Source organism: Phodopus roborovskii, unplaced genomic scaffold (genome assembly GCF_943737965.1).
Source record: "Phodopus roborovskii unplaced genomic scaffold, PHOROB, whole genome shotgun sequence".
Taxonomy (NCBI): Eukaryota; Metazoa; Chordata; class Mammalia; order Rodentia; family Cricetidae; genus Phodopus; species Phodopus roborovskii.
The window spans coordinates 24,870,098-24,941,932 of record NW_026126416.1 but is presented as its reverse complement, the minus strand read 5'-3'; the positions used below and the strand labels follow the sequence as shown (position 1 = coordinate 24,941,932).

The 71,835-nt window shown below is 42.5% G+C and overlaps 2 protein-coding genes across 3 annotated transcripts in view; both read left to right on the top strand.

The window, feature by feature from the left end:
- Mertk (MER proto-oncogene, tyrosine kinase) overlaps positions 1-9,692 on the top strand; it is a 100,471-nt gene extending 90,779 nt beyond the window's left edge. For both annotated transcript variants that reach the window (XM_051183424.1, XM_051183425.1), the window contains exons 17-19: positions 695-854; positions 2,150-2,286; positions 7,825-9,692. In XM_051183424.1, the coding sequence (XP_051039381.1) occupies positions 695-854; positions 2,150-2,286; positions 7,825-8,338 (811 nt within the window). In that variant the 3' untranslated portion in view covers positions 8,339-9,692. The remainder of the gene's footprint in view (positions 1-694; positions 855-2,149; positions 2,287-7,824) is intronic.
- Positions 9,693-24,139: 14,447 nt separating this feature from the next.
- On the top strand, positions 24,140-63,388 carry Tmem87b (transmembrane protein 87B). The gene is made up of 19 exons (XM_051183422.1): positions 24,140-24,347; positions 28,348-28,408; positions 29,931-30,025; positions 32,540-32,671; positions 35,995-36,045; positions 37,530-37,620; positions 38,072-38,133; positions 38,331-38,514; positions 41,318-41,417; positions 43,173-43,266; positions 46,592-46,665; positions 48,527-48,633; positions 48,713-48,771; positions 50,900-51,003; positions 54,599-54,672; positions 56,217-56,287; positions 59,514-59,566; positions 60,832-60,862; positions 61,546-63,388. Exons 1-19 carry the CDS (start codon positions 24,183-24,185, stop codon positions 61,603-61,605), a joined length of 1,668 nt encoding a protein of 555 aa, XP_051039379.1. The 5' UTR covers positions 24,140-24,182; the 3' UTR covers positions 61,606-63,388.
- The last annotated feature ends 8,447 nt before the right edge of the window (positions 63,389-71,835 follow it).

The window sequence follows — 71,835 nt, the reverse complement described above, 5'->3', positions numbered from 1 at the left end:
CCCACATCTCCCAGGCTTCACCTCCTCTTGTGCCTGCCCTGTACAAGGCCTTGCTTAGTCCATGAGGCCAGTCCATGGCATGATGCTATCCATAAAAGGGCCAGGAGGAGGAGCTGCTGTTCCTTCCTCTGCCCACCACATCTCTATCCCCCAGTGCCTTCAGCCGCTGTGCCTGGGTACCTTTGCTGGACCAAGCCACACACAGGCCAAAGTGATGGAATACAGTAATGCCTGGTCCCTATTGTTTTTTGTGTCTTTGATCTTAAAGCAGCTCCTTACCCCATGCTAATGAGCTCCATGTCTTCTCCTTCCTTCCTTCATCCCTTCCTCCCTCCCTCCCTCCCTTCTTCTTTCTTCTTCCTCCTTCTTCCTTTTCCTTCCTTCCTTCTCCCTCCTTGCTTCTTCTCTTCCTTTCCTCCTCCTCATGAATACCAGGCTGTCCTTGAACTTGCCAAGCAGCTGAGGATGACCTGGAACTTTTGCTCTTCCTGCCTCCAGCTCCGAGATGCTGGGATTAGAAGCATGCACCACTATTCCCATGCATGCTGTGCTAGGACTCAAACCACACATTCTGCCAACTGTGCCACGTCTAAAGCTGCCCGTGTCTTTAGTTATTTTTCGTGCATCTGATGCAGACCAGGGAGCAAATGCTCTGCTCCCCAGGTTGCTGAGGACCTGAATCCACTCTTCACAGGTTGCGGGATGACATGACTGTCTGTGTGGCAGACTTTGGGCTCTCTAAGAAGATTTACAGTGGTGATTATTACCGCCAAGGCCGCATTGCCAAAATGCCTGTAAAGTGGATTGCCATAGAGAGCCTGGCAGACCGAGTCTACACAAGCAAAAGTGACGTGGTATGTACACAGCTTTGATTTGACAGAGATGGGAACACACTGAAAGAAATGACTGAAACTGATGATGCAGGGAATTGCACTCTGATAAACTGAGGGTCAGGGACATGCATGGACCATGCTTTTATTTAACTCATTTATTCGTTCATTTGCTTTTTTGTGGTCCTGGGGTTGACCCTGGGGTCCCACACATGCTGTGAAAATACTAATATAATTTCTCAACCTCCATGTTCTTTGCTTTTAAGATCTAATTTTATTTTAAGTATGTGTTTAAGTATGTGTATCTCTATGTGGATATGTGCACATGTATGCAGGTGTTCTCAGAGGCCAGAGGCATCAGATCCCCGGAGCCTAAGCCAGACACGGGTGATTATGAGTCAAAATGGATGCTGGGAACCAAACTTGGTTCTCTGCAGAAGCAGAGAGTGCTCTTAGCCACTGAGTCACCTCTCCTGGCCCCTTTACTTTTATTAATTTTTATGTGTATGGGTGTTTGACCTACATGTATGTCTGTGCACCATGTATGTGCCTCAGTGCCCATGGAGGTCAGAAGACTGTTAGATCCCCTGCAACTGGAGTTACACATGACTGTGAGCCACCATGTGGATGCTGGGAATTGAACCCAGGTCCTCTGGAGAAGCAAGCAGCCAGTGGTCATGTCTGAGCCGTCTCTCCAGTCCTCTATACTTACTTTGGAAACAGGGTCTATCTATGTAGCCTAGAAAGTCCTCCTGCTTCAGCCTCCTCGGTAGCTAGGTTAACAAATGTACACCATTATACCTGGTGTTTATATCTTGTAGAAACTATAATTCAGGCAAATAGTTGATTGTGGCGAAGTGCCCACATTCATAAAACTATACTTCACATATGACCTTCAGAGATACCCGTTTCTTATTGCCTGTAACTAAGATATGCACATTAAGTTGAATGAGTTCGTTTGGTAGCCTTTGGAACCCATATGCTATATAGAAGATGCTGTGTAATTATATCCTTGATCCAAGTTTGGGGAAAGAAAATACTCCGTAGCAAGAGTATAACAGTGAAGCAAGCAGTGTTGATTTGGGATGAGGCCCCATCTGCCTTTAGCCAAGTTTCTCAGAATGGCTTTGATACAAATGGGGAACTGTGGGGCTTTAGCCCATGTGTTGCTGTGTCAGAAGAACAGTGAGCCTCAGACATAATTACCAGCCTTGTGCTTCATCATCAGGGTTTTAAGGCAATGACCTTTCCCCATGAAAAAGTCCATTCAGCCTTTGTGGAAAGACTTTTGTCCTCACATCTTGTGGCTTTGTTCTCAGTGGGCTTTTGGCGTGACCATGTGGGAAATAGCAACACGGGGAATGACCCCCTACCCTGGAGTCCAGAATCATGAGATGTACGATTACCTTCTCCACGGCCACAGGCTGAAGCAGCCGGAGGACTGCCTGGATGAACTGTAAGTGAGCATCCCTGAGTCCCTGGGCTTTCTTCATGGGGCGGCTACCTGACTGTGCAATGACTCAGGAAACACGGACATGGCTAGTGCAAATAGGGCTTGCTTTTAGCCAGGAGAGCCTGTGCAGAGAGCACCACCCATGGAGGCCTCAGGCCAGCAGTCATTCCTGATGCAGGTGGTGGATGCCCAGCTCCTGTAAGCCCACTGTGGCTCACCTCCATCAATGGGCATGCTCAACACAAGGTACCAGTGTGCTTCCAAACAACAACGTAAGGTCCAAGAGACGCTGCCAATAAGTAGGATTGTTTTACGGTATATGAGGTACTGGGATCCTTCATGGCTTCCTCACTTTGAACCCTGTAATCCTTTTCCTCTATAGCATTTCAAACTGTGATCACAGTTAAGAACCTGGACCAGTGCCTTTGAGAGCAAACTGGGTCTTAGAATTTTGTGGGAAGCATTCTGATGATGCACTTGCTTATCCCTATGTCTAGAGTGCTGCTGTTGGCACAAAGTGGGCCTAGAAATTGTGTGTTTAAAATGTTCCCTGGAGACCTGTTCTTGGCCAGGTGTGAACTCTCCCAACTCCTACCACAAAGCACATCCGATCAAGACAGCCCCCTCTCAGTGTTCAGTGCCAGAATGTTACAAAACTTTGGCTGAGTTTATCTCTATCATGGAGCAGCATGTGGGATGCTGGTGCCGGGGAATATATGCAAGACCCTCAGACCCGTCCCAGGCTCTGCCTCTGCTGCCTCATCCAGCACACGGGGCCAGTCATCTTGTACACACTGTCCTAGATCCAGCTATGGCTTAGCCTCTAAACCAAACACAAGGGCAATTGTTCTGTTCCCAGCCACAGCCTGCTTTGTGGTTGAGGATGTCTGTAAGTCTCTTGAAAACATCATAAAGTCCTGATTCAGTTAGTTCTAGGGCTGCACGGTGGTTTTTTTAAAGGGCTGTGTTAATGAAATCTTGGCTTCTAGACATGAGGAAGTTTTTCTGTATAGCTGTACCGCCCAGCAAGTTTTGTTGTGGTTTCTCTCTTAGCTATCCCCCTGCAGAAGCTGACATTAGCAATGGTCAGTCTGGGTCTGAGCAAGGTCTAAACTCTGTCACACTGTGGTTCCATGTGCGTCACTGAACTAAAACAAGAGCCTGCTGAGCTGTTGTTCTCTGAGAGGTGGCGGAGTCAGCTCCTGCCCTGTGTCTAGGGACCCAGATGGTGGTAGAGAGCTTGCAGTCCCCATGTTCCTGATGGCTGCATGCCCTGGGCTTGCGGAGGTGATGTGGTCAGCTGGTGAGTATGTGTATGCCGGCAAGCAACAGCATCTCCCAAAGAGGGCTCTGTGTTTCCTTTTCTGGGACATTCTTGTTTTAAAAAAAGGAAAACACAAAATGAATATTCTGAGTTTCTTAGAGTCAAGTATGGCTCAGATGAATGCATCCTGTGTGTAGCTGCTCTACGGCTGCTTTGAGCTAACTGAAATGTAGCAATGTCAACTGGGGAGTGGAGCTCAGTGGTAAGGGAGCTTGCCCAGCATGCACAAAGTCTTGTGTTCAGTCTCCAGTACTGTAAAACAGATAAGAGTAAGGGAAGCACACAGGGGAGGGAGCAGGAACAGAAGGAGGGATGGACAGACAGATCTCTGTCACAGAGCTCCTTGGTCTCTACGCTCATCCTGCCCCTCAGGGGGTCACCTCTCCTCTCTGTATCACTCCTATCATGGAATGACCAGACTGTCAGTCTGGCTTCCTGATGTCCAGGATGCCACTTTCTGTTATGCTTCAATCAACTTCTGTGGGACATTTCCCCAGCTAAGCTCTTTATGGCTTCCCTGGCACCCTGAGAAGCTTCCTCAGCAGCTGTCTACAGTGGTTCATGACATGAGAATCCTTCCCTCTTCCTCTGGTAGGGCGGTCTTATTCCCCACAGGGTCCTGTTGGCCAGCAGTTCTTCATAATTGAGAATGCCTCTCCTCACTGGGCATGATAGCACACACTTTTAATCCCAGCAGAGGCAGGCTAATCTCTGTGAGTTTGAAGTCAGCCTGGTCTCAACAATAAGTTTCAAGATAGCTAGGACTACAAGATCCTGTCTTAAAAAAAGGAAGGAAGGGAAGGAGGAACAAGAGGGGAGGGTAAAGGGAGGGAGGGAAGAAGGAAGGAAAACAGGGATGGAGAGATAAATCAGCAATTAAGCACACTGGTTATTCTTCCAAGGGACCTGGGTTCAATTCCTAGCACCTACATGGCAGTTAACAACAGTCTATAACTCCAGTCTCAGGGAATCTGACTACCTTTTCTGGCTTTTTTTTTTTTTTTTTTTTTTTTTTTTGGTTTGGTTTATTTTTTTTGTTTGTTTTTCAAGACAGGGGTTCTCTGTGTGACAGCCCCCTGGCTGTCCTAGGACTTGTTTTGTAGACCAGACTGGCCTCGAACTCACAGAAATCTACCTGCCTATACCTCCCGAGTACTGGGATTAAAAGTGTGTGCCACCACTGCCTAGCCGTTGTCTGGCTTTTGTGGGCAATGCACACATAAAGTACACAGACATTCCACTCAGGCAAAGCTCCCATATATTATACATGTAAAGTAAGAATAAATGAAACTTTAAAAAACAAAGAAGCATTCCCATCTTCCTCCTCTCTCATTCTGACAGTGACATCACAAAAGACCAAGATTTCATCCCATCATGTTGACATCGTAACATAAACATCGTAACAGTGTAGAACTGTCATCTCCCTTCCCCAAGGGTTCTCCTTCATTGCTTAGACAGCAGCCAAAGAGATTTTAAAATATTATAATCAGAAGCTGGGGTACCTCCATGGTAGAGAACTTGCTTAGTATTCACAAGCCCTGGTTTCATCGTAAGTACCACAGCCAGATAATTATAATTATAATCTGGTCATGGATCCTTCTGGATATCATCTTCCTGTGGTTTCCTAGCCCCTTATCATGTCTTTCGAAGTCATATTTAAGATGGTGAGGTATGCCTGTACAGGGAGGTCAAAAGTTTGAGACCAGCCCTGGTTATGTAGCAAGGCCCTAATCTCATATATCCCAAAGTGTGTGTGTGTGTGTGTGTGTGTGTGTGTGTGTGTGTGTGTGTGTGTGTGTAAGACAGAGAGAGCATCATAAAGTTATATTTTTATTCTCATAAAGTGTTAGACTTGAAAAGAAAATAGTACTGCTACTATGCTCTATAAAGATAGGTCACTTAGTACTTTCTTCCAAGGACATGGAGTAAATGAAAGAGAATTAAACAGCACGGGCACAGTAATGAAAAGGATGTTATGTCCCTAAGGACTGAATTTCTCAAAGCTCCGCAGAGCGAACAAGTAAGGCTCTGTGCAAAATTGGAGTTGTGCAAATTGACCAACACTGTGAGAACCTCAAAGCAGGGGCAAAGATTGTTTGCCTGGTCTAAGTGACTAGCTACTGAGAGGGAGTTAGAGAAGCTAAAGGGGACTCCTGAGGCAAGGAGGGAACAGGATGGATGTCAGGGTGGAGTTCTGGACTGAGGAACCACCCCTTTGTATGCGTGGGAGTTTCACATTCCAGAAGCAAGTTAATAGCCCTGGTAAAGGCCGGAATAGACATGACCATGTGTGCACACATGAGAGCTTCGTGCTGTGTGTGAGAACTGACATTTACTAGGATTCACCCAGAGATCTATAGATGATGTGTAAATGTGAAAATGGGAATTGCACATTTACATTACTGAGAGGTCAGAAATCAGCGTGAATTGGACCATTTAGATTCAGCTTTCTTTCTTTCTTCCTTCCTTTCTTTCTTTCTTTCTATCTTTCTTCCTCCCTTTCTTTCTTTCTTTTCTGTTTTTTTTTTTTTTTTTTTTGAGACAGGGTTTCTCTGTGTAGCTTTGAAGCCTGTCCTGGAACTCACTTTGTAGACCAGGCTGGTCTTGAACTCACAAAGATCTGCCTGCCTCTGCCTACCGAGTGCTGGGATTAAAGGTGTGTGCCATCACCACCCGGCTAGTTTTATTTTTCTTTTTTAAGGATTTATTTAAGTGTGTATTTTATGTATTCAAAAGATGGCATCAGATCCCATGGAACTACATTTACAGATGGTTGTGAGTCGCCATTTGGATGCTAGGAGTTGAACTCAGTCCTCTGGCTGAACAGCCAGTGCTCTTAACCACTGAGCCATCTCTCAGGTCACTCAGCTCAGTTTTCTTATCCAGTGGAATTAACTATCAATATCCCAAAGCAGAGAAGGATCAAAATGAAATGCTGGTGCGACTTTCACAGCCCAGTAATTTCCACTTGTCATCCCCTTCTCATGCCCCTTGATTGTAATCCTTAATGATATAGACACTGGGGATGATGTTGCCCAGAAGGGAAGAGCATCATCCCCTGTAGAACTCAGCAGAAAGGTCTTGAGGAGCACTTACATAATGAGCCTGCCCAATCCAAGTCTCATTCCTCTGCTTCCCCCTGCTAGCTGTGAGCCCAGGGCATGTGCTATAATTTCCAAAGTGCAGTGATAGAGCTGTTGGGAAAGATCAGAAGGGAGTGACACACTATGTACCATTCGGTTACCTCTCATGTGCCGTTCCAGTTCTGGGACTTATTTCAGTGGTCCAACTAAATCAGTGTTCTTGGTCACAACTCAGTTCAATGGTATAGATAGAGATTAGCAAACGTGTTTAGAAGATGTCTTAGCTACTTTTCTAGTGCAATGAAGAGACACAATGACAAAGGCAACTTATAAAAGAAAGCATTTAATTGGGGACTTGCTTACAGTTTGAGATGAGTCCACGACCATCCATAAGCATGAGGCAGAGAGAGACTAGAAACTGTTTGGACTTTGAGTTTCAAAGCCCACCCCCAGTGACACTTCCTCTATCAAGGCCACACCTCCTAGTCCTTCCCAAACAGTTCCACAAACTGCAGACTAAACAGTCACAGACAACAGTACATAATTAGGCATAGCTGTGTTCTAATAAAACTTCATTTACAGAGCAGATGATTAGTTTTATTGCAAAGCCTCTATAAGAAAAGCACATTAAATCCTTTTATTTGCAAAAGTAGATATCTTCTACTTTAGAAACAGAATACTTTTTTGGACAAGGGGCTGAGGAGATGGCTTAGTAGGTAAGAGTACTTGTTGTGCAAGCATGACAACCTGAATTCAATGTCCAACACCAGCTTGGTATGGCTGTGGTGCACCTGTAACCTCAGTGCTGTGAGGGGCAGAGACATGGATACCTGGGGTTTGCTGGCCAGCCACTCTAGCCAAAACAGCAAGCCCCTGGTTCAGTGAGAGACCCTGTCTCAAAGGAATAAAGTAAGAGGGATAGAGCAGGACACCAGATGCCCCTCCAGCATCTATGTGTAGATGCGCAAGTGCATATATCACCCACACATGCACACCATTTAAAAAGTTGAATAGCCATTAGACCATTTCTCCCACGCACACCCAAACCCATTTATTTCCATAAAATGTGGAGCAAATGCCGATTAAAATAGAATGAAATTAAAGACTCGGTAACGCTCGCTTGTCTGTCATCAGGTATGACATCATGTACTCTTGCTGGAGTGCCGATCCCTTGGACCGACCCACCTTCTCGGTACTGAGACTGCAGCTGGAAAAGCTCTCCGAGAGCTTGCCTGATGCACAGGACAAAGAATCCATCATCTACATCAATACCCAGTTGCTAGAGAGCTGTGAGGGCCTGGTGGACGGACCCTCCCTGGCTGGGCTGGACATGAACATCGATCCTGACTCCATCATTGCCTCTTGCACTCCCAGTGCAGCCACCAGCGTGGTCACGGCGGAAGTTCATGAGAACAACCTCCATGAGGAAAGATACATCTTGAATGGAGTCAGTGAAGAATGGGAAGATGTGGCCTCCACTCCTTTTGCTGCAGCCACATCTGGAAAGGATGGTGTCTTGCCAGAGGACAGACTCACCAAAAATGGGATCTCTTGGTCTCACTGTAGTACACTGCCCTTGGGGAGCCCATCACCAGATGAACTTTTGTTTGCAGATGACTCCTCAGAAGACTCTGAAGTCCCCATGTGAGGCAGCTGTGTGGAGGCATGTCAGGACCAGGCACATACTGCTTCATGGGATCTGGTTGCCTTAGTTACTTTGCTATTGCTGTGATGAAACACCATGAGCAAGGCAACCTATAAAAGGAAGTATTTAGTTAGGGTTACAGCTTCAGAGGGTTAGAGTCCATGATTACAGAAGGAAGCAAGAGACCGAGAGTACTCTGGGAAATGGCACCATTCTTTGGAAACCTCAGCGCCTGCTCCCAGTGACACATCTCCTTCAATGAGACCACACCTCCCGATCCTTCCCAACAGTTCTGCCAACCAGGGACCAGGCACTCAAATGAGCCTATGGGGGCCGCCCCCATTCAAAGCCACACACTGGTTACACCTGAAGCTTTGGCATTTGTTCCCCTCACCTACTCTACTTGTCAAAAGTCCATGGCCTGACAGCACCAGGTGAATGCTGTCAAGTCAGCTTTCAGTGTAAATGCATAACTAGGGTCTTAGGGGTTAAGAGTGACTGCTCTCCTTGCAAGGGACTTAAGTTGAGTTGCCAGTAACTAAACCGGGTGGCTCACAACCACCTGTAACTCCTGATACTCTCTTCCAGCCTCTGAGGGCACCTGCACACATGAAGCATACTCACATAAAGCCACACATAAATCAAAATAAATTTAAAAATAAATAAACCAACGGCAAGGCTGGGAGTGTGGCTCAGCAGCTGAGTGTGTGCTTTACCTGTGGACTGCTCTGCATTCCATCCCACGACCCCCAAACAGCACAGAACAAAAGCCCAGAGGCCAGGGGAAATAGCTGGGTTGGTAAAGTCCTTGACTTGTAAGCACTAGGATGGTATCAATTTGATCCCCAGAGCCTACTAAACAAAAAAGTTGGGTGTGGTGGCACTCACTTTAATCTCAGTGCTGGGGAAGTGGAGACAGGTAGATTTCTGACATTCACAGGGCAGCCAGCCTAGGTGAGTTCCAGGTCAAGTGAAACCCTGTCTCAAAGAAAAAAGGTGGGAGCACGTAAGGAGTGATACTTGATGTTGTCTTTTGACCTCCATACACACACACACATACATACACACACACACACACACACACACACACCAGCATGTACATGAACGTGTACACACACAAATATAAATGAAATACATAATATATTTATTTAAAGAGAGAACATATATGTATATGGGTGGAAAGAGACAGTGATATTATATTTTAATAAAAGATGACTTATTTCACTGACCTTACAGATCTTAAAATGTATTCCTCAGTGTTAACATTTGTACAGAATCAATGTTGCTTTTTTAAAGTTGTTTTCTTTTCCACAGTATTAAACGTAAAAGTGTTTGTAAAATGAAATACCAGATTTGACTTCGTTAGTTTTTGACCTTCACAAGAAGCCTGGTATGCCTCCATGAATTATGTGTGTCATAAGAGTGATTTATTTAATGTTCAAGGTTTTACACCAATTGTGATATGACTTCCTAATGAAAATCAAATGAGGAAGGGTGTGCTCAGCATGCTTGGACCTTTGCAAAGGTGTCCCCCAATGGCTGTCCCTCACCATAATTCCTGTGCCTATTCTTAGCATGGCTTTTGAAAGGAATGGAAAGACCACCTCAGAAGTCTGTAGAAGAATGGCTGTCAAGAAGGCTCAGCTGGTAAAGGTACTTGTTACCAAGGCCTGATGTCCTCAGTTTGATCCCTAGGCCTGACATGGTGGAAACAGAACCAACGAAGATGTCCTCTGACCTCCACATAGACACCCACCCACCCACCCATACGCCCACTAAAAAAACTAGTAAATAAATACATATAATTTTAAAAGAGTCCATAAATGAGAAATAAAAGTAATGAAGGATTCAAGATTATATCTACTGAGAAGATTTCAAATAAATTGTGGAGGAGTTTGACAGGTGAGTCATGCTTGTTGGGGAGTTATCACTCACAGGAGGGGGCCAGGGCAGGGCAGGGCATGGGCATAGAGTTCTGCCATTTCGGTTCCTGGTTCAGCCATCCCTTGTCGAGTGCTTGCCTTGCTCCCTGCCCTATGTATGTATGTATGTTCCCTTTACTGTGTGTCCTTACACCATGGATGGGTACCAGTGTCATCATCATGTTTAGACAGAATAACCTGTTTATGGCCCATGGCTAGAGACTGTGAGAGCCAGAATTTAGGACATTTGAATAAGCACATGGTTTAGGGGTTGTACTAGTAAGTTTCACCTTATAATAAAACTCTAGAGGAGCAGTTCTCAACTTGTGGGTGAGGACCCCTTTGGGGGCCAAACAGCACTTTCACAGGGGTCACCTAAGACCATCTGCTTATCAGGTATTTACAGTACTGTTCATGACAGTAAGAAAATCACAGTTATGAAGTAGCAACAATTTTATGTTTGGGGATCACCACATGAGGAACTTCACAGCATTGGGAAGATTGAGAACTACTGCACTAGAGGTAATTAACTTAAAAAAAAGTTAAAGTTTATTTAACATACAATTTGGAGATTACAGTCCTAGATAGGGCAGCACCGTGGCTCTGCCTTTGGTGGGGATGGCAGATGGAAAGGGTTGAAGAAACACACACTTGTGTGCACAGCATTAGTTAGCCAGGAAGCAGAGCCCAAGGTCTCACAATTGCCTTTGGGGGTGCTCTCCCAAAGACTGAAGGACAAGATCCCACCTTCCTGGGAGCCCCTGGGGAACACTCCCCCAGATCACAGTGGGGTTCTACTCCAAAGCCTCTAGACATTTTATTTACTATACACAGATGTCATTCACTGTGTGCCAGTCAGGCACTCATTTCATTTCATGGTAGGGACTGCACTATCTGGTAGGGACTTCACTATCCCTGCTCCGCAGGTGGGCAGACTGAGGCTAGAAAAGACTGGCTAATTGAGGGTAGAAACTGATGCTGTTCATGGAAACCTTGGACAGATCCAGGGCCTTTGGTATCATCAGAGATCTTTGCTTCAAGCATGAGAGTGAGTTCACCCAGGCTGCAGCAGCCTTCAGGAATCAGAGTAAACAAGGTTCGGGGCTTCAGTCTTCCATAGATGAGTCCTGGCCTCAGCGGCCAGGCCAGGCCAGAATCCCCATCTCCAGGGTGGTTCACCTGTCACTGTGCAACAGTTCTGAGGAGCTTAGATAAATCTGCATCCTTGTTAAATGTCGGCATTACATTTTATTAGTGAAAGGAAACACAGAGACAATCATAGCCTGCAATGACATTATGCTAGGGGGTTGGAGAAATAGCTCAGCAGTCAAGAGTACTGGCTGCTCTTTCATAGGACCTGGGTTTGGTTCCCAGCACCCACATGGCAGCTCACAACTATCTGTGACACCAGTTCCAGTGAATCTGACACTTGACAGTCTTTTGCTTTTTAAATTTTTATTAATTTTTCATTTATTTTACATACCTACATTTCCCCTCCCTCCTGTTCCCCCATATCCTCCCCCCACTTCCCTTCTACCCATTCCCATCCACTCTTCCTTCATCTCCATTCAGAAAGGAGCAGGCATCAAGCTGAGGCAGGACCAAGCTCCTCCCCTGCATCAAGATTGGGCAAGGCAACCCAGTTTGGGGAATGGGTTCCCAAAAGACAGTTTAAGCACCAGGGACAGGTCCTGATCCCACTGCTAGGAGCTCCACAAACAGACCATGTTATACAACACATTCAGAGGTCCTAGGTGGGTCCCATGCAGGCTCTCTAGCTGTCAGTCCAGAGTCAGTGAGCTCCCACAAGCTCAGGTTGGCTAACTCTGTAGGTTCCCTGTCAAGACCTTGACTACCCCAACCTCACTTTCTTCAGCAAGTCTCCCAGAGCTCAGCCCAGTGCCTGACTGGGATCTCTGCATCTGTTTCCACCTTGACACTCTCTTATGTAGAGTGGACACTAGGCAATCACTCAGTATGCATACATACATGCAGACAAAATAAATCCTCCTCCACATAAAATAAAAACACATAAATATTTTAAGCCCTTTTAAGGATCCGAAGAGATGGCTCAGTGGTTAGAGAGCTTGCTGTTCTTGCAGAAGACCTGAAATCAACTCTCAATACCCATGTCAAGTGTCTCACAACTGCCTGTAACTCCAGCTCCAGGGAAATTTAACTCCCTGGTCTTCCAGCAGCGTCTGAATGCAATTACACACACGCCCACACACACACGCATGCATGCACAGGCGCACACATGCATGCACACGCACATGCATGCACACGCGCGCACACACGCATGCACACGGGCACACACGCTCACATACACACACAGGCATGCACGCACGCACGTGCAGAAGTAATAACAAATCTTAAAGGTTCATCTGCCTGCCTCTGCCTGCCAAGTGATGTGTGCACCACCACTGGCCCAGCCCACTAACACTTGTGCAAAGTTTCTTGTTGAGGGAACCATTAAGAATCTGAAGAATTTGAGCCAGTGAGATAGCTCAGTGGGCAAAGGTGTTTGCCACCAAGCCTTAATACCTGAGTCCACACACACAAGCACACAAACACACATACTAATCAAAAAACATTGTTAAAGATTTTGAAGAGATCTAGAAAGATGAGTCAGCGGTGGAGAAGAGTGGCTGTTCTTGCATAGAACCTGAGTTCAGTTCTTGCATCGACATGGTGGCTTACAGCCATTGATAACCATGGATGGCTACAAGGGATCCAAAGTTGTCTTCAGGTACCAAACACACATGTGGTATGCATACATACATGCAGGCAAAACACTCAAATACATGAACTAATAATAAAGAATTAGAACAACTTTTCATTGAAGTCCTGATTAGGGATCAAGAAGGGCTAGTTTAAACATCAAATAAATAAATCTTTAAAAATAAATTAAAGCTCCATTTCTATCAACTGAACAGATGTTTCAGTCATCTTAAAGCAAGCAGGATTTGCTCTCTGGGCAACTGGCAACAGGGCCATTCTTTGAGGGAAGCCATAAGGAAAAGGGGGTTTCATGATCAAGGAGCCAGCCCTAAGGAGAGGCTTTCAAAAGATACAGCTTCAGCAACTGTAAATTCTGGCAAAATCAGAAACACAACTCTATTTCTTTTATTTTTCTAAATGGTCCAAACAAAGCCTGTTAGCAAACAACCAATTTCAAGCTATGTTTCAAGTCATTTCTCCATAACACTATTTTCCAAGCAATCTTGCTAGTAACTCGTATGTAATCAATCAATGCTAAAGTGTGTTGTTACATGTCTCCTTCACCGTCATGATTCAGCATGTTTCAACCTCCTCCCTGAGAACCTAGGGTCTGTGAGGTTCTCAGCCATAAGCTTGAACACTACTAGCCTTGACTGTCGTTGGGGGAGACCGCTAACTTTCCCAAACTCCAGTACTGTTTTTCTCATCAACTATAGGGCCTTTCCTGTTCTCTGCGAAGACACTCAAGTCCCTCTTCAAAATGACTTGCTCGAGCAAGGAAACAAGCCAGGTCGTTGTCTTCTGCTAAGCCCATACTAGGGCTGGGAGGACAAGAGCACAGGGAAATAAACAAACACCAGAAATGTTGTGATCTGCAGTCTGCAGGGCGAGGCTTGTCTGGCCTCTTAAGGGGGCTTTTTTTTTTTTTTTTTTTTTTTTTTTCTCTTTTCTTTTTTTTAACTTGCTCAGGCTCTTTCTTCCCTTTCTTAATGAGAAATGTAAGGGCCTTTGGGAGGGGAAGATAAAGTGCTGGCCCATGTGTCCAGAGGAAAGGACTGTGTCAAGGCTATTCATGCCAGCTTTTCTGGGCAAGACACCAGCACCTTCTGTTACAGTACCCCACATAGAAAGGGGATGAGGCGGGCTCTTTGAAAGAACTGGTCCTTGCAAACTTGCTTGAGGCTTTTTCTAGGGCAGTGCAAGACCACCAACATTTGTCAAATCAGAAACGCCTCCCATGACATGTTGTCAAGGTGCCTTCTAAGTACTTAGACTCACAGATTAGTGCTGCTCTCCACCTTGCTCAGGGAAACTTCTTTTTGCCCTGGGCAGCTGTCAACACAGTGACTTAGAACTGCTAAGGAGCTGAGAGTAACTGTTGAGTACTCCGTCCTACAGGAAACATTTACATCAGCGAAGAGTCAAGACTCGGGGGGGGGGGGCATCCTAGAAGAGTGGGAGGAGAAAGTCCAAGAGCTGTGGGTGTGGGGCAGGAGTGGCATGAAATGCTGCCTTTTATAAAGGACATGGCTTCAGTACACATAAACTCCCAAGAGCTGTGGTCACCTACACAGGAAATGGCCAAAGCACCACCCCTTATCTTAGAAATCAAGCTGCTTCTGCTCATCCTCATTCACAAAGTAAAGATGCTGTAACTTCTCCCCATCAATGGCTTAAGCAAGTTGGGACTTGTGCTGACTCAGTGGAAAAACAGCAGTGAAGTTGCAGCAGCTTCCACTTCTCTAAAGACCATTCCTTGCGTTGGAGGATAAACAGGGAATCAGGAAGTCTTTAATGAACATGTCAGTACAGCACAACGCTCCTCTTCCAGAGGACCTGAGTTCAATTCCCAGCACCCATATGGTGGCTTATAACCATCCACAATGGGATCTATGTCCTCTTCTGGCATGCGGCTATCCATGCAGAACACTTGTACATAAAATATAAATAAATTTTTAAAAATAATTATCTTAAATAAATTTAAAAACCTTCTTAAATTCCTTAAAAATTAACCCTTACTACTTTAAAGATGTGATCATTTTCAGTCGTTTTGCTCAGAGAACACAATTGTAAGTCTGTCCAAGGAAGTGTTATGGGACATATGCAATGAACTCATCTAGTCACAGAGGAGGAACACAGCTCTAGGACTGGAGTTTTACAAACAATGGCAGTCTAGACCTTGCTCTCTGGTAGCCAGAGAAGGTAATGGATGGCTTCAGATGAGTCAGTTCTTACAGAAAACCCCTGAAACCTCTGCTTTGCTGTATGGTTTGCTGTATCCACCAGGGGTCACAGCGAAGGGGTCTGCTCAGCTTGTATGTGCTGTTTAAAGACTTTTGGACTAGAAACAGATCAACTTCCCCAAGTCAAGCTGTAAGGTCCTGTCCTGTGTGGTTTAGAAGGAAAGGAGCATCAGTCGAGGTCTGAAAACCACAGTAGTTTCACCCCACCAGCAGTCTGAGAGCTTGGAGGCAGGCAGGCTGCCGCGTACCCCCACATTTGCTGACAGCTCTTTTAAAGGATTTCTTTCTCCTTCCCGGGCACAAATGTGTGTGTCTTTAGCGCTCTATTATTCTGTACTCCAAATGGTGTCTCTAATGAACTTCCTTCATATGGTCACCTTTCTCTTCTACCGCTTCCCATCTGTTGCTAGGCTGTTCCAAGGAGAGAGGAAGAGAGAGAGGGAGGGAGGGAGGGGGGAGGGTGCATGCATGCATGGATGCACACATATGTGAAGGTGGCCAGTGGTAAATGTTGAGTGTCTTTCTTAATCACTCTCCACCTTCGTTCTTGAGACAGGATCTCTTGCTGGATCTGGAGCTCATCAATGGACTAGACTGTGGACTGTCTGGGTGGTGAGTGCAAAGGACCTGCCAGTTTCTGCCCCTCCAGCACTGGGATTGTAGGCATACCACAGGCATGGCTTTTTATACGGTTGCCATGGGTCCAAAGTGAGGTCTTCATGCTTGCACAGCAAGCGCTCTATTGATGAGCAGTCTCCATGGCCCCTTCTTCTCAGGGGCTTCCATCTCTGTGTGTGTTTGTTGATTGAAACTTCTGTCACCCACCAGTTCCTGTCTTCCAACCTGGACAAGGGACACAGAGGGACACTAGATGCCACATGCCTGAAGGCTTGCTTCTTTCACTTTTTTTCCCCCTAAAAGTCCAGATTTTTAAAAATGACTTCTATTTCATTATTGTTATCCTCCATTAAAAATGTAGGTGGGTGTGGTGGTACAATCCTGTAATCCCAGCATTGGGAAGGCAGAGACAAGACTGCTTCAGGTTCAAAGCCAGCTTGCTCCACATAAAAATTACAGGTCGACATGGTTTCCTAGTGAGATCCTGTTTCAAAACACCAATAAAAGAACAAACAAGTAAATAAATAAAATTTAAACTTAAAAACCATTTTCTTTATTTCTCTGAATATATTTACACATAGATGCCTCCTTATAATAAAGTATTTATCTGATAATTACAGCTTTAGGCCACTGCACAGACAGAGGCCTAAAGCTCCTTTTCTTCCTTTTCTTCCCGTACAGGTTAATATCCGTTACTTGTGGGTTTTGTTTAGTTGGGGGTGGGGGCGTTGAGATAGGGTTTCCTCAGTGTAGCCTTGGCTATCCCAGAACTCTGTAGATCTGTAGACCAACCTGGCCTCAGATTCACAGAGATCCCCCTGCTTTAGTCTCCCAAGTGCTGGGATTAAAGGCATACATCACCACTGCCCAGCTGTGCTTTGCATTTTTTTGTTTGGTTTTTCAAGAGAGGGTTTCTCTGTGTAGTCCTAGCTGTCCTGGAACTAGCTCTTGTAGACCAGACTGGCCTCGAAGTCACAGAGACACACCTGCATTTGCCTCCTGAGTGCTGAGATTAAAGGCATGTGCCACCACTGCCCAGCCATGTTTTGAATTTTTTAACTGAATATTTCTCATCGTATTATTACAGAAATTCTGGATTCTGGTGTGCTCCTCTCTCAGAAGTGGGAATTATTGCTATTTGTTTTATGACTTTCCTGGATTAATTCTTTTTTTTTATTTGTTATTTGTTTTCTGTGGTATGGAACTGATATCTCTGCTCAAAAATTATATTCATCTTTACTTTTTTATTAACATGCTTGTTTTTTTTATTGAGTCTTTGGGAATTTCACACCGTGCAACCCAATCCTGCTCATTTCCAAGTCCTTCTATGTCTGCCCTCCGCCCTGTAACCTCCCCCCCCCCTTAAAAAAGAAGAAAAACCTTTCTTTCTCTGTCTTTCCTGCCTCTCCATCACATATTCATTGTAGTGGCTTTGGGAGCTTTAGTGTGACACATAGTAAAGTACATCCTCTGCTCAAGCAGCTTTACTTGGAAATGTTCATTGCAATGAATCATTGGTCTAGTCCAAGGTTTCTGGCACACCATCAACACTGGACTCTCACCAAAACTCCTCTTGGCTAGCCTGTTGTTGCCTGTGAGTCATGGAGATCCTGGGGCTATGGTTCCACAGGACGCATCCCTTCATGTGCTCCAGCAGGTCCTAGATGGGGTAAATGGGAAGGTGTGCCAATTCAAAGCCCTGGATGAGGGCCTGGGTGGTAGTTGAGTTTGTCAGTCGGTGCCACTGGGACGGCCACCCTCAGGCGAGAGTTTGGGGTCAGTTCTCCCACACAAATGGTGAGGGGTGGTTGCGCAGAGCCAGCAGTGATGGGGTTAGAGATGGGGATGGGTGGGGGAGAGGCAGTTCTCCTTGGGCCATCTAGGGTTGGGGATGGCTCTGCCATGTCTCTCATGTCACTGGGGCCAGTTCTCTGGGTAGGGGAGGATGGCAGCTTTCCCGCTGAGTCTGCCAATGAAGGGCAGGACAAGCTCTCTGGTACCCAGGCCATTGAGACCAGCTCTCCCATGGGCCCCAGTGGTAACAAAGGCATGAACTTCAACACAGACCCACTGTGGTAAGGCCACAGGCCCAGATACGGCCCTCAGCTGCAGCTTTGACTGGGATGTCACCATGATCCCAGGTAGCAGCACAGGCAGCATGGCCCTCAGGCACCATCATGACCTCAGATGGTGGCCCAGACCACAGGCATCCATATAGCCTTCTGTGGTAACAGGGGCCACAGACATCAGCACAGACCCCGGCTGAGGTAGAGACATAGACCCAGACATGGCCTTCGGAGGCAGCACAGACCTGGATATCACACGGCCCCGGGTAGCAGCATCTGTCATCGATATCAGCCTGTTCTCATCACCAGCCACGTGTTCAGTTTTGCTTCTCTCCCACCTTTCTTCTCTCCCATTTCTCCACCACACGCTTGTTCATCACAGTGGCAGCTGCCTACCCTGGCCTCCGGGCGTCAGGCAGGACTGTGGCTGTCTACGATGGCCTGGGGTGGAGGGGTTGGGGATGGGGCGCCAGGCAAGACTCTCACCCTTACTTTTAGGCTTGGCTTTCCACAAGGCAGCATTAGGTCAGCATAGTTTAGCACTGAGATGATGGCTGGTTTCATGACCGTACTTAAATCCTTGAGCTGAAGAGAGTTCCACATTTTGTTGATGGATCTGTTTGTGGCTTACTGAATGCATTTTTTTTCAAGTCTAGAAAGTTTACAAGTTTCCTTTTTTTAAAAAAAAAATCAAGTGATGCCTATTTCACTAAATGTGAACAGATTAAAATATTCCATCCGAAATATAGAAATTGAGTCAGGCAATGATGGCACACATCTTTAATCCCAGCACTGGGGAAGCAGAGGTAGATAGAGCACTGTGAGTTTGGGCCAGCCTGGTCTGCAAAGCAAAGCTACACAGAGAAATCCTCTCTCTCTCTCTCTCTCTCTCTATATATATATATATATATATATATATATGTATGTATGTATGTATGTATATGTTTAATTATGTAAAGACTGACATTTGTTTCACCTTGCCTGCCTGAGGTACCTGACTGGTCTAATAAAAAACTCAATGGAATAGTTACGCAGGAGAAAGAATAGGCAGGGTTGGCAGGCAGAGAAAATAAATAGGAGGAGAAATCTAGGCTCTAAAGAGAAAAGGAGAGAACAAGAGACATGCTTGGACAAGAAGCCAGGCAGCCATCAGCCAGACAGACATAGAGACAGCAAGAAAGGAAGAAACGGTGAAAAGCCCTGCAGCGAAGGTAGCTAAAGAGAAGCATTGCTTTAAGTTAAAAGACCTCGTCAGAAATGAGCCTAAACTAGGCCACGCATTCAAAACTTTGTCCTGATTTGGGAGATGGTTGGTAGCCTCAAAGGAAAAGCCTGGTACAGTGGAGTGATTGCATGCATACAGCCCTGGGCTCAAATCCCAGAACCAAATAAACCAGGTGTGGTGGCATATCCCTACAATCCCGGCACCAGATGTGGAAGCGAGAGAACCAAAGTTCAAGACCAGCCTCAGCTACTTAGTGAATTAGCTGTCAGGCGGGGTTACGTGAGAGCCTGCCTCAAACCAAAGAGCAAAAGCAAGCCCAAACAAAACAAAATCAAACACACTCCCCAAAACACACACAAAATAAATCCACGTACTGTCAGGTTAAATGAAAAGGATATGAATCCTGAATACTCAAAGAACGGTTACAGCTCTGCAATAAGAGGACAAATAACGCAGTTTTACACTGAGCCAAGGACTTGAATTCACATTTCTACCAGGCTGTGCAAACTAATAAGCTCCTGAAAACAGGCTCGGCCACATCAGTGTCCAGGGACTCTGCTGAAGAGTTAAAGGAGCCCCCCTGCAGATCTCAGGAAGTCTTCCTCTACACCACTCTCTCTTTCCCCTACTCCCTGCAAACTCCAGCCCCCTAGCACACACTGAACGTGTGCTCCGTTGTCTCGGAGCCTGCCAGCTCTGTCTGGATTCTCCCTTCCTGTTCCACAGTCTGAAAACTTCCTTGAGTCAGTAGACTGGAGGAATCATGGGATTGAATATTCACTCCCACCCCACCTTGTCTCTCTCATCGTGTATGTGCTCACCCACTTTTCCCCGTTCCTTGGAAATAACTGTCTTTTGGCACTTGAAGTCCAGTGCCCTAAACACTATTCATACATTTGGTCTGGTTTATTGTTGTTTTATGTAGGAGTGTAAACTTAGATCCTATTATTACATCCAGCAAAAGTCTCAAGCACACACAATACAACCTCCATAACTACTGAAGAGCTAAACTTATAAATAAGGAGAAGAGTTATGTGACTGACCATACATCCATCTCCAGGCTTAAAGAAAAAAGCCAGTTCTGAATTGGAGAGACACATCAGTGTTTAAGCTGCTCTCTTTTCCAGAGGACCAGGTTCAGTTCCCAGTACCTACAGGGAGGCTCACAACTAGTTGTAACTCCAGTTCCAGACGATCTGACGCCCTCTTCTGGCCACTCTGTATAGACATATCTGCAAGGAAAATACCTACACCCATAAGAATAAAATAACAATAATAAATTTAAAAATTAGTTCATAGCTCATCCTGTTTGATATGTCCTATTTCTGTCTACCCTTCTTGGATTGTTTTGAAGCAAGTCCCTAACACCACATGAATTCATCTTTGAGAGTTTCAGGGTGAGTTTCTTCAGGGGTCCTTGTGGCTGTCTTCCTTGTCTTTCTATCATATGTCTGTGCTGACTTCCTGATGTCTTTCTTTGCTTTCTTCAATGTTTGGAAAACTATTCTGCCTTGCTCACAGGACTTAAACTGCCCTCCCAGGGCTGGCCATGCTCCAAGGATGAATAGAGGAAACGCCTCTGCTCCCTGACCCTTCATGGGGTTATGTTTTAATATAGCAATCATAAGTAGAAAGCATCTCAAGTTAAACATGCACATCTGTAGCCACTAGTTGGGTACTGTGGCACATGCCTATCATCTCACAAGAGTATAAAACTATGGCCCAATATGACCAGTTAGAAGAAACAAAGAACATGGTGTGGTGCCACACACCTTTAATTCCAGCACTTGGGAGGCAGAGACAGGTGGATCTCTGTGAGTTCGAGACCAGCCTGGTCTACAGAGTGAGTTCCTGGACAGTTGCAGTTACAAAAAGTAAGGAAGAAGTGAATGAAAGAAAAGAGGAAGAGAGAAAGAGAGGGACGGAGGGAGGGAGGCAGCGAGGCAGGAAGGCTGGCAAGCATTAGCAGTCCACAACTTCTCAGGAAGGGGTAGGGCATCATTGAAGGGCCCAATCTGAGAAGACTAATTGGGGAGAAAAAGAAGTTTAGAAAGAAAGGAAGGAAAGAAGACAACGGAGGGTGGTAGGGGCAATTATATTCACAATACGTTGTATATATGTATTCATGTCAATTTTTTTCATTTTATTCTATGCCAATAAATAAATAAATAAATTTGTTTCCACTATAAAGCAGAGAAAGACAAAGGGGGAGGGAAGCAGCTGGGTATGATGGTATATTCCTGTGATTCCAGCACTTAGGGGGTAGAGGCAGAGAATTGTGAGTTCAAGGACTGGGGATATATAGTGATACCTTGTCTCAATAAAGAAGAAAGAGGCATTTGATGTATGTGGCCTACAAGCAGCCAAGCTTAGCAGCTTAGCACACTACAGAGCTTCTTCCATTTGTTAGTTGACGTCGGACTGCCCAGGACCACCAAAGAGCACCAACCACACCACACATCTCCAGCCATAGATAGATCAACATCGACAATAGTCTGTGCTGAGTGTGTGCAGCTTCTGTAGAAAAACTCTGAGTCTATCCTAAGCCAGGAACCATCTACACACACAATCCAGCTTCCTGGTGAGGTGACTCAGGGATACTGCTCACACACGTCTCCAAAGTCTCTCTGAGATTACATGCCATTTGTCACCATGATAGCTGACTGGATAATTGACTTGTTTTTATTGTTCACATTCAATTCCCTATCACTGTCTGCATCAATTTGTTAAGATAGACAAAACAAAGCAGCAGAAGGCTGGGCGGCTCAGACAACAGCAATGAGATCCCCGTAGGTGTGGAGGCTGAAAGTCCAAGGTGAAGTTGCTGACACTGTAGGATTCTTCTGACTGCCTCTGTCTTGGGCTGACCCTGTCTTGGGCTTGTTGCTGTTCCTTAGGGCTACAGTGTCCTCCCCAGGCTATGAATGTATCCTGAGTTCCTTCTGTGATAGGGATGCTAGTTAGGCTGGATAAGAGACCTCTTATCCTGAAGACCTCATTTTACTTTAATTATCTCTTTCTCTAAATATTCACATTTGATGAGATGGAGATTAGAACTGTAACACGTAAATGAATTTCAGGGCATAGTATCTGCCCCATAAGACTAACCTATTGACATAGGTTTAGATGCTTCTAGAAGCATCCAAATCAAAGAAATCTCTAAAATATAAGGATTTTAAAAACTTATTATATTATAGACTTTTAAAATTAAAAATATTTTAGACCTATTTATTTTATTTATGTGTTTGTGTATTTCGCCTGCATGTATGAATGTGGACCACATGGGTGCCTGGTGCCCAGGAAGGTCAGAAGAGGGCAGCAGATCCCCTGGAACTGGGGCTGAAGAAGGCTGTGAGCTGACATGCAAGTGCTGGAAATAGAACCCTGGTCCTCTGCAAGAGCAGCCAGAGCTCTTACCTCTGAGCCATGTCTCCAGACACTTGGGGATATGACCAGCTTCTCCTGTTCTACCAGCTCTGTCTGTAGTTCTGGGGATTGAACCAGGGCAGGGTACATTGAGCAAATGCTATATTCACTGCCTGCTGATAGCTCTTTGCTGTGTGTTAGGTTTTATTGATTTTACTCAAGTAGAATGCTTTAGATGTAGGAGGTAACAAATACAGCCTGACTCACTTAAAGAATCAATGTCAGTACCACTCTTCCTTGGAAATGAAATTACCCTAGAATAAGAAACATCTAATTAACAAAAGTAATTACTCCATTAAACGTTTAATTATATTTTATTTATGTATGGAGTAAGGATCATGTGAAGGTTAAAGAACATGCCAGAATCTGTTCTCTCCTTTCACCATGAGCGATAGACCTCAGGTGGTCCAGCTTGGCAGCAAGTGCCTTTAACCTCTGGACTGTCTCACTACATTTGCTCTTTAAGAATGTAAAATAACCCCTGTTGAGTATATTACTCGGAATCAGTACCACTGTGTGATACTTAGTAAGCGGTAAGACAAAGGTTTTCTGAATTGAGTACTAATTTAATGATCTCTATTAAAGGCACTTCTTGTAGTGTGGGATATTGCTTAAGTGGGGGTGGGGGTTGCTGGGAGGACCAGGGTGATACTAGAACTCTTTAGAGATACATTTCTCTCTATTTCACTGTAAACTTAAATGTGCTTGAAAAATAATTATTTAACTAAAAGTAAGTAAATTAGAAATAGGGGCAGCACCTCCTACTGAAGTTAGCAACTGTTATCTAATCGGGACTAGAAAGACCTCCAGGGAAGAGTAAGTTTATATAAAACATTAATCAATTTACTAGTGCCACCTACTGGTGAGATCTGACTACTGCTCTACAAACGATTTTTTTTCCTTCAGAGCTCATTCTGGATAGTTATTTCACAAACGGTCTGTTGTTTGGTTTTGCTTTCAGATATGGTTTCATGTAGCTTACGCTCGCCTCAAGCTTGCTATGTAGCTTAGGCTGTCTTGCTGGAATCTTCATTTCTGGCAACTCCTATTTGAAGAGCCCCATTATTCTCCAGACCAGGTCTTTCCAAAAGGCCTGCCTCTTGTTCCTCCTCTCCCTCTCCCCTCCCCTTTCCCCGTCTCCCCCTCCCGACACCCAAGCTTCCCATCCAAACTGTTTATAGTCCCGCCCACCCGGCCCTTTAATCAGGTTGCAGTCCTGCCTTTCCCCAACTCCCCCGGAAGGCCCCGCCTCCTTGCCACGCCCCGCGTCCATAATTAATTAAGCTCCTGGCCCCGCCTCACTCCTTGCCTCACCCTCAGCCCCGCCTCCTCCCCGGCCCCGCCCCTTCCTGGGCCAGCGTGTCCTTCTCCCGGGTCAGCGGGTCATCACTGCCCTCCACGCTACCTCGGTTTCTCCCAGGCCTGTCCCTGAAACCACCTCCAGGTTCCGCCCTGCTTCCCGGACGAACCGCGCCCCCTTGCCTCAGCCAAGGCTCCCTCGGCACTCGGGCTCAAGCTTGATTTCCCCGCCCGCCGTGGGCCCGCCCTCCCAGGGGCGGAGCTGAGCCAGGTGCGGCCCCGGGGCGTGGCCGGTCCCGGGAACGCAGGTGCGGCTTCCGCGTCAAGATGGCTGCCGCCTGTCGCTCTTCGGCTTTGCTCCCTCCCGGCCCCCTGTGCCGCCTGCCTGCCCCGGCCCAGCTGCTGAGCATTGCCCTGTGTCTGCTCTGCTGGGCTCCGGCGGCTGTGGACGCCGTCCCTGAGCTCGGGCTTTGGACGAGGACCGTCAATGACGTAAGTACTCTGGGGACTGAGGCGTGGCGCTTCTCTGGCTCTCAGTGCCCTTGCAGGGTAGCTCCGCCCGCGCACCGGTCTGGCCTTGGGCTTGTTCACTTGAGCTCTGTCGGACCAGCAGTGGGCCCTCCGACAGGCTTACTGAACCTTTTGTCTGGACTGGGCTCTAGGAAGGGAGCGTCCCCCTCCTCTGCCTCTTCAGGGAAGAGCGATCCCAGTTTTCTTAGGCCGGCTTCTCCTTGCAAACGCTCTTGCTATTCGCGAGGCTCTCCACGCGCTGCGTCCTCGACTCTCACTGTGCCCTGTCACAGTGTGTCTCGATCCTGCCTGTATTTGTTCAGATCAGAGCCCCCAGTCTCTGCATTCCCAGCAGCATAGTATGGCTAGATTACTGCTCACGGCCCCAGGGAGGTTTGTCTAGCCCTTCTGTTAGAGCGTACATTTAATATGCTCTATAGTCATACATACACTCACCTCGCCTCTATTTACTTGGGCTTCTGAATATTCTTTAGCGCTCCTATCACAGTTCAGGGACTTCTATATATGTAGGCGGAGCAAGGTGTGTAGGAGTGTTTAAAAGGCGAGTCTGGATGGATGGGTGAATGAAAATGAAAATTTCCTTAACTGGGCAGGCCATTAGAGAACTTGATGTTCTGTGTGGCTACAAGATGCGGGGGAAATGTAGGGGCAGAATTATGGAAAGTCTTGCAAAAGAGGTAGGCATCTCAGGAAGTGACATTATTTCTAGAATGTCTCTAGTGTCAGAGGACTCACCCATATCTTCTTGGGGTACATTGAAACGACGTCCAACTTAAAAGATGAAATTTATGTTTATATTTCTGCAACCAAAAGTAATATCAGAAGCTGCACACGCTTCCAAACACAAAACTACAGAGAATTAAATATAGGCTTGTTTCTGTATCTTGGCTCAGTAGCATTTCTTTTAAGATTGTTCTGAGTCGATGCCCTGTGTTATAGACATATCAGTGACGGGCTGCGAGTCTCAATTGTTGAACTTCTCATCAATAGAAAGCAACATTTGTTGCTTTGTCCGCCGCCTCTGTAATGAATGTGATTAAGCTAGTGTTTGTAAACTCAAAGTAAGACCCCTGCAAGTGAATCAACTACATGGAAACCCTTACTCTGCTTGAGCATGTCTGTAAAGATCTTTGCCAAGCAAGAATGGCAGGGTCTTTTGAAAGGCAGAGAAGTTGTTTCTTGACTGTCATGTGCTGTGGTCAGGCTGAGTTTATTTCCTATGTAGCTCAGGCCAGAAGTGTCAGCAAGCTTTTATTTGCAAAATCAGGTTGATTGCTTTTTTTCTTAAACTACCTTATCAGAATTTGTCTTTTAGAACAGAGAGAATGAGGCTTTCATTTGTTTTGTAAATTCATCAAAAGAAAAAAAAAGTTTCTTTAGATATGAAAATCATTAAATAACTTGAACGTCACCACATATCATTGTACTAGTCATTACTCTTGCAAAGATGACTTTTAGATATGATGTTTTCTGATCTCAAGGAGCTAACACTATATTGGTGACTGCGCATTTATGAGTAGATACTTAGTATACCATAGCATTCTTGGGATATTAGTTTTCAAGTACTGAAATCAGCCTAACCCTGATTTGTGGAGATGTGTAGCTAGTCTAAAGAGATGAAAGGTATTTCCTTTGTAAGGAAAGGAGTGGAACAATAGCAGTGTGGGAAATTATTGGTGTTTATGTTGAATGAAGTTCTGAAAGGTGGGAGACTAAGGTCGCCATAGGCCTCCCTCTCTAGACTTCAGCCATAAAACTCCAGGACCTCCAGGGCTGAGGCAGATCATGTCTGAAGTAAGCTGAGTTTGGACAGCATGTCTCTTGAAATTGGTTACTGTTATGTGACTTTCCCTCTGAGACTATTTCTAATAGGACAATGACAGATGAAAGTAACACCTCTATGGAAGTCCAGCTTAGTGAACATTATAATGAGTACCTTGGGGTTACTCATAAGAACAAGGGTGTCCCTAGCATGGCCGAAAACTCAGAGCTATGTCACTGAGGTTCCACCATACAACTTGCAGGCAGCTACTCCACCCCAGCAACTGTTCCCTGCTTCTGTTACTTCAGGGTGGACCCCCATCAGCCTTCTAAGCTTCTTGAATTTTAGACTGCCCTCTTCCCTCAGGAAGGACAGTTTGGAGCAAGCCATAACTGCCATGAGGAAATGCTATGGGTCATAGGCACAGAATTACCAGAACTCCTTTAAGTGAAGCTTGAAACAGTGTTTATTGTGTCACCTAATTGGAACTTCTGTTGTTGTTTTTTTTTTTTTTTGTTGTTGTTGTTGTTTTAATTGCTCATCATGGGCCAGGCATGCACCCTCACCCCATTTGGGGGTTTGATTAAGTCCTGGGATCATCAGTAGCTAGTTTTGGATATGAACAGAGAGCCATTACAGGGATTTTGGCAGAACTGCTAGTTATTCTGACTGCCATCTAATGATAAATTGTAGGCTCAGGTCTGGAGATGAAGAACTAGCTGACCTGTTGAGGTCAGAGCAGAAATGTTGAGGGGCAGCATGACAACCAGGTTGGTAGATGTGAAGAGGAAGAACTAAACATGGGAAGCATGATCCTTACATAGGCATGTGCAGGGGGATGGCGGGTTGGAAGTGAGGAAGTGATGGCTTGGGTGACTGGAGGGCTTGATCTTCACAGCAGACAGTATAAGACTTGGAGAGGAATGCACCTGATGAACATATCCATGAGTTTATGGATCTAGAGATCAGAGGAGGGATCTGGGCTGCTGATTTTATTATTGTGGGAACTGTTGGGGAGGGGAAACGGTTACCAAAAAGAGTGACCTGCCCGATCAGTTCTGTCATTCCGTACTGCTCTTTCGGTTAGCATGGTTCCTTCTTGCAGGATTTTTATTCTTGGGAAGAACTGTTTGACTTTAACTAGTTATTGTTGTGAAGCACAGTGTCTACTAGAGACTGTATAAAGGAGGTATGGGGCCACTGGGGAGCATACCCAGGCTAGGAAGCATGCTAAACAGGCTCGCTAGCTACATACTCCAGCCAGGAAGGAGATTTTGAGCTGGTTCTTGAGGTAAGAAGGAAAAGCATGAGAGGGGTTTGCAGTTTTCAGGTTGACTGCTGAGGTCCCAGCAGCAGAGTTTTCCAGAAATGAAACATTGCTGGAGAGGCGAGCAGACTTTGATTGTGTGGGGTCTGTAGGATTTTGGCCTGCTGTGAGTACAGTGGTAAACAAAATCAATTTGGAGAGGGATATTATTTATCAAAAGTGCTTTTAACTTTAATACCAAGAAAACAGCATGCAGCGTGCAGTTTGTATTATGTCCAAGCAGCATTGATCATAATGGCCCGAGCCCTTCTGTCTTGTGTATCACCAAGTTCCAGTTTTGACTTTTTGAGATCTTTTGTTTTTTTCCAAAGTTCACTATGTGACCCAGGATGGCCTTGAACTCATGGTCTTCGAAGGCAGGGCCACTACTTCTGATCCTTACTCACAACAACTAGGGAATAGACATAGCAATGAGATTTTAATTTAAGCCAGCAAGAGATATGGTCAATTTTACATTTTTACATTTTACAATTTTACATTTTAAAGATTTATTTTTAATTTTTAATTATGTATATGGAATTGGGGAGAATGTGTGCATGAATGCAGGTACCTGCAGAGTCAGAAGAGGGCACAGATTCTCTGGAGCTGGAGTTATAGGCAGCTGTGAGCATTGTGATGTGGGTGCTGGGAGCTTAACTCCAGTCCTCTTCAGGAACAGTAGGTATTCTTAACCACCCAGCCATCTCTCTAGCTTCAGGTTTACATTTCTAAAATGTCTTGACTTGAAGGCTAAGTGTGGAAGCTTTAAAATATAATCACTCTGATTAGACGGTGTAACGAGGAATAGTATACTGTATTTAGACGATAAAATTACTTTTAAACAATAAAGAAAGCTTTAACTAAGATTTTTCTGTATTTGTTTTTCACTTTAGAAATCAGGACCTTTGATATTTAGGAAAACTATGTTTAACTCTACTGAGATCAAGTTTTCTGGTAAGTATATTAATGTACAGTTCTGATATATTATAAATGAATGCATTAATATAAACTAGTGTAAGATACATTAAGCTGAAGTGTACTAGGCTCTGCTTCCAAATCATGACACAGAGACTTATTAGCTTTGAATGCTTGAACTAGCTTTGACACATTTCTGGCTAGCTCTTTTAGCTTAAATTCGGCTGTTTCTCTTTATCTACCTTTTGCCTTGGTGTTTACTACCTTCCTTACTTCTGTATATCTTACTTTCACGGCTTCTCTATGTCTTGTCTGGCTTCTTCTTCCAGCATGACCCTTAGTCTCCCTTCCTTCCTTGTTCTTTTTTCTCTCTCAAGCCTAGAGTTCTCCTATTTATTCTCTCTGCCTGCCAGCCCTGCCTATTCTTTCTCCTGCCTAGCTGTTCATGGTTCAGCTCTCTATTAGACCAATCAGGTGCCTTAGGCAGGCAAGGTGAAACAAATACAGTTCATCTTTAGAAGTGCAGCACAAACAAAAGTAACACATCTTTACCCAGTTAAAGTAACATTCTGCAGCATAGACAAATGTAACAATCTTTGCCTAGTTAAAATAATAGTCTACAACAATGAATGTTTTGTTTTTTTAACTGAATCTAACATTTTAGAATTTTGTTTATTCTAGGCTTACTTATTTGCAAGAAATGATTTTTTTTTTTCCTGAACTTCTATCAGCCTTATCTGTGGGTTGCCATCCTTTAAGGTGATCCCCACCTTCTGATACTTATCATCCATCACATTCTACAAAGTTTCTCTTAAAAGTCTAAGGCTATGTTATGAAAAGATATTCTGGCTTCTCTGCCCTCTCCTGATCCCTTGCTCTGGGGAAGCCAGCTGTAGTGGCTGTAAACAAAGTAAACACAGAGCTTTCTCTGGCTTTAGACCTAACCCTTTTGTCTTAATCATACCACCTAGGACTTTAAGGATTGGAGGTCCATTATGGTTTGAACCATATCATCCTTGGTCTGGGTCACACTTAGACTAGGCTTGAGTGCATCTCTGTACCCTCCTCTTCACTTGACTAGCTTCTGCTTTTCTTCCTCCAGGTAACATGCCTTAACCCTACACCAAAGGTGGCCAGTGCCCTTGACACCCTGTTCTCAGCCTGTTGGGCATCTCAAAGCACCCACTTGTTAACTCTCACAGCATTTTAGCTCATAAATTTAGTTCTTGTTAGCTGCTGGCCTTTCCTGGTACACAGCAAGGAATTCAATGTGATTTGTATGGATGAGTGATTGAATATGTTAGACCTGGAGAAGCCATAGCTGAACAAGCCAGGATGCTTAGTTGATTACAACATTGGACTTACATTTGAATAGTTGCAGCAAGTTCTGGCCAGTTAAAATTTAATGAATTTATCCTTCTCGGTTTGCAGTGATTTAGAGAAATTAGGTAATGTTTTACTCATATTACCATTAAAACAGCCAGTTTCAGACAGCATTCTTGAAGTCTCAAGTTCATACTAGACTGTTATTAATGTACAATAAAACTGTTTGTCTGAACAGTGAAGTCATTCAGTTGTTCTGGACCTGTGAAGTTTACCATAGAGTGGCATTTGAAGTATCACACCTGCCACAATGAATACGCTGAGCTGGAGGAGGTGAGTGAAAACAAGTCTTTAATTCGTACAGAACTGTGGAGGAAAAATGATGAAAAGAGTTAAAATAACACCAGGTAAGTAGACTAGACGTTTGGGGACTTAAGACAATAAAAAGTATGTGCTTTTTTGACAAAACTAAGTTTTGTAATCTCCTTGTGAGGTATCTTATTAAAAAATGTTTAAATCAGGCTTGTAGCAGCCATTGATAAAGGACTATGATAAGTCAACTTAACTTGAGAAGGAAATTGAATTTTCACATCATTCAAACAATGAGTTGCTGGGAACCCAGAGGGCAAGTAGATGTGTGAATTCAAATCAGTCTCTGAGGAGAGTGGAGATCTGAGGAAGGACAGAGAGGAAGAAAGAGGCTGTGCAAAGTGGGGGCCTCTCCTCTCCTGGATGGGAGGGGCTCTTTGTCACTTACAAGTTGCTCTTTGCTGAGTCTCATGACCATTGTCTAGAAAGCCTCTCCCTTATGTGTTTGGCTTTTGTCCTGAGTATTGTTGAATTTCCATTTTATTAGTGCTGTTGTTCAATTAGAGCAAAATATCCTCAGTTTGACTAGCTCTGCTTCTTCACTATTCGATTCCAGGTGGGTACCTGTAGCAGGCATCACACTCGATTCTATTGAGTTGTTCTTTGTTTAGTGATGTTAACTCAGTTGATAGAGGAAGTGTTTGTTGACTCCTCCACTGTAGAGTTATTACTTTTTGTTGCTGAATGGGGCAGAATTTTTATAGCTATATGAATGTCCTGATTTTTTTTTTCATCAAATATCTATCCATTCATTTAGCAGTCTTTTATGAGTCTTTCCTTATAAATCAGAAATTATAATAATTGCCTAACAATGATTTTATTATTTCCATTTTTCTTTTGTGTGTCTTAGCATGTTCTTTGTGAATAAGCTACCTTGTTTCTTCTATTTTTTCTGTTGATCTCAGGCAACAGTATGGACATATTCGTGTTTACTTTGTTTACAAGACATGATCAGTTAATTTTTTTTGTTGTTTTTTTTTAATGTTTTTGTTTTTTCAAGATAAGGTCTTTCTTTGTAGCCCTGGGCTGCCCTGGAACTGTCTTTGTAGACTAGACTCGCCTCAAACAGAGAACCACTTACTCTGCCTCCCAAGTGCTGGGATTAAAGGTATGTTCCATTATTCCCAGCTTTTTTTTTTTTTGGAGGCAGAGTCTCCCTGTGTGTCCCAAAGACAATTAATCTTTTTATTTGCTCTGCTCCATTTGTCTTTTATTTGGTCTGGAGAGGCGATTTTTGGGAGACTGGGTGCTTCTATTAGTGGCTTAACTTATTCTTCTGTTATTTATCCAAAAGTGTTGGGTTAGATTAGCTGCTTTTGCTTTATTTGCCATTTACTTTCTACTTCTTTGTAATTAAATGCTCTTCTCTTTCTCTGTAACATTTCTTATATATAGGATAAAATATAAGTAGTCCTATGGCATGCTTTATTTTATTTTTTTATTTTTTGGAAGCTGTTTGTTTGTGGTAGCATATTGATTTTTGTTTTGTTTTGAAGCAGGGTTTCATTATGTACACTTGATTGCCCTGGAATTTAACTAAGCTGGCCTTGAACTCAGAGATCTACCAGCATCTATTACCACAGTACTGATACTAAAAATACGTACCACAAAAACAGTTTCTCTGTGTATCCCAGCTAGTCTTGAATAGCCTTTTATCCTGCTTCAATCTTCTTGGTCTGGGGTTAACAGTCATGGATCCATGGCCCCCCACGATAGTGTCTTAATCTCTAAGTCCATGATTGTACTTGATAATGGGTACAAACACATTGGAATGGCTAAACTGTTATGATTGTTGTGCCCAGAATCTGAACCCCCATAAGACCCATTCCGATGCAAAAGCAAAGAGTCTTTTATTGTTGTTTAACGAGCTAATTGTATTAACTGGGGCCCTTAGTCTGTTCAACATTCGGATGGTGGGAGAAAAGATGCCAAGCAACCTCGAGGTAGGGAACTTATTGGGTAGCATAAGGGGAGTGTCTAGGGGTATACAACAGTCTCAGAATTGGTGCAATTTCGGGCTTAGATGACCTGTCCAGTGTTGATTGGTCAACTGGTTGTTATGGCCTGTAGGCCCTCCCAGGGCAGTTGCTATGCTCTGCATGGCACTGTTGTGCCACTTGTACCGTAAAGTACAGCCCTGCCAGCTAACTTCTGATTGGTTCCTTGCCAGGAGGAGGGTATCTGACCTTCTAGTGACTGGGGAAAGGGACGAGGTCAGGCAAGCACATGTTGAGTCTTTTCTGCAGCCTGTCATGGCTACTAAAGGCGGGGTGGGGCAGTGGGAGTGTCCCTTCCTGATCATCTCAGTTATACTTAGAATCATAGTTAATATTTTTTTCTCTTTGGTATTTTGCTTTATTTCATGTTTTCAAATATTCCAAACTGAATTAATTCTTACTATTCTTTAATATGAAGTTTTATTTCTTCTAGAAAAAAATATAGAAAAAAATTATAACCTGGAATTTTTAACTTGAATAGGAACTGTCCCAAAAACATACACTTAATGCTGATATGGACTTCTGTGCCTATTTCAAGAACGTTGACTGTTGGACAACAAAAAGTGAAAACTTAGATTGCAACAGTGATTTACAGGCATTTCCCTCATTAAATGTGAGTATCTGCTTTGCCGTGTTAAAATCAACTTATTTCATTTGAAGTGAATACAAAACATCAGGCTTGAATAATGTTTTGTCAGTTTCTCAGAAAGGAAGGTGTTTGTCTTCAAGTCTTGGCTTTAGTTTTTGCATGTATGCATTAGGGTGTAAGAAAGAAATTGGTGTACTCTTCCTTTTTACTCTTTTTTTCTTTCTTTTTTGGAGACAGTCTCAGTATGTAGTCCTGACTGACCTGAAACTCTTTATGTAGATGAGGCTGTCCTTGAACTCAAAGAGATATACCTGCCTCTGCTTCCAAATTGCTGGGATTAAAGATGTGCGCCACCATGCCTGCAGTCTGTTCTCTTTTCGGCCTTACCAGAGGCTTCCATGACCTGCTCTGTCCTGTTCTGTCTCACTCTTCTCTTAGTGGTTCTCCTGGCATCCTATCAAATGAGCCCTAGTCAAGTTACCAGTGCCTCATCTGTTACCCTCACCAAAGGTCTTGCCTTGCACCGCATTTAACCACCTGAACATTCTTACCTGCTTGTTCTCCTTCCCAGAAAGTAGTACTCTAAATGTTAATAAAACAGTCATACCTGGTGTCCTGGGTTTGTTGGGGGGTGGGGAGGTCAACTCCACACAAGTTAGAGGTATCTGGGAAGAGGAACTTTGAGAAATTGCCCATCATATTGCCTATAGGCAAGTCTGTGGGGGCATTTTCCTGATTAATTATTAATGTGGAAGGGTCCAGTCATCGTGGGTGGTGGCACAGGACTGCTGGGCAGGTAGCCCTGGGTTGTATAAGAAAGCAGGCTGAGCAAACCGGTGAGACGTGTTCCTCCATGCCTTCAGCTTCAGTCCCACCTCCAGGTTCCTGCCATGACTTTCCTCAGTGGGGAAGTATGACCTGTGAGTTGTAAGAATTAAACCCTTCCTCCTGGGGCTGCTTTTGGTCATGGAGTTTATTGAAGCAATAGAAATCCTAACTAAGACATGTGGATTGGGAGGTTATGGATCATTGTAATTTACTTTTCCCTGAAAATTCTAAAATGAAAATGCCTGTAGTAAAAAAATTTAACGTTCTTTTTAAATGTGTTTGGAAGCAAAATAAACATATAAAAATGTATACAATTGTGCCTCAGTGGTTTTCAGAAACTGCAGACTTGGACCAAGTACAGAACCTTAGCATCTGGAGCCCCTGTTTATTTCCTGTACTTTCTCTAACAGTACCTACTCTCCAACTTCAATCACACTATTAAGGAAGCATTTTTTTTTTTTTAAACAGAAGACCTTTTTTTTTTTTTTTTTTTTTTTTTAAGGTAGCATGTTTTAAAACATTATTTTTATTTTATGTGCATTGGTGTGTTGCCTGCATGTATGTGAGATCCCCTGAAACTGGAGTTACAGACAGTTGTGAGCTGCCATGTAGGTGCTGGGAATTGAACCCCGGTCCTCTGGAAGACCAGTCAGTGCTCTTAACTGCTGACCCATCTCTCAGCCCTGTAAAAGAACTTTGTTAATTCATGTTCAAAGTACAATGAGACTTATTCTCTGGTATTCAACTTTCAAATCTGTTTTCTTCTATTACTTTTGTCTTAATTATTGGAAACTACTTTTCTCCATAGAAATATAGTAATTTAGAATCGATTGTTATATAATTTTTGTAATTAGATAATTTAAACATTAAATCCATTGTGTAGAATGAATTAATATCTGCAGTTATATAGAACTGTAAGGAGGAGGTTTTTCCTCCCGTTGTAATTTTTTGGGAATGATTAGCAACAATTATCCCAAAAGTGAAAAAATCAAATTCATAAAGAAAACGATTTGGATCCTCCCACGCATTGTAAGAAAAACACCTATTTCTGGAGTTCATACATTCTACACTGACGCAAACAAATCAGGTAAGGCAGGATATAAATCAGGAAAAATTAGTAAAGTGGTTCAAAGCCTTTACACTTCTGTACAAAAGGCAGAATTGTATGCCATTCTCATGGTACTTATGGATTTTACAGAACTCCTCAATATAGTTACTGACTCTCAATACGCAGGGAGAGTCGTCTTACTCATTGAGACTGCAGAATTTATTCCTGACAATACAGAATTAACTTCATTGTTTATACAGTTACAAGATACTATCAGAAAGAGGATTCATCCTATATATATAACACACATCAGATCTCATACGGGTCTGCCAGGTCCTCTAGCATAAGGCAATGATGAAATTGATCGGTTATTGATAGGAAGTGTACTAGAAGCCTTAGAGTTTCATAAGAAACACCATGTGAACAGCAAAGGTTTAAAAAAGGATTTTTCTATCACTTGGGAACAAGCCAAGGAAATAGTAAGGAAATGTCCTACTTGCTCATTCTATAACCAAACTCCTTTACCACCAGGCAATAAACAGTCAAAGGCCTAGATTGATAGTTAAGATGAATAACAGACTGTTTGATGGGATACTTGACACAGGGGCTGATAACTAATAAATCTTGGCCTCGAAGATGGCCCCTGCACAAGGTAAATGTTCAATTCTTAGAGATTGGAACCCTGTCTCATGTAAAACAGAGCACGAGATGGATTGAATGTATAGGACCGGAAGGACAGAGAGGAAGGTTGAGACCATATGTGGCTGATGTAGTGATAAATTTATGGGGTCGTGATCTATTACAGCAATGGAATACACAGATTAACATTCCTCCAGTATTAGATAGGAACCATAAACAACCTCATGATTATGGAAAAAATATTATAAAGTGCTATACAAGACAGATACCAAATATCCAGGCTGTACAAAAACAAAATACATGTGCTGAACAAACAGAGGAACCAAAAGCCCTACCTTTAAAATGGCTAACAGAGGAACCTGTCTGGGTAGGACAATGGCATATGACCTCTGAGAAGTTAGAAGCTTTAGAAAGCCTGGCTAGCTCAGTCTGTAGAGCATGAGACTCTTAACCTCAGGGTCGTGGGTTTGTTCCCCACGTTGCCCGCCGGTGGTCTTGTCCCGCTGCCGCGCCAGCCCCACTGAGACTCTGTATTAGATATAATGCTGTTGGCCAGGTACTAGTTTCTTATCAGCTAGCTCTGTCTTAATTACTAACCCATTTCTATTAATCTACGTGGTTTTATCTTACTGGAGAGCAGGCTGGCAGTTCTGCTCTCTCCAGTCTCCCCATGCTGACTCCTCCTTACTACTTCCTCCAATCCTCCTTGTCTCCTAGTCCCGCCTATCTTGCTTTCCTATTGGCCAGCAGTGCTTTATTCATCAACCAGTATGAGAAACATATTTACAGAATGACATCTCCCATCATAGAATGACATTTTACTCTTTTCCAGAATAAAGAGCTAACAGGCAGCAGAAATGTTTCAAGCCAAGAAGGATCAATGGTAAACTCTTTTGTCTTTAAATCCAGTATGTACAAATTATAGTGAGATTGAAAAATCAATCTGATGACTGCTTGAAGAATAATAATTATTAAAGTTGGAAAAGAAAAAACTTTAAAATAATATATTTTCTTTTGTTTCGATATCTATTTTGCATATACTATTTCTGCTTTAATTTAAAAAAAAAATCTCTTTGAAGACTAGCTTAGCTCTGCAGCCAGTTTTTTTTTTTTTTTTTTTTCTTTAAAAAAAATTTCAGCTTTCAGTGAGCAAGACTGTGGGCTGCTGTATCATAGCACAATGAGCAACAAGAGTATGGCACAGCAATGGGGAAATTATGGCATCTGGGGGAATCACTAAGAGGCAGAGGCTGAATAAGAAGTACAGAGGATCAGGAGGAGTTATGTGTAGGTACTGAATTAGGCATAGGAGAACTTAAATTTAGCTTTTACATACTGAACTTCACGTTTCCTCAGCTATTCCAAATAGAAATCTAATAGGAAGGCATTTACTGCACTAATTGGGACAGACTCTTGGCATAAACTATCTTATATGGAGGAGTAGGAAATAAAAGGAAGAAAGTACAAGAGTGGACTGTGCTGTGTTGATTTTACAGACATTTTCATGTCATTCTCTAGACAATCCATAATAACAACTGTTTGCATAGCACTTATATTCTATTAGGTATTAGAAATAATCTAGAGATGATTCTAAGTATGCAGGGGGATGTGTGTAGACTATACAAATCCCATGGCATTTTATATGAACGACAGGAGTGTTCAAGGATTTTGGTACCTATTAGGGGTGGTGCTGGGACACATCCTTTGTGGAGATAGGAACAATTAATTTTATGGTTTCATTTTGTTTTGTGGTATGGTCTTACTGCTGCCCAGACTGGCCTCAGACTCAAGCTGTCTGGTTAGTCTGACTTATTTTTTGACATTATCTCCCTTCTCTCTCAATTCAGGTTTTAAAAACATTTCATTAAAATCAAATACTTAGTAATATTAGGATAGAATGTGACAATTCCAATATTAGATTTTTTTTTTTTTTCCTTTTAAGACAGTGTTTCGCTCTGTAGTCCTGGATAGCCTGAAACTTTATATAGACCAACCTGGCCTTGAACCCACAGAGATCCACTTGCCTCTGCCTCCTAGGTATTAGGATAAAGGCATGTGCCACTAAGACCAACAGGAAGAATATTTGGATGATAATATTAAAGAAAGTATGGAGTGAGGACTTAGAGGGACCTGTGGCAGTATAAGTAGTGGAAGACAGTGAAGATGAGAGCCTTTTGTCCCCCTCTTGGGTATGGGGTATAGGGTAAGAAAAGGATTTTACAGCAGTGTTTTCTCTTCCACTGCCTGCCATTCCTTCCCTCTGGGTTACCTGTTCAGTTATTAAAATTGTTTAAAAGTGTTAACTGTTTACTGTATCTCATATAATAATCTGTTTTAAAGAACAAAGACTTATTCTCTCCATTGCAGGATGTTGTAGCCAGGACCCAGAAAGATGGCTTTCACATCTTCATCGTTTCTATTAAGACAGAAAAAACAGATGCAATCTGGGATTTGAATGGTATAGTTAACCCCTATCCATGCATTCTGTGTATCCTATAATTTTTGTCATTAATGTGAATCTGTATTGTCTGTTTAAAACATGTCTTTCAAACACGGATTTTGATTAAGTCTTCTATTTTGAAGACTTAAAACTTGATGCTTAATACTAATATACTTTTTTTAGTAGATAGAGAGAAATGAGCTTATGTTTAAAATGTTTTTTTTTAAGACGATTCTTTCCAGGCATGGTAGTGCATGCCTTTAATCCCTGTACTTGGGAGGCAGAGGCCGAGGCAGGTGTATCTCCGTGATTTAAGGTCAGCCTGGTCTGCAGAGTGAGTTCCAGGATGGTCAGGCTACATAGAAAAATCCTGTCAAAAGAAACCTAAAGAACAAAACAATAAAACCAAAACCCTGATTATTAATAATCTCTTACATTTCTTCTTCTCCCTCTCTCCTTCTGTCACTAGTTTCTCTTTCTATGGTGGGGCCTCATGGATACATCTCTGCATCAGACTGGCCTCTAATGATTGTGAGTATATCTCATCCTTTTTTTCCAAATGAATTTGAGTTCAGTAGTATAACTTCTCTGAAGATATGCTCCGACAAGCCCTCTATTTCTGCTTCCAGAGTGATGAGGAAATGAAGGGGGTGGGGGTGGGAGAGCCTCCTGAGATGTCAGCTTTCAAGTCAGAGGGTCAGAGGCTAACACTGTTTCTCTCCCTACAGTTTTACATGGTGATGTGTATTGTTTACATATTGTATGGTGTCCTCTGGCTGATGTGGTCTGCCTGTTACTGGAAGGATATATTAAGAATCCAGTTCTGGATTGCAGCTGTTATTTTCCTAGGAATGCTTGAAAAAGCAGTTTTTTATAGTGAATACCAAAACATCAACAGCACTGGACTGTCAAGTAAGTTTCAAGCATTTCCATGAGTTATGTGTAATGTATTTTAGCTAGTGTGAGCAGAGCTGCAGGAAGGCCCCTTTTATACATAGGTGTCAGGATGGAAGCCAACAAGAAAATGTCAGGAGGCTGGGGAGATGGCTCAATTCGTAAAGCTCTTACTAAGAAAGCATGAGGACCTGAGGGAGAATTCCAGTACTCATGAAAGAGCCAGACATGGCTGCACATGCACTTCCAACCCCAGCACTGTTGGAGCCATGAGCTTGCTTGTTAGCAGCTTAGCTCCAGGTACAGTGGGGAATAGAATGTAGAGTGGTAAATCAGGACACTGTGTCCTCTGGTGACTAGGAATGTATAGGCATGTGCACTCTCCATGCTCCCACCCAAAAGTGAAAATGTTAGAGGAGGACCCTGATCATTTGACCTAGTATATGTGTTCTTTCCATTTGCTTTCTTTTGCTAATTTTCTCTTCACTTTTGTTTCTGGAAAAAGAAAATTCCCATTCTCTAATAATATTTAAACAATACAAAGCTGGGCATTGGTGGTGCACACCTTTAATCCCAGCACTCGGGAGGCAGAGGCAGGCTGATCTCTGAATTCAAGGCCAGCCTGGTCTACAGAGTGAGTTCCAGGACAGGCTCCAGAACAATACCTCAAACAATGTCTCAAAAAAAAAAAAAAAAAAAAAAAAAAAATGGATAACGGTACCTTAGGTATGGCCAGTGCTTTTGATAATCTTCCTTCTTTGTTTGTTTGTTTTCTTTTTCTTCCTTGAAAAAGAAGAGAGTAAAATGAGTAGCAACCTGCAAGAGCTTCCTATGTATGACTAAAGGAAGTACTGCCCTGGTTTGTACAGTGGGATGTCTGAAGCTGGGAAAGATGCTGGTACATATTTCAGATGTGTGCTTCAGGCTTGTAGAAGATAGATTCAAACAGGCCAGAAAAGTGAGCTCCTGCTGTGTATGTGCTTGTGTGTATGTGCACACAGATGTTTGCATATGTGCTCTAAGACAGATAGTGAAGTGCTGGGGATGTACCCCAGTGGTAGATAACTTACCTAGCATACATAGGCCCTGGATTCCTTCCCAAGCACTGTCAGGGCTTGGTTGGGGGAAGTATCAGATGGTAAGGGTGGAAACTTGACTGAGTGTCAGAGAAGGTAGTTCATCCCCTTTCTCTTCTGGTAAGGTATCTCTTACCTAGAGAGCAAGGGTGGTAGGAACTGAAGAACAGCAAAAGCCAGAGATCCATGAAGAGATGAAGCGCCATTTGCAACCATCAGGGAATCCAAGGCCTTCATCTAAGGTGTCACCATAGGGGTTGTCAAAGAGACTGTGAGTCACTGTCAGTATGTTTGAAGAGTCTGTAAAGGCCATGTGCTAGATAGTTTTGATTTTGCAAGCCACATGGTTTTTTTTGTAATCACTTAGCTCTGTCATTGTGAAAAGCAGCCACAGACAACAACAAACAGATGAGCATGTCTGTGTTATAATAAAACTTGATTTACATAAATATGCAAGGCCAGATTTAGCCCCTGGGCTATAGTTTACCAAGTCCTCTTCTGTATTTATTGTTATTGATTTCCCACTGCCTTGAGCATTAAGTCTAGACTCTGTAACAGTCCCCAGAGCCACCAGTGGTCCTGGCCTCTATCCCATCCACCTCTTCTGTTTTTACTGTTGACTTCCCACGGCCTTGAGCATTAAGTCTAGACTCCATAATAAAGTCCCCAGAGCCATGGGCTCTCCTCTATCCGGTGTTCCTTTCTCGGCATCTGATGTGGCACTGTGCTGCACACATATATGCTTTCCCCTTCTCCATGCTCCCTTCCCCGATATATGTCCACTTACTCTTCTACTCCTCATTTATTCACCTTTTGTGAGTTTTCTTGACCAATTATGCCAACCCCAAGTGTGTATTATGTATTAAGTTGCTCCTTGTCCTAGTCCCAGAGTTATGGTGTCACATGTAGCACTCCCCATGCTGAGTTGTGTCTGCTTCCACGACCTAACCAGAGTTCAAAGTCTATGCATGTAGGGATCAAGATGCCTCTTTTATTATTGCAGTCATAATAGTAGGAGTACAGTGAATACTTTCATTTCTTTTTGTGATGTTAGGTTTTAGCCCAGGGCCTTGCATATTCTAGGTTAGCACTTTATTGCTATAAATATAGATTTTAAATGAATAAATGATGAAGGCACATGGAGAAAAGAAAACTCTAGAGATAGCTTTCATATGTTTGCTGGACTTGAAGAGGGATGTAGGTGGAGGGGTGCTCTGGTAGGTTTCAGGTTGACATAAGAAAACTGCCTACTCTGGGCAGTGGTAGCACATACCTTTAATTCCAGCACTCAGGGAGACAGAGGCAGGTGGATTTCTGTGGGTTCAAGGCCAGCTTCTTCTATAGAGTGAATTCCAGAACAGCCAAAGCTATACAGAGAAATCCTGTCTCAAACAAACAAACAAACAAAAAAGAAAATAAAAAAAGGCTGGAGAGATGGCTCAGCCATTAAAGGCTAGGCTCACAACCAAAACTATAAGAAAAAAAGATGATGATGATAATGAGAAGTGCCTAATAGAGCTGATGAGACTTGAGGTGAGTCTTCAGGAGGTAGTACTGCCCTCACTGAGGCCTGAAATATCAGTTGGGTTAAATGCCTTGTAAGTCACATATAGCTAATAAATCTGGGGTCAGTGTCATTGCATTGCACATGGTAATTTTTTTTTTTTTTTTTTTTTTTTTTTTTTAAGAATCTTATAAGGCCTCTGAGTGTACATAATGGATTGTTTTCTTTCCTTGCCCCTCAGCCCAAGGTTTACTGATATTTGCGGAGTTGATATCTGCAGTTAAGAGGACATTGGCTCGCCTGCTTGTGATCATTGTGAGCTTGGGTTATGGCATTGTCAAGTAAGTATTGCTGCATTGAACAACTCCTGACTCTCCAGTCTAGTGTTCTAGCCCATGCACACATGACCTCTGTGGAACTCAGGATTTGTCAATGTCACAACCTGAATCCCCAAGGGAAAACCCTGAAAGAGCATGGGCTTAAAAAACTCTGTTGAGTTCAAGGCCAGCTTGGTCTGTATAACTACACAGAGAAACCCTGTCTGAAAACAAACAAACAAACAAACAAAAACTTGCATGGACTAGCCATCTAGCCATTTTATATTAGCTCTTGATCTTGTATTGAATCCCAGTAGCCCAATGTGGCCTGAGCCTCCTAGAGTCTTGGGTTATAAGCATGTGCCCCACACCTTATCTCTTGAGCAGCCTGATATAAGAGTATGGCTTCAGGGATCTGCATTCCTTATGCATTCCTGTCGATTCTCATTGCATTTGGTAGCACAGTTAGTGCCAAAATGTCAGGCTCCCTTCCTGAAGTGTTGATGGGAGTGAAATGAAAACAAATGATGGAATTGGGTTCAGTTGACTATGGATCCAGGCAGAGGTGACATTGCTGTGTCTGATGTTTCAGTAGAGACTCTGTCTAGAAACTGCCATCTAGGGACTAGAGAGGTGGCTTAGTAGTTAAGAGCACTAGGTGCTCTTCCACAGGACCCAGGTTCAGCTCATAATTGCCTGTAACTCCAGTTTCATTGGATGCAACACCTTAATACAGTCTGTCAGTACCTGTAGTCCCAGCACTCAGGGCATGGAGTCCAAATGATCTCCAGCTCAAGGTGAGCCTGGGCTACATTCCAAGCCCTTTCTTGCCTATTACCTGAGGGAGGCCACCACCCTGGTCCCTTTCTCTACACCTGACACTTAGCTCTTTGCCTTAAGTTTTGTTTTATTATGACTGTCTTAGATATGTTTTATATATATATATATATATATATATATATATTTATTATTTTTTCTTATTTCACATATCAATCCCAGTTCCCCCTCTCTCCCTCCCATGCCCCCTGACCCCCCTCCTCCCCCACCCCCTCCCACTCTCCAGGGAGGGTGATGCCTTCCAGGAGGAATATAAAAGCCATTTTTTCCTTCTGATTACTCTAAGAAGAGGATTTTAAAGTATTGCAAAATGTATGTGCAATCAATTCTGATTTGTAGATCCCATGAAGTATAATCATATTATTAATTGGAAAAGAAAATACATTTTGTCCTAATCCTTTTTGTTTTAAGAATCTAATATATTTTAACTTTTAAGTTGGAAGATTAAAAACAAATTATGTTGTCACTCCTGCTCTGGGGTAAGAGGCAGGAAAGAGAGGGAGGGCACTGAGGTTCCTTGTGCTCATGCTCTGCTCTGTGTCCAGTCACATGATCAGTGGGCTTCTCAAGGTAGTGCTCCATGTGCTTTGCAGTTAATGGTAATAGAAGTTATCATCTCTGTCAGCAGCTGCTAGAAGCTGGCATAGCATCCCTGCCTAGGCTCACCAACCTGCTCCTCCATTCTGAGTATTACTTGGTTATGTTCATCCTGTTGCTTGAACTTGAAACTCTCTGTCACCTTTACAGCTTCAGGTCCTGGAGGGAAGGCCTGGTGGTCCCAGGGCTCATGACTGTGTCCTTGAAAGAGAATGCAGAGTTCCAAGCACATCCACATCACTAAATAGTGCCCTCTCTATATTGAGCCTGTGAGTTCTGGGTTCAGATTTACTCTGCTTACCAATGCACTCTCTGTCTCTCCCCCAACCCTCTTGCTTCCTCCAGGCCTCGGCTAGGAACAGTTATGCATCGGGTGATTGGACTGGGACTGCTTTACTTGATCTTTGCAGCCATTGAAGGCGTCATGAGAGTCATCGGGGTAAAGGCCACATTAACCCATCACCACTTTTTGTTGCCATGGAATGCAATCGTATTTAGTCTCTTCATTTTTCTTTGTTTTTAAGATAAAAATGTATGAGACAGTCCCAATATGAGCCTCTTCCAGATGGAATAGTCTGCTTTTTTAATACTTGGTGAAGGAAGAACCCAGCAGAGTCCTTCCTAAAGTGGCAGACGGTGAAAGCACCACTGATGTCATCACCCTTGGAAGTAGCTCTATCCGGAAATGCCTGTGGTCATTATTAGGGGTGTCTGTTTTTGCCCTTACATAGTTTAAACACAGACATATCTTTCTTAATCCTGGGCTTAGAAATGGATCAAATGAGCAGAAAGGAAGTTATCCCCTTCACTTATGTAAGCATCCTTCTCTCATTTGACTCTTAACTTTGCTCTAACTGGACTTACTCTCTGGGGAGTTAGTAAGTCCCACATTTGGAAGAACCAGGAGGAGGTCATCTTCAGAGAAGATTGTGGTCATGTGGACAGCACATTGTCCTCTGAGGAAGTGTTAGATTTTAATCTGTGAAAACCTCTAACAAAAAAGTAAAACCAACCAAACAACCAAGCTCCATGAAAGGAGCTTGTGTTCTTAGGAAGCTAAGTGATCTAAAAGCTTACTGTGGTTCACCTGATTCAAAGACTTGCATTTTACTCAAAACATATTTGAATTCAGTGTGTAGATCAGATCACTGTGCACAGAACAGTTAATCTGTTATGCTGTCACATACATTTACCTCACATATTTTTGTTTGGCTCTTAAAGGAGGATATTTTTCAGTAATATTATAGAGCCTCATTCCATTATGTTAATGCATGTATATTCTGTGTTACAAACCTGTTCATTTATTCTTCGAGTGTATTTGTTACTTTGTATAAACATGAAGAACCCCCCCCACACACACACACACACAGAGATAGAGAGATAGAGAGAGATGGTTTTTGAGACAAGGCTTCTCTGTGTAACAGTCCTGGCTGTCCTGGAACTTTTTCTAGACCAACCTGGCTTTGAACTCACAGAAATCCGACTGCCTCTACTCTCCTGAGTGCTGGAATTAAAGGCCTATGCTACCACACCTAGCTAGCCTCATATATATTGAAATATATATGTATACATATAATTCATAAGAAATTAGTCTTTAGAAAAAATAATAACACACATATAAATACAATATTACACATTTTAAAATTTACATAGTTGGCAGTTTAAATGGTGGCTGTTTTAAATGTGACTGCCGAAACAGGGGTCTAATATATAATCTGTTCCTCCCTTTTCACATAGTATCCTACCTTTACTTTGCCTTTTTTGCATGAGTGTGTCCCTTTATTCAGGAGAGGGCAGGAGTCTGTTCCTTTGATAGAATCAGGTCTGGGTTTGGTGTGATGAGAAAGGAGATTGAAATGGCAGGTCTGGGTGAGATTGGGGCATGACAAGCCTTTTGTTTATTTGCCAGTCTATTTATTTCTAGCATGAAATAAATTGATAAATTATGTTTGTTGTTCACAAAGCCGATGGTTTCTATGTGCTAACACAATTCCATCAAAATATAAAATCTTACATGGCGTTGAAGGTGATAAAAAGTGAAATTGTTTTTCTTCAGATGATACTTATACACTACATTGAAACTTGCATAAATTTAGGCTTTCCCTACTTTTATTTTTCAGGGTTCTAAACATTTAGCTGTTGTTTTGAGTGACATTACTTTAGCAGTTATTGACTCCATTTTTGTGTGGTTCATATCCTTTATCATGTCCTACCAAAATAGTTTGTGGTATTATTAAAATCAGATTACTTTTAATTTGTAATAATGGTGGAATGAAATATAATTGTGCATTATTGTTTTCTCAATGTAGGAATTTAGCTAAAGGCAAGAACGTAATAACTCCCCAGATAGGAATGTCTTTATTTTCCTATTAGCTCACTAAACATGTAAGTACTCAATGTACACTTCACACAGTGAGGAATAAATAGAGAATATTGTCTCTGTGTTTACAGAATTCACACCCGATAAAGAGACACATATAACTTTACTGAAACAGCATAGCAGGAGAGATGCCATTTTAGAGTGCTGGTGTGAGAATAGAGGCAAAAGGAAAACTCTGGCAGAAAAAATAAAGACTTCACAGAAATGGTTGAGTAAGTAGGAAGAGAATTGAGGAGAAAGAATAGTTGCAAGTGTGAAGTTAAAGGGGACAGTGGCAGAATGTCTCAGCTTAGCTTTTCTGCATGTAAATATGGTGGGGAATCATGGCAGATGAGTCCTCGGGTGGGTCCTGTGCAACCTCGCAGTGGCTTCTTAGGGATGCTTGCCTTCCTGTGGAGAATGGAGTGCAAATAGACACCTCTGGCATTGGGATGGCAGAGCTGCAGTAGAGATGGACAGGCAACCACCTTCAGCAGTACAACTCTGCTGATGGCTTGTCTTCGACATTATATTTAGAAAGGAGTCTGAGCTTCCCCTTTGAAATTGCCTCTTTTCTAAAGTAGTTTGTGCTTAGAAGAGCTTTGGACAAGTCAGGGAATATGCCCTTGCTTTAAGCAATTGAGCTTCAGACTTTCCATCCAGAAGAATTTTGTAGTTGGTGTGGTGGTGTACACCTTTAATCCTAGTACTTGGGAGGCAGAGGTGATCTCTGAGTTAGAGGCCAGCCTGACCTTCAGAGAGAGTTCAAAGACAGCCAGGGCTACATATAAAGAGACCATGCCTCAAAACAAACAAAATGTGCTGTTTTCTCTTGGGATTTACAGATATATATTCATTGGGAAGACACTCAAGTAGAAACCTTGGCAGAAAATTCCAAGGAAATAGCTCTGTGTAAATGTGAGCAGCCTGTCTCCTTTGGACAGCACTGACTTTGTTACCTTCCAGTACAGTCAGCCAGATTGGGGTGGGCAGGTAAGGGAAGCAAAATGAGTGGTTTAATTTACTCAGTGGTCATAAAGAAATCCAGAAGTTAAGATTATCCTGGACAGTATTGGGTGGTGACTGGAAGTAAGTTACTGTAATACCCCTTTCCTTTGAACCTGAAATTGCCAAGTTTGCTGTCTCCTGCTATTTGGTCATTTTTACCACTCTGAGATGAGAAGTAGGTTTCTTGGGTGGTTACAGATGACAAGTAGATATAAGCAGGGCTGCATATAAAATTGATGGTTTTGGATGATGACCTTGATCTCTTTGATTTCAATGAATCTAACACAAATTAATTCTGTAAGATCTTAACTGACAGAAATTCAAAGTTGATAGCCTTTCTTATGTCTCCCCATACCCCCTTTGCTGCTTGGTTATTTGTTTTGCTGTTTTGCTGCAGGCGAATGACTCTGATCTTGTTCTTCTGGCCAGCCTGCCTCTCTCTCTTCTTGACTCAGGCTTGTGCTGGTGGATATCCTTTTCCTACTACAGCAGCATGCTCGCCTGGCTCTCTCCACCTTATAGAGTCTGTGTGCTTTAATTATTGCTTTCTCTTCTGCAGGGGGTGGCGGTGGGGTAAGTAAAGGCTTAGGCAGTTTCAAATTTGCTTTTGATATTTTTAACTCCTTGGTTTTTAAAGAACACTGTTGGATGATCAAACAGAAACATATTTGTTTGTTCCATATGTTTGTTTGAGGTGTTTAAGGAGTATAGTATGTTTGCATTTTTGTAGGTTCTCACAGTAGGACCAAATTTGTTGGTGTGCATTACCTCGGAAGCTGATCTTGCCAGACAGGCAAGGTTGTGTACATCTTAATCCCAGGACTTGGAGGCAGGCAGGAGGATCTCTGAGTTCCAGACCAGCCATGGCTATACAGTGAGACCCTTTCTCAAATAACTTCTTCTTTTTTTAATTTACTAAATTTAAAAAAAAAAAAAAAAAAGAAGGAAGAAAGAGAGACTTTCTCTGTAAAATAATATTGGACATTTAGAATGATTGAAAAATCAGTTTTTACAAAGTAGTTTTTTAATGAAGTATTTAGTCTTTTGTTTTTTAGCTTTTGTTGTTCTTGTTTTTTGAGACAGGGTTTCTCTATGTAACATTCCTGAACTCACTTTGTAGACTAGGCTGGCCTTGAACTCACAGAGATCCACCGGCCTGCCTCCTTAGTGCTGGGATTAAAGGTATGCACCACCACTGCCCAGCTTTTTAAAAATATGTAGTGTTTTAAATAGGTATAAATCCAAAGCTTGCCCTGCTGTCTCTCTGTTGGTGTCTGGTTCATAAACAAGGGCTGCTGGTCTGCCCCTAAGGAGGGACCCACCTGCATGAGCAGGGACCTTCAGGCCTCTGCTGACCTGAGGAGTCAACAAGAAAGTCTCTCTGTGTCCTCATTCAGAACAATATTAGCCTTACTTGAACCTGGTGCTCCTGGAAAGCAGCCAATGCTAAAACTTCCCCTCCACCGTTTGTGTTCTGGGAAAGCCCTTCCCATAGCACCTGGTTCAGAGTCTAGAATGCCCTTGCTTTACCTGACTAAACCAGACCAGACCCTCCAAGTTCCCATTCTTTGCCTCATGAATGATTAGCTGGACCTTCTGTATCTTCTTTCTAATCAACATCAAACTGCAAGACTTTTCCCTCTAATGCCCTTGGACCCACTGTTAGCCTGAGCCAGTATACAGCCACTTTAAAGGTTATTAGAATAGAACTACAGGAAGACCTACATGTTGTCACTGCCCAGCCAACTCCCTGTGCTTGTGTCCTTCTGTCCTTCTATCCACAGGCCTTTTCTCTCTGGCCTTTAAGTTGCTTGAAGAGCTTGCATTCCTAGTATGCCCCTGTCATTCCAAAAGAGACTTACTTAAACTAAGGCATGTTTTCTTTGTCAGTTTTTTAATTTATAAAAAGAAACTGATAGATGTCCTAACTACTCAGTTATGGCTATTTAGAGATTAACATGAGAATCAGCTAGAAAAAGAAAACAAGAAAGCAAAAGAAATGGTGTCATAGGTAGCAAGAGGTGTCTTAGCTGAGGGTTTCTGTTTTGACTGTGTACACTGCACTGTCCTATGTCATGGGAACACATTACAAGTCTTCTTGCCTTTTTTCCATTAAAGTCTGTTCATTTGTTTCAGACAATGGATTTTATGTAGAAAACTGTAATTAAGTGTCATTTTAGAATGGTATAGATTAAGATACATTTTCTATATTTTGTTTTAAGAACTGTATTTAGCAATGCTGTGTTTGGGTCTATAGTATATGATTCTTACTGTGTTTTCTTTTAACTATACGTTGCCATTTTTCATGTTTCTCCTTAACTAGTTTTCACATTTTTATAAGTTTGGCACAGACTATGAAGACTCTAAGGCTAAGAAAGAACACTGTGAAATTTTCATTGTATAGGCATTTTACAAATACACTCATCTTTGCTGTGCTAGGTAAGCCATCTGTGCCTCTTTCAAAAACTACCCATTTCATTATTATATGTTCTTTAAAAGATGACTTTCTGTCTTTCAGCTTCTATAGTGTTTATGGTGTGGACAACAAAGACCTTCAGGATTGCAAAATGCCAATCAGTAAGTAAAATTTTAAGTATTTTAAAATTTATTAAATTTTTGGCTAGATAATTAAAATGGTTTGTTGTGGGGTATTTGTACACTGTATAAAGGTGTATTGCTGTGATTGATATAATAAGAAGCTGAATGGCCAACAGCTAGACAGGGTTTCTGGGGAGAGTAAAGAAGAGGAGGAGGAATCTAGGTGTGCAAGAGACACCAGGAGACAGAGAAGAATCAGGAGGTGAAGATCGAAGGAGAGGCAATACCATGTGATAGAATGTAGATTAATGTAAATTAATTTAAGTTGTGAGAGCTAGTTAGGTTTAAATTAAGTCTCTTGTTCTATTTAGCAGTAAGACTCAGGAGTCAAAGGCTGGGGTAAAATTATGCTAATTTAAACTAGGTGGTGATGGCACATGCCTTTAATCCCAGTACTTGGAAGGCAGAGGCAGGTGGATCTCTGTGAGTTTGAGGCTAGCCTCAGCCTGGTCTACAAAGCTACAGAGAAACCCTGTCTTGAAAAATCCAAAAAACGAGAGAAAAGAAAGGAAGGGAGGGAGGGAGGAAGGAAGGAAGGAAGGAAGGAAGGAAGGAAGGAAGGAAGGAAGGAAGGAAGAAAAAGAGAATGTGCTAACTTAGGCTGAGTAGCAACTAGCTGACCTTGTTTTTTTGGCCGGAGACACCACAAGAGGACATGCCTTTTTATTAGACAAAAAGGGGAAATATTGTGGGATATTTTGATGACACTCCTGAGACTGCCCAATAAAGTTATACTTTGAATCGGGGTAGAGCCAGGGACTGACATCCTGAAATTGGCCATTTTGAAGCCAGCAATTTGGACCGAAAAGATACACAGGAAGGAAAAGGTGGGGACTGGAATTTGCTTCTTCTTGGTTTTGGGACGAAGGAATAGACATCTGTTATGGTGTCTCTGACCAAAAAACAAGATCAGCTAGTTGCTACTCCGTCTCTCTGAGCTATCAGGTTTCTACCCCAGCCTTTGAGTCCTGAGTCTTACCGATACACAGATGATAGAGACCTATGGCTGCAGGACAGGAAGCTCCACCAGGCCGTGGGGAGCTGACTGAGGGGCTGTAGATGATATTAAAATATCAGTAGATTCTTGTGCAGCCACTAAGCCGACCAAAAAAGTAAATGGTTATTAGATTATTAAAGAATTAAAGTGTTTAAATTAATTATTTAAACAGTTATTGCTTTTAATTATAGTTTTTTTCTTTTGTGGAATTTCAAAGAGTTTAGTTTGTAAAGATATAATTTCATTGGGTATTTTACTTATTTTTTGTAGAGTTATCAAAACTTTTTTCTCTTCTAAATAATGCTGAAGCTGGGGGTGGCTCTCACTTGGTAGAATGCTTGTCTCATGTGCACAACCCTGTGTTTTATATCCCATGTAAACTGTCAGTATTTACACAGTCCTGTACAGCACTCAGGAGCCAGAGGATCAGAAGTTCAAACCAGCCTGAGCTGTATTTGACCCTGTATCATAACACCAAAAATACATACATATTTGATCAAGTTCCTCTCAAATTTATTATCCCTTTTTCTGAACTTCCTTGTACCTTTTGTGCTAGAGATGGCACCCAGGGTGCTGCACATGCTCTGCTTCTCTGAGCTACACCCCAGCCTGGCTTGGTACCTAAGTGGAATTAAACACCCAAGATGCAGTGCTGCTTTGACATCACGCTTGGCATTGCTTAGGGAGATGTCCCGTCCTTCATCTCAGTTCTCATTCAGTCACAGGGACACCCACAAAGGGCCCAGAAGCCCCACTCCGCTGCAGTGGAAGACACGGCTGAAGGAAAGAAGCTGGACCTCTTGCCAGTTCCTTCTGTAATATTTCCTGCTTGAAGTTCTGTCTGTGTTTTGATTTTTTTCCTCTAACTTTCTGTTCATGAAGGGAAATTGAATTTTTTCCTCTAAATTTCTGTTCATGAAGGGAAATATAAGTGCTCTTTAGAAGCAATGCTTACAACATAGGTTTCCTTAGAAGAAAATTATTACTTGTTTATTTGCTAGGAGGGCTTGCCAGCTGGAGAGGTCTCAGTACTGCTGTGTACTGTTTGAATAGGGCAGTTGCACAAATATCAGAAAATTGACAGTTTACGTTTGATCATCCTTGTTGTAGGACTGGATGGAGCTCTGGGTTGATGATGCATTTTGGAGCTTTCTCTTTTCTCTCATCCTTATCGTGATAATGTTCTTATGGAGGCCATCAGCGAATAATCAGAGGTAACAAGAGGGGAAATTATGACTTGCAGGCATTTGTTGGCTGCTTTCTGTGGTTGAGAACCTTAGGAGGCACAGCTCACAGAAAGCATTAGACAATCCAGAGACTTTTTTCTTCAAGGGAAGGAAATGATGCCTGTTCACCTGCAAGGCTGGAGAAGGCTGGGGTGGATGTTGTCTAACAACCTGGTGAACCTTTGCTATTCTGTGGGGCCAGCCTTTACTTGAGTCCCCCAAACCCTAAGCACTGTTTAGGCCCTAATCCTAAGTTTCATCTCTCAATGAGTAGAATCCTTCCTTATGCTTATTACAAATCCTTACCCCAAGCACTGTTATCAGGCAGCAGAACTCGTTCTTATTGCAAAGGTCACAGGTGCTTTGCTATAGAGGTGTGTTTTTGCAAGGGAATTTTGATGTAGCCATCCCTGAAACTTTGTTGTGGTAATTGTCACATGAAGACTTTTTTTTTTTTTTTTTTTTTTTTTCCCAAAGTTTTACTGTGCTTAAATGTGTAAGAAAAAAAAACCCTCTAGAGCAGACTCTAGGAATCTTGACCTAGCACCTACTCAAATGGTGCTGACCCGAGTGTCATCCTTCACCTCACACAGATCATTTCCCTGCTGACCTTGATGCTTGCAGGGATCATGACAGAAAATACACAGAGACTACTGGGAAGTACTTAGTTTTTAAGTATACTCAAGTGTGAAGACAGGTATAACAAATGGAAGACAGTAAGATAGATACGTTAAGCAGTCAGGGAAGAAGATGAAGACTCCATGAAGAGCTGGAATTATGGTATAGCTTTAAGATAGCAACAGCACAGTGAAAGACTGGGCTGGGAAAGAATGCATTGGGAGAATTGTGGAAGTCATGGTACATAGACATCGGCGAGGTGTGCAGTATAAAAATTTTTAAATCTCGTCTTGGAAGCTGCCATGTGACACAGTGAGTCACACAGTAAACCCCTTTCCATACATCTTTACATGCAAGTGTTTATTGCAAAGTCATTGGTCTGGTTCAAGGCCTTTAGTTTCTGCTATACCATCGATGGTGGGCCCTCATTAGGACTCTTCTTAGATATTCTTCTTAGATATTCTTAGATGCCTTGGGATATGAAGTGTGGTGATATATTATTTATGATTTATTAAAGCTTTCATGAAGATTCAGAAAGCAGAGTTGTCCACAAACCATAGAAGCCAGGCACACATCTTTAATCCCAGCAGCCAAAAACTAGGAGGTGGTGGTACACACTTTTAATCCTAGGACTCAGGAGTAAGAGATAGATGGATCTCTGAGTCCAAGGCCACCCCAGATCTATACAAGATTGAATCAGTCTAAAAGAGAATTAAAGCTCACACCTTTAATCCCATGACTCAGGAGAGGTATATAAGACAGGAGCAAGATCTCAGTAGGAGGATTCATTCTCCAGCCATGCTGAGGAGAGGCTTGGTGAGAGCTCTGGAGACAAGATCAGCCCATTCAGCCTGAGGTAGAGGTTAAAAGCTAGTGGCCAGCTACTTTGCTTTTCTGATATTCAGCTTGAAGTTTGGACCCAAATATCAGTCTCTGGGTCTTTTATTAATTCATATTACAGTGGAGATCCTGCATCTTTTGGTATGTGGGCGAGGTTCCTTTATGTGTTCCAGCAGATCATAGATGGGGTGGATGTTGTGATGGGCCAAGTCATAACCCTGGTTCTAGACCTGGGCAGCTGTCGGGTTGATTAGTCCACCAATTCTCCCCTGTCCTCACCACCAGTGTGAGCTTTCCAGCATTGCCCAGGCTAATTCACCCTTGCAGCAATGAGTGAGATGGGGTCAGTTCTGCTTTTACATCTCAAGGTCAGCTCTCCCCCACCTACACTATCAGGGCCACCTCTCCTATGCAGCATTCTTCTAACATATGTTTAGAAGCGTTTTTGGTTTAGAATATTTGCATAGCCTGTAAGTATCCCAATCTGAAATCCAGGATGCTCAGAGCCAAAAGCTTCTAGAGCAATTGACCTGATGCTCGGGCATGTATGAAATTTGGGATTCAGGACAGGGAGAGAGGGACCGAATGGCACAGGACTGAGTGCCAATTCAGAAATCTGTACTCTGAACTGTGGTGGCCAGCTCCACCTTCTTTTGCCTGCCTTGTTCTCCAAAGAAAGAATTATTGCATTTCTTATTAGGAAGTCTGTTTCCTTCCCCCTTCAACAATTAATAATCATATTGGTCCAGTGAGGTGGCTCAGCAGGTAAAAGCTCTTCCCATCAACCCTGCACACCTGAGTTCATTGCCTGGGACCCACATGTTGGAAGGAGAGAACCAACTCCTGAAAAGTTGTCCTCTGGCCTCCAGTTGTGTGAACACATGCATGCATATGCGCACACACAAATAGATAAATATAATAAAAATGTAAATAACTGGGCATGTTAGGTCACACCTTTAATCTCAGCCTCTCTGTGAGTTCAGGGCCAGCCTGGAGTGCATAAAAGAATTTTTAAGCCATGCAGTGGTCATGCATTCCTTTAATCTCAGCAATAGTGAAGCAGAGACAGGCTGATCTCTATTCAAAGCCAACCTGGTCTACAAAGTGACTTCCAGGACAGACAGAGCTATTACACAGAGAAAGCCTGTCTTGAGGGCCCCCTCCCCCCCCAAAAAAAGAATTAAAAATAAATACTGTTCTATACCTTTTTAAAATATACTTCTGTATCACCATGAATAGATGCATCACAGTAACCAAAGGCTGTGCAGTATGTTGTAATGTGAGTGGCACTATGTATATGTATGTGTATATATACATATACTTATGTATGTGTGTATGTACATGTACATATGCATTCAAAAATACTGGACATTTGACATTGTGGTTATCAGCAATGTTTCCTGAATGCTTTTAGAAGCACTTTTCTAATGTCCTATAAGGCAAAGGAATCTTTACAGATATGGCCCAAAAGACCTTAGGAAAGATTATTTCCATCAACAGTGCATCACATATTATGTATTTAATAATTAAAATAAAAAAGCTTAGAGAATTATAAAATGTAAATGTTCTTTAAATATAGATTCATTTGGTGATATGAAAATCATCATCAGCCCTTTAAACATAATGCTTTTTTGTCTTACGTAAACATTTTCTTCTTGAGGGCTGGAGAGATAACTCAATGATTAAGAGCACTTGTTGCTCTTGCAGAGAACCCAGGTTTAGCTTTTACTACCCACATAGCAGCTCAAAACAACCTGTAACTCCAGCTTCAGGGCATCTGATGCCCTTTTCTGGTCTCTACAGACATGAGGCATGCAATGTATTTAATACGTACAGGCAATACACTCACACACATAAGGTAATTCTTAAAAAAAATTCTACTCCTTGCTATATTGGACAATTTGTAGAATCAAGTTTGTTATAAACAGTATTTTTGAGAAGGTATTTGATCTTGTCTTGAATGTCACTAATCAGATTAGCACCTTCCTTTCAATGGAAAATGCTAAGATGGGGTAGGCGGGAGGTTGGTTATTATCTTAATGCGTAAGAAACTTGAACAGTACAGCTTTTTTATATGCAATGACTGGCAGTGATCAGGGTTAAAGTCTCCTTTGTTTTTATCTAGGTATGCCTTCATGCCCTTGATAGATGATTCTGATGATGAAGTTGAGGAATTCATGGTAACATCTGAAAATTTAAGTGCGTCATATGTTTTCTTTTCAAATGACTATTGTACATATTTTAAGAGAACAAAATCTTTACTTGAGATGCAAGGTCACATGTATTGTTTAAAATTTTTCCTATGAGGATTGGGGAGATGTCTTAGCCTGTAAAGTGTTTGCCTTGCAAGCAAGAGGACATGAGTTCTATCTGCAGAACCAATGTTTAAAAAAAGAAAGAAAGCCTGGTAGCTGGGTAGCATACTGGGGAGGCAAGTCACTGCTCACTGGCCAGCCAACCTGGCCTTCTTGACTGATTCCAGGCTAGTGTAGACCCACCACACACACGCACGCACGCATGCACCTACACACACAGGGGAGGTAACTCAGGAGTGTTTGCTAAGTACATAATAAGAACTTGAGTTGGATCCTAGCACCTACATAAGAGCCAGGTGTAACACCAGTGCTGGAGGCAAGAGGGAGAGGAGAGGCAGTGTAAACAGCAAGATTTACTGTAGGGCTTGCTGGCCAGCCAGTCTTCCTGAAACAGTGAACTCTAGACTAAATGAAACACCACCCCCTGAAAAGAAAGAAGGTGGAGAATGAGAGAAAGGCGTCCATTGAAAGGTTATCCACATGGTAACAGTGAACAGAAGACTTGGACAGGCGGTCACATTGAAAGTGCTCGGTGTTCTTAATAATCAAGGAGACACAAAACAGCAGTGAACTATTGCAAACCCCTCAGTGGTTACAGTCAGCATGACTGATAGCCAGTTAAAGAGGATGCCTCACACACCACTTACTACAAATCACAGACAGTGTAAAGTCTCTTTAAGAGAAGTGGGACAGGACTTACCCACTCTAAAAAAAAAAAAAAAAAAAAAAAAAGCTTTCATCAAATATAAAGAAAATAATTTTCATATCATATTTTGTAGCATAAGCATACCCTGCTATTTATATGGCAAGCAAGTAAAAATTTCTAAGATGTGTGTGTGTTGGGGTGCTAGTGATAAAACCTAGGGCTTCACACAATCTGGGTAAATGCTTTACTACTGAGCTCCCAGAGATGTCTTATTTTGAAATATTGTAAATCTTACACATTTATCCTTAAACTCTAAATTGAATTGGGGGAAGTGTATATGCTTGAGCTTCTCCACAGGTTCATTGCAGACCAGCAAGTTGAAAACCTGCTTGCTGTGGAATGGTTAGTTGCAGAGCCTGAGCCTGGAGGAGACTGACTGCTCAGTGAGGTAGGCCAGGGACAGGAAGGCAGACACTGCATCTTCTTAGATGTAGAAGTGGAACGATTGATCTCAGGAGCAGGGGTGACAGAGGCTGAAAGTGAGGAGAAAAAGCAGGAGCAGTAATAGACAACAGTTGCTTAAAAGGGACAGAATTTGCTGGGCGTTGGTAGCACATTAAAGCTACTGCCCTGGCCAAAGTAGCCATTGCTATTTCTTTAAAAAAAAAAAAAAAATAAGTAAATCTTTTTTTTTTCTTTTTTGGGGGTATTAAGGGTGAAGTTATAAAGGAAAGTATAATTTTATAATCATCCATATGTCTCTGTAATGTTTCTCATTGTAGCTGAAGGAATAAAACTAAGAGCTTCGAAAACAGTTTCAAACGGAACAGCCAAACCTACTTGTGATAATTTTGTGAGTATCTGTGTATTTAGTGGGGTCTCTGTCTAATACTTCAGAGTCTGTCCATGTCAGAGTCACTAGTTGTCAAAGGAGCTTTTGCTAAGGTTTGTTGTTATTAAATCGGCTGTTTCCAGGCACCGGTGCAGGCTCAGGCCCATAGCTGCAGTGTCGCTGCTGTCTGTTCTCATTTATCAGGTGCTGTGCACCAGCAGCCTGAGGTCGGGCACTTGCTGGAGGTGCAGCACCTCAGGCTTCCCTAGCCCTGTGGTGTCTGAGTCCATGTCTGGCCAGGGCTCTCTCTGCCAGGCTCATCCCAGATGGATAGGCTTTGCCTTGGTAAAAGGCAGTGGTGGCTTTTGCAGCACATCCAAGCAATTTCTTTTGAAGCTGTGTTAGGTACAGGTTGTCACCTGTTGTGAAAGTGATGTTCCATTCATTTTCCAAAACAACAGACTTTTAAAACTGTGAAAGCGTGAATAAAATGTAGACTATTTGTCTAACTGGAGGGTTGGGGGCAGCCTCTGCTCAGCACCCAGGAATGCAAAAAAAAAAAAAAAAAAAATCCTCAAATGTGGCTGAGGGCTTAGGAGAAAAATCTTATCTATTTGAGGGTTAAATCTTTCTGATAATAACTTTGTCTTCATCTTGAAGAAAAAAAAAAAAAAACCTCTCTGAAAAGTCTCTTCACAGCTTCCTAATTAGCTCTGCATTTCTTCTCATTCCTCTAAAAATCTCTAATTTTTCTCCATAACCTCCACATCTCTCTGTCTCTACACCCTTCCTCTGCTCCCTTCACTGCCCCTGCTCCCACAGCCAAACTCTGAGTAGTTACATATTACATTCCAGGACCTGACCCATTCTCATAACACGAGATAAGTCACATAGTTTCTAGGGATGTCACATTGACCCGCCAGGGGCCAGTGAGTAACACTTGGTCACGCACATAGCCTAAATGGTTAGTGTTCCCAGACAGAAAATGACATTGTAACTCAAGACTTAACAATTAATTAGCTGAGCCATAAGGGAGTATGTGCAGAAAGTCCATAGCTTCAGGGAGTTATGTCTACTAAGGTTGCTTCAAGCTCTGACTTTGAATCAGCAAAACACCTGGGAAAATAACCTCATATATTTGTCTCTAGAGGCAACCAGATATTCATCTCCAGGGGCAGCCAGCCTGCTTTGAATTTGTTCTGGGGTCTAAGATTAGCTGTCTGTGTAAAAAGCTGTCTTTGTGACTGAGAATCCTATGTCAGTATGAGTATATACTGTATTATTTCTATTTGTCAAAATTATACCGCTTAAGCAGAAATCATCTTCCTGACGATCCACAGTTATATGTGTGCTCAGTGAGTGTAAAGCACAGCAACAAGGGGCTATGGAAGAACCCCACAGCTGTTCTTATTAGGGAGGTATAGTAGTGGCACCCAAGAAAGTTATGGACAGAAACAACCAGCCATTTACACTCCGTAACCACACGGCTTTGTCAAATGCGGTTCCCCAACAGGGACTTATATGTCTGGTGGTTCAATTTGTTAAATACTAGCTGTCACTGCTGTACATTCCCACAGCCCTTTACAACCAGCAGCTCTCGGCAAGAATATAAGGCAGGGATGAGTTTATAAACTATTTTATTTATTTCTGTGTATATGAGTGTTGTTCACATGTATGTTTGTGCCCGGTGCCCTCGGGTCAGAGGAGAGAGTCAGAACATCTGGAACTGTAGTTATGGCTGGTTGTGAGCCATCACTTGGGTGCAATGAACCAACCCAGAGATCACTATGTAGACCAGGCCAGCCTCAAACTCACAGATCTACCTATCTCTGCCTTCCGAGTGTGGGACTAAAGGCCTGCACTACCACACTTGGCTCAAAAATGAGTCTTAAAATACCTTATACATGCTGATGATGGCAGTGACGCCTTACACACACTTGCACTCTGCTGCCATGGAATGACACTGTATAAAAATTACACATGTGGCAGTTTCACAGGACAAGTACTGTATGACAACACTGTTGGATTCGATGAATTCTCTTATTTTTACTCTTGGCAGTCTGTAAAATGTATTCTTTGAGTAATTTCACATGAATGTTTGCTTTTAAAAACCTCTAGTTTTACTTAGCTGTATTAGAGCTGCAGCTAGAGCGCTCTAATCTGAAAATTTAAAGCCCCCAAATTTCTGAGCATCAGCATGAAACCACAAGTGGAAAAACTACTGTGGAACGTTGTTTCATATACTAAATTCTTACAGATACTACTTAAAATCGTAAATAACTTTCATGTTTCAACGTGGATCCTATCCCTGTGCGTTTCATTATGTTTATGAAAATACTTGGAAATATAAAACATGAAATCTAAAACACTTCTGGCCCCAATAGTTTTTAGATGAGAAATATTTAAGCTGTGTTAATGTTTCCAACTTATTATTTTCTTTTTGGTAATATATAACAGTTTATTTAAAACTCAGTAGTCACAAACATGTCAAAGGGTTTTTACTCATTCTTCTAAGCTAAGTGTTGTCAACTTTTGATTAGAAATTAGAGGTCTTATTTTTCACTACCAATTTCTGCCTGGGACCCACACACAGAAATGGGATTCTGTTGCCTTGTCTCGGTCAGCAAGGTGCTTACTGCTGCAGGTAGAGCAATCCAGGTAGCCAGGTACACAGGAAAGAAAAACTTGATTTATTTTGTACTCTGATTTCTCCTTTCTAATTATAATAACTAGAAGTAAATGTCTATTAGAAGGGAAAACACTTACCTACCCCAGGTGATTGGCCTTCCTTGCCTCGTGTAGGACTATGAACACAGGCATACACACACCATTTCAGTACTTAACTGACATGGGAGCATTGTCCATTATTGTTTTCAATTGAAAAAATATAAAGTCAAGAATTTGTACAAGTTAGACATATTGAAGCAAAAGATCCAAGTGAACCTTGCTATTTTCTGTCTTACAACCCAATTCTACGTTTTCATTTTGACATCTTGAGACAAAAAGAGTAATATTCTTAGCTAAAACCAAGAAACAGAAAAATCAGCATTTTTTGTTTTTTGTCTGTTTATGAAACACTGTCACTTGGTGTGTGACATCCTGAGCCAGCTTCTTAGAGCTCATGTGGCAACTAACAAACTCCATGCATCAGAATTAGGTTTGTAAATTTACAAACATGCTTCCCCCTAAAATGTATGTTTTCAGGTGATATTTAGCAAATACTAAATAGAAGTATTTATTTCTACAGGATGAAGATTTGAAGTGGGTGGAAGAAAATATTCCCTCTTCGTTCACAGATGTGTAAATATTCTCTGTTCAAGTTTGAACCTCAGGCTGTAGTTTAAGGGGATTTCATTGGATGTTTCTCTCTCTCTCTCTCTCTCTCTCTCTCTGTGTGTGTGTGTGTGTGTGTGTGTGTGTGTCGTCACTACTTCTTGCAAAGCTAAACACAGCCCCAACCCCTCTCCCTGCCCTTCCAATGTACAACCATTTCAATACTAGTGGGCTGCAACTAACTCCGTCTCTTCCTGGTTACAGTTTCCAGAATCATCTCACTTTGTTTTAATTTTTTTATTACAGAAAAGTTCAGACATATGTAAAGCAATTTTTATATCCTGTGTATATGCACATGCATGCTCACAGGGGTTATGACAAAGGTCAGGTAACAATTTGTAGAAGTTGGTTCCCTCTTTCCCGATGGGCCCAGGGGTCTAATTCGTCACCATGTTGGTGGCGTACTTATCCACTGAACTGTCTCACGAGCCCAAGCTTTCAAGGTTTCAGAAGGAGTCTGCTTTAGTTTTCATCCCTGTGTGTTCTGTGGACTTCACTTTGTGTGGTGGTTTTATTTTTTGTGCATTTGCTTCCTTCCCCCCTCCTTTCAAGGTTCTTTACATTTCATCTTTAAACACTGGGAATTTTGGTCTGTTTGTATCTGGCACTGCAGGCAAAGGCCGAGAGTTCAGTTCTCAGGCCCTGACCGTGAAGGCAAGAGCAAGCCCCTGACATCCACACCTGTGCTCCAAGCACACGTACCTGCTAACACATGCAATAAATAAATACATCTCCAAACAAGTGTTATCCATAAAAAAGAATTATTACCTTTGATAATGTGCTTATCCCCTCATTTTCACAAAAGCACAAGTTTCTAGTTAAGGGGCAAATACCAAGACAATTGGACAATTGTTAAAAGTAAAAAAAAAAAAAAAAAAAAAAAAAAAAAGCCAAGGATTGAAAAGTAAATAGGAAATAGGTTGTGTTTGAATTCTCATGTGAGTTTTCAACCAGTTGCCTCATATTTAGTAGGATTCCCTTGCACTTGTACTTAAGCTTGTTTCTATTTGAAGTTCAAATTTTTAAAATATTTCTTTTAACTTTAGACTGAACATTTCAAAGGAACACACATTCTGGAAATCGCCCACATCCTATGTAGATGCCGGTGCAGTTTTTAAATGAGTCCCTTTCTGTGATCCAAAGGCAGAGCACTGCCAGTACCCTAGCCCTGCTTCCTCCCGGATGACCTGCAGCTTTTGTCGAGTTCACTGTTCTTGTCTCTTTTGTTTCAGGGCTCTCCCAGTCTTAGTGGACTCAGATGAGGTAAAGCTGCTTTTGCTTATTTCCTTAGAGCTGTTTCCATGTTCACAGTGTATTTCAGAAGTTAATCCTGAAAATAACCTTTTGAAGCAATTACCACCCAAGCAGGCAGGACACAGAGCTGGCCCGAAGAGTGAAGGATTGTGGGCTAAGTCTCACTTCAGAGAGAAGCAGGGTAAAAGAAGCTTGGTGTAAACGAAGAGGCCTTTTGTGTCCGTTGTGTAGCTTCCAACACATGTAGATAATTTATTGGAATAGTTTCTTTCCAGCTTTATTTACTAAGCTTGAAATTTAACTAAAGGCTTTTGGGGGTTAGTTATTGGTCAACTAGACATTGCAGGGTAGCCCAAGGCAGGGCACATCTTCAGTATATGGATTAAAGGACAAATGACGAAGCTTCGGCTCATATAGAGGAGGGGTGGCTATTAGCAGTTGGTGTACAGTGTTGGCGGCAGAGCAGGAAGGGAGATGGCTCTGAGGTGGTACTGTGTTCCTTTGTGGCAGGGTGACAGACAGGGTGGAGGAGGTCTCGCTAAATTAAAGAGTGTGGGGCCTGTGGTTCTTATCTGATATTTCCCCAATGTTAGGGCTGCTAAAAAGATTAAATATGGTGACTTGTAAGATTAAATGTATTAGTAGGCTCTGGTGTAGTCCCAACATTTGACACCTGTCTTTTTTCCCTCTAGGAAATTATGACCAGATCTGAAATAGCTGAAAAAATGTTCTCTTCAGAAAAGATAATGTGACTGGGACCTGCAGTGGACGGCTTAATATATGTTTTACTGTGTTGTCTTGGAGATTTGTGTACGCGAATGAAGAATTCAGGTGTGGGAGGGCCTGCCACCCTCATAAAGCCATCTTTAGAACTGACTCATAAAGTCAGTTTCATTGCCATTAAGTTGCCTGAATTTGGAAATAATCTGATAAGTCTTAGCAGTGTGTACACAGATGTGAGTTAGGTGACGGCTATTGGCATTTGGATTTGTGGTCTCAGTCTTCTTCAGAACAAAGAATCTGTAGCTGGATGTGGTTGTACATGCCTGGCATTTGAAATCTCTGAAATCAAGGCCAGCCTGGTCTACATAGTTCCAGGACAACCAGAGAGAGCTATGTAGTGAGACCCTGTCTCAAAACAACCACACAAACAACAAAAGTAAAAAAAACAAAAGAATCTATGAACACTCTTTCCCCTCTCCGCTTTGAGATAACATGCTTCTCCTGAATGCTCCACAGCAGTGTTCGTCTTTTCTAGTGGTGATTTTATTCGAGTTTTTATACTGAGGTGACTTCATATTGGAACATGAGCATGTTCATATGTTTAACCCTGTTCCCTCTGCTGGTGTACACAAAGCTCTTATTTGTAAATACCACCACGCACTTCACACCATGGAGTCTGAACTCAGGGGAACACAAGTGCACAATGAGACACGTATGTCCACAGACTTGCAGGCCACGGGTATATTTGCTGCTGCTAATTCTGCTGTGACCCCTGGCCATATGGCTCCCCTAAAGCACTTTCTTCCCAGCCCCTTGGTGCAGCATTCCTTGTGACCCTTGTGGGGACTTGCACAGTATCAGATTGGTTACACATTCTTGGTGATTGCCATTCCATAATGAAAACATCTAACTATACCATGCATCAACTTACCAGCCCTCCCTCCACCATACTTTACAGCTTGTTTTGTTAAATTATGTTTATAATGTATGATTGACAGTTTGTGTCTATTATTTTTAAATATAGAATGTTGTAGACTTGAAAGGCATCTGAATGTAGTGTTATGAAAATGTGAATGCTACTTTTGTGACCAAAGATAACAGGCTGACAACATTTAGGGTCTTGGGGCTTTCCTCTGGAGGACTCCTGGCCTTGTGAATTAGAACAACTCGTAATAATTGAGGAAACATGGAAATCTGACCAGGAACGCTTAACCACAACATGCAGTGATTTCCACTGTGATGCCACAAAACAAACCTATCTTTCAGAAGCCTACTTTCTGAGTTTATTTCCTGTGTACTCATATTAAAGGGGTTGCTAGAGGTCTGTTTCTGTAGTTTATCCCTTGAGAATGTTTTTCCATGGTGAACACGGGAACAGCAGTGTTGGCAGACCTGGTGGAGAAAGGCTGGCTCACAGTCCCGCTGTTTGCTGGCGCTTCCCGGGGGGAGAGTGGCCAGTTCAACCATGGTGGGTCCACTCCTGTCAGTTTCCACCACAGGGATGGCTGCTGCCCACTGTGCTTCCCTGTGTGCTTGTCCATTTTGGCTTTGACATAGTTCCCCTTCTAGCCAGTTGTTTGAGGACGCCCCTTGAGGGGTGTGGGTTGCAGGGTTTCGCTGTAGCCCAGGCTGACTGATGATGTATTTGCTGTATTTGATGCCCTGGCCTCACAGAATGAGGCAGCTCACCACACTCACATTGCCTGCAGTTGAGTATTTCTGCTTACAGCCAGCAGGAACCACACATTGTGCAGAGTGTGTCTGGGGAGTTGATGGCCAGAGAAATGCTTTTGATACCAACTCAGTAGTGTTTCTTTAAAAAAAAAAAAAAAAAACAAAAAAAAAAAAAAAAAAAAAAAAACAGGAACGATAAATGATGCTGCCTCTGGCATAGCCCCAGGCTGAAATGAACACTTTTGTTTCCATCCAGAGCTAGTGGCGGTTCATTTTAACATCCCTAGAAATGTTTTGGATGGCTGTGTGTGGTGTCTGCTGCTTTTAGTGATAATTGTGTCATGTGCTAATGTTAAGTGACCTGAGTTGAGTATTTCTTGGGGGGCCTTCTTAGCCCCAGCGTGTTGTCCCTACACAGTCAGTGTAGCTTGCAAGGACTGGGAGGTCATTCAGGGCTGCCATGTAGCTCCTCAGTCTCCTTCCTCATCTGCCCCGAATCTCTGACAACACTGGGACATTCCAGCTCCGTTTGTTCAGGATGCTGTTGGCTGGACCTCCCGGTTAGTTGAGAGGTCTGAGGAGAAGGCTCCAGTTTGGTGCTCAGACTTCTTGTTATACAGTTCATGCTAGATTTTGATGATCTTTGAAGTTTGCTTGAGACATTTTTCATTATTTGAATTAGGTTAATATTTAAATATGTGCCTTCTGGGGTAGTTATTATATTTCAATAAGAAACAAGAGTTGGAAATTGTCAGCTTGGGAGTTGGTAGGATGCCCCCATGCTTTTCCTGAACTATTTGCTTTTGTATTTTTTTTTTAACTTTTTTTTTTTTATCCTGTGGAAAGTGCCACCTTTCTGTCTGGATTATGGTACATCATGTTTAGACTACTATAAGGTCAAGATTAGACTTAATGTGTACATACAGAGTTGATTTGGAGCTGTTGACCTAGCTGTCTATGCCTGAAGCTGAGAGAGACCATGCTAGGTTTTGTCTCCCATTCTGATACTCGTGTCTGTTTGTGATTGACAGCATGCAGTAAGCAATACCAAACACCTAGCCTTACATCTACAGAGGAAGTGTAATATTCAAAATTGTGAACATACAGATGTATATGAATGACAAAATTAGATTTCTAAGGAAGTGTACATTATAGAACAGGAACTTGATACTGTATTAAGCTTCTTTAGATCTAGGAGAACATTCTTTGTGGGGGGGGGAATTTAGAGGTTAAAATATATTCTCTATTTAAAAAGATTAAATTATTATTTGGAAGAAAATTCTTTTGAATGTAGAACACAGCAATTTAAAGGACTTTTGTTTGAAAACAAATTGTATTTTTGTGCCTTAATATTTGTTTTTTTTTTTAATAAATTGCTTTCTGACATTTGGAGATTGTTTTCTGAGATTATCTGTTAGTGCTACCTCATGAAAATCTGCAGAAAATGCAGACTCTAGGAGATGGCAAGGCATGGAATTCTTTAAAAGGGAAGTACAGCAAAAAGTCAGAAAAATGTTCAGCCTCAATTGTGATAGAGCACAACAAAACAAGGAAATGTTTAAATAAAGTTAACTTAAGTTTGTACACCCGTGTGTATTTCTATGTATTCATACGTGTGTTTGTGTGAGAAAGACCAGGCATCGCTCAGTCTAATGAAGTGAGACATCATGATGACATCATTAACTCAGTCTTTGTGAAAAATCCAGCAAAGTTTAAGACCTTTGAATAACATCTATTCTTTTAATGTTTTCAAACATGTTTCAAAATACAGAGTAAGGTTTCTGCACATACACAAAACCTAGAGACAAGCGAAATGTCAGCACCAGACAATAGTGAGTGAACTGGCCCTGTCCACCTCTTACAGAATGGTGCCAGCTTTAGCATAAAAATGAAGAGTTTATGAAACAGGACAGTATACATGAAGCATGTGCTTTAGCACATCTGCAGAGGGATGAGTGCCAAGGGCTAAAATGGCCCCACAGCTGTGCTGCCATTAAGTTCAGGTACCATGACCACAACTGAGTTCCAGCCCTTCAGAAAATTACAGTCAAAGTTATCTGTGGGCGGAAGAAATGGCTCTGTTTTTGAAGAGGACCTGGGTTTTTCCAGCACCCACGACAGCTCACAGTTGTCCATAACTCTATTCCCAAAGGATTAGATGCCTTCCTCTGGCCTTAGGGCATTACACAGCATGTATGTGTACAGGTACATGCAATCAAGAAACTCATACACTGCGGGGGGGGGGGTGTTAAACTGATATGGTGGTGCATGTCATTAATCTTAGTATTCTAGAGGCAGGTGGATCTCAGTGAGTTCAAGGACAACTTATTTTATATGAGGAATTCTAGGCCAGCCAGAATAACATAGTAAGACCCTGTCTCAGAAGGAAAGAAAAAGCACATGATAAAGAAAAAAGGAGAAGCCGGTGTGGCCTTAGGGCACAGGAATAAAGTACATCCTGCTGTAAGCAGGTGTGGAGGGAACACTTGACAGCCTTGAGCTGTGGTGGGGGAACAACACAATAATCTCAGAGGAAACACCTGAGCTGCTGTGATAATTTGGGAGGGTCAGGAGTATTTGCAGGACCCCAGGCTTTGTTCACTGCTTACTACCCAAATTTCAAAGACGTATATTTCTATAACTCCTCCCTTGGTTTAAAGATGAGAGAGTGGAGTCACCCTCCTGGCAACGTGAAGACCCAAGCATCATATTAGCCGGAACTGTCTGTGAAAGAGTGTCCTCAGTCCTGGGGACAGGGGAAGTTTTGTTTACTTAACTAGTCAGACGTGAAGATGATACAGAAAGGGCCTGCCAGGTGTGCAGCCTGCTTACACAGCAGCTGAGGTAGATATGCAAGCTGCAGCTGAGACTGGGCTGTGGGGAGGCAACAGAGACTTGGCTGAGAAACCCCACCTGAAACATCCAACGGTTGACAAACTCATATTGAAAGGAAGTTGCCCAGGACAAGCCCCATCTTAAGTGATCATAGATTCACAATCAAATTTCCTCTATCACAGGCCATCCTGAAGCTGAACTCAGATGAAAATAACCTTGACAGTAGTTCCTCAAACTCAGTTTATACACAGGGAAACATACCCAAACTATTCAGCAGGTGGTGCCAAACACCATCCCTGAAAAATTGTTTTTCTTTCCTTTAACCAACTAATAAAAACATTTTTATTTACTAAATGTCAGTCTGTAAATTTGAAGATAAAAGATCTTAAAGACATTAAGCATGCTACGTTTAAAAATTTTTATTTATCTATGTTTATAACACTGATTCTGTCTACATAGCCCTGGCTACAATGGAGCTTACTGTGTAGACTAGGCTGGTCTCAAACTCAGATCCACCTGCCTCTGCCTCCTGAGTGCTGGGATTAAAGGTGTGTGCCACCATGTCCAGCTCATGCTAAAACTTTAAATGTTAGACTTTTAAAATCTGTTTAAGAATAAGCATCAGTCCCTAGGTTCAATTCCCAGTACCATACTCAGAATATGGAAGAGCTCTAAAGAGCAGAGTAGCTGGAGGGAAGAAATGGGAAAAGGGGTGTGGTCGTTTGAATGCAATTGGCTCCTATAGGCTCATAGAGAGTGGCATTATTAGGAGGTGTGGCTTTGTTGAAGTAGATGTGGTCTTGTTGGAAGAAGTGTATCACTGTGGAGGTAGGCTTTGAGGTCTCCTATGCTCAAAGTACTGCCCAGTGTCTCAGTCTACTTCCTGTTGCCTGTATCTTGCCTGTATTCTATATCTTGTAAGATATAGAACTCTTAGCTGCCTCTCCAGCACCATGTCTACCTGCATGCCACCATGTCCCACCATGATAATGGACTGAACCTCTGAAACTGTAAACCACCATCTCAATTAAATGTTTTCCTTTATAAGAATTGTCATGGTCACAGTGTCTCTTCACAGCAATAGAAACCCTAACTAAGACAAGGGAGCAAGAAGAATTTAGCTGGGACCTGGTGAGGGAGGCCAGTACAAGGGGAAAGAGGGAAGAGGGATAAGTAACATTAAGGGCACTTGTAAAAGTCTTGGGGAAGCATTGTTTTATGTTAACTTAAAAATACATATGTGTGTACACATATTAGATGATAGACTGGATGAATGGATGGGTGGATGGATGGATGGGTGGATGGATAGAGAGTGTTTGGATGGAATTATGCCACTTAAGGTGACAATTCTTTCCCCAAGAATCATAGACTATCTAACACAAACCTTAGTGCAAATTCTCCCTTCAATTTGTTGGTTAGGGGATATCTAGAACAAACCCAAAACAATATAGGGTATTGCCATTGCCCTTTGTTATCTTCCAAAACTTGAAGGGGAGATCCCACTGCTGAAGACACCACACACATTTTGGAAACAGTACTTGGATGAATCTCCAACCGAAACTGACTCAGAAGCCCCTTCCCTGAGTATGCACAAGAGTATGCACAGTTGCTATGCAAACTCTTCTCCCTATGCTATGCAAGGGAGAAAAGCAAGCAATAGTCCTACCCAGCTGTGATACTTACAAAACACAACAATGAGCAGCATGACAAGATATCTCCACAAAGCCAGGCAGTGGTGGTGCACGCCTTTAAACCCAGCACTTGGGAGGCAGAGGCAGGTGGATCTCTAAGATTGAGGCCAGCCTGGCCAACAGAGCAAGTTCCAGGACAGGCTCTGAAGCTTCACAGAGAAACTTCTCTCCAAAACAAGACAAAAATGCCCCACAAGATATAAGGCATACACTTGGATATCAGGGCCACTCAGTAGAGAGGAATTCAAACCTGATACTTAAACCCAGCCAGCTTCATTGTGAAGTCATTGACCCTACTAGATAAGGAGAACCTACTATTATCACTTTCTTAAACCAGTATAATGTCTTTGTAAAGAAAAGTATTTATGTGAATGTGTGTTTTGCTTGCATATATGTCTGTGTACACAGGCATGCCTGGTACCCACAGAGGCAGAAGAGGGCACCAGACTCCCTGGAGCTACAGTTACAGATGGTTGTTAACTGACAATTGGGTGCTGGGAATTGAACCAGTGTCCCTCTGGTAGAATAATCAGTGCTTCTAACCACTGAGTAAATCTCTATAGTCCCTGGTATAATTTCCAGCTACATTCTAAGGCTTACACTTGAACAGATAATGTAGTGCTTACTCACCAAAGAAGCTTCTTTTCACAATAGACAGAGACTATTCCAGAAGTCCACAGCCCTAACTGGTACAACACAACCCCTACATCTAAAACTTGGGGAATATTGTCAAAGAGGGTGCAGGCAGAGTGTAAGAGCCAGAGGACCAGGACATTTGCTATAGTATCTCCTACACGTGACAAGGAAACTATACCCATGCCACAAAATCTCAACAATATGATCGTCTCAACAAGATCTGCACTCTAGCAGTGCCAGCTGACGTGCTGATGTGGACGGGGGAATCTCACAAGACCCCACTGTTAAGTAAAGAACTACAGGCAATTAAGGGCTGCTGAGAGAAGGATAATCAATCTTCTCCAAGGTTGAGTCTCCTGATAGGTCCCAGTTAGTCAGCCTTAAACACATGTACATGCAAGTAATACTAAATAGACCTCACAGACAGTAATAATTAAAGAAGAGGTTATGAACTCTAAAAGGAGTTGGAGCACAGCAGGAGTCAGATGGGGAGAGGATGATATGTAAATGATGTAAATATGGTATCACCTATGCAATTCTCAAAAAATATTTAATAATGTTAAATGGTCTGCTCAACAAGATAAAGAACTGTGGGATGACATGAGGGGGGAAAGGGGAGACAAAAATGTCTGAAAGTTTGCTTTAGTGTTTAAGTGAGAGTGGCCCCTATTGGCTCATGTGTTTGAACAGTTGGTGACATTGTTTGGGAAGAATTATAAGTGGCCTTGTTGGAGGAAGTGCCATGTGGGGGGTGGATTTTGAGGTTTCAAAAGACTCAGACCATTCTCAGTGCCCTCTGTCTGCCTTGTGGTTGATAGGTTACCTTGACCATGGTGTTTTATTACAGCAAATAGAAAACTAAACCTGTCAGAATGGTCAAGATCAAAAACTGATGATAGCTTATGCTGGAGAGGATGTGGAGTAAGGGTAATACTCCTCCATTGCTGGTGGGAATGTAAATTTGTACAGCCACTTTGGAAATCAGTATGGTAGTTTCTCAGAAAATTAGGAATCAATCTATCTCAAAATCCAACAATGCCACTCGGGTATATAACCAAAAGATGCACACTCAAGCCACAAGGATACTTGCTCAACTATGTTCAGAGCAGGATTATTTGTAATAGCCAGAACCTGGATTAAACCTAGCCTCTCAACTTTAGAATGGTTAAGAAAAATGTGGTCCATTTATACAATGGAGTACTACTCAGTGATTTTTTAAAAAAAAAATGACATCTTGAAATTTTCAGGCAAATGTACTGAACTAGAAAAAGCCATCCTAGTGAGGTAACCCAGACTAGAGAGACAAATATAATATGTACTCACTTTTAAGTGGATATTAGACATAAATCAAGGGACAACCAGCCTACGGGCTACAACCCCAAAGAACCTAGGTTACAAAGAGGACCCTAAGAGAGACACACATGGACCCGCCTAGGAACAGGAACAAGATAAGATCTGAGTAAATTGGGAGCATGGTGGGGGCGGGTGTAGGAGGGTAGAGGGATGTAGGAAAATGTATAGCTCAATAACAAAAAATGGGAAAAAATAATACTCTCAAAAAAGGTAAAAAAAAAAAACCCTCAACTTTTCAAGAAAAAAAAACTTCATAAATTAATCAGTTGTTATTACAACCCAAAGAATATTTTAATCAAGGAAAATGGCTGTGTGGTAAGAAGAGAAAGCAAGTGGCACTTGGGCTGGCCCAGGCCCCTTGCTCTGCCCCCAGAAATACCAGACACTGTTCCCAATACTACTGAGTAGAATTGGATGGAGATCTGTCAAAGCTCCATTCTCAATGATTGTCATTACATGCAGAGTATCCTTTCTCCAAGTTGTGTAGAACAAACAGTATTTCAAATTTGGGGTTTTTTTGTTGTTGTTTTGTTTTGTTTTCAGGTATTGGAATATTTTTTACATATGAAGAATGAAGGATCTTAGTAATAAAGCTTTAATCCCAACAGAGTTCATTCATATTTCATATTCACCTTACACACATGGCCTGAGATAGTGTACTTTCATTTTGACTATAACCTATCACAAAGGTCATGTGCAGGAACCATGTGCTGGTAGTGTCATCTTGGTACTTGAAAAGTTTTGGGTTTGGGAACGCTGTGAACATTTTGGGGGTCCAAATTCTCAGTCTGCATTAGACGTATCTAATGATGCTACAGATACTAGACAGACTTGCCTCATCTTGCCCATCAGGGCCTTCTGTCTGGTAAACCTCTTTCTAGCTGATGTTTGGTTTAAAGGCTCACAGGTGCATGCTTTAGGGACCTTGGTTTGGGGGTGGGGCTGTTGGGTTGTAAGTTTAATTCTAAAATTAAAACACCCCTCTAATTATGTTGGGGACACTGGCCAAAGACACTGCTTGGGGAGCCCCCCTACAGCCACCCATTTCATCTGGACAGTGTGTCTAATAAGAAGAGTGAGGATTATTTGTTTTTTAGGCCTCTGATGATTAGGTTTCTCATCACTGTGACAAATGCCTGTCAGAAATAGTTTTAAAGGAGAAAGGTTTGTTTTGGTTCAAGGTTTCAGAGGTCAGGCAGATCCAATGCTTTTGGCCTGAGGCCGGACACAATGTCATGGCAGTGGAGGTGTGTGCAGACTCACCTCATGGTGGCCAGGGAGAGACGGATGAAAGAGGCTGAGAACAGATGCATCATAGCCAGGACACTTCCCCCAAAGGCCTACTATTATCAACCACTTTCTTTAGATCCGCCCTTTCCTGATAGTTCTTTCATGGATCTAATCCATCTGTGGATTAACCCTTGATTTGCTCAGAGACTCCATGGTCTAATGGCCTCTGAATACACCCTCAAAGGCATATTCAGAAGTTTTATAATTACCTAGGTGTCTCTCAGTCCAATCAAATTGGTGGTTAAAACTGTTCATCTCAAGATCTGACCATGAAAGTGACAGCTCTGATAGTCCTGTCCAAATTCATGGTTGTGTTCCAAGGAGAACCTGCACTTCTGCCATTTTGGGTTTCTTCTTCCATGGTCTATCCAGATGCTGGTTTCTGTGGGGCCATCATGGACAGGTGGTTGGAGGTCTCAGAAGTTGGTTCTGGATAGTTCCTGCTAGGAACTGACTAGCTCTCTCTTAATTATTAACCCATAGCTACTAATTTATGTATTTCTACATGGCCTTATCTTACCAGAGAATGTCTGGTGTGTCCTATCTTCCCGGTCTCTACATGGCATCCCTCCCTGGCAACCTCTCTATTCCTCCTCTCCCCACAATTCTCCCCATCTCATTGCCTGTACTTTCTGGCTACTGTCCAGTCAGTGTTTTATTCATCAACCAATAAGAGTAACATATATACAGAAGGACATCCTTCATCAGTGTTTGTAGATAAGTAGGGCTCCTCCACCTCTCTTATCCCCACCCTACCTGGAATCCAGTCCCTCTGAGACA

Bases quoted from the DNA above. Each gene is read 5' to 3' on its own strand.
- Tmem87b (XM_051183422.1), top strand. From the start codon at position 24,183: ATGGCTGCCGCCTGTCGCTCTTCGGCTTTGCTCCCTCCCGGCCCCCTG. The intron at 28,409-29,930 runs GTAAGTATATTA...TTGTCTGAACAG, and splicing joins TACTGAGATCAAGTTTTCTG to TGAAGTCATTCAGTTGTTCT. The intron at 60,863-61,545 runs GTAAAGCTGCTT...TTTTCCCTCTAG, and splicing joins TCTTAGTGGACTCAGATGAG to GAAATTATGACCAGATCTGA.